Consider the following 71,547-nt stretch of genomic DNA (forward strand, 5'->3'; position numbering starts at 1 on the left):
TTTTTCTGCTTTGTCTTTTCCTTTTTGTTCTCTTTGGAAAACCGCCTTTTCACCAGTGGTAAAGAATTTTTTGACAGCCAATTCAGTTCCAATATGATTTTGAAACCTAGCCCACCATTTGATTCTGAAGACTCTTGTTAAAGAGTAAGGAGAAGGATCCGGGTAGATTTTCTCAAAGTTAAAATCCCAGGAAAAGATCCAGGGTACTTTGAACTCAGCATGGAACATGACAAATTTTTGAAAATTTTTGAGGGTAGAGTATTCCGCAAAGGCGTGAAAACCCTTTTGAACTTCAAGAGGAAGAATTTGGATGGAAGATCCCATCTTCCTCCACCAATCAGAAAACCAGATTGGAAATTGTTTCTCACAGTTATGGTGAAAGGCCATGAACCAGGAGTGGTTATAATATCTTAATAAGAAAGCTCTGAACCAAGCATTCTTATAGTCGATATAATTATACCCCTGAGCTGGGTGATTGAAGGTTTTGAATTCACTAAGGCCACCAAAGGTGGTTATGGTATGGACTTTTTTGATAATGCATTTTGAATACTCAATCTCTTTGGATCTGTTGTAATTATGAGTTATTTCCACTGAATCAGAATCAACAAGAATAAACTCATAATACTTTTGGTCCTTTAGACAATCATCTGATTCCCAGAGTTGGGAAGGATTTGGAAAACGGTTTCTAATGAAATCAGTTTGAGAGAGTTTGGCTGGAAAATCAGTGAAAGGGGTCATCCCACAATCTTCATGCCACTCTTTTGGAAAATATTTGAATTCTTCAGGAGCATTAGGGATTTGAATATTAGCGGCCTTTGGAATATTTGAGGTAAGGACAGTATTATAAGGGATTTCGGGAGTATTTTGAAGTGGGGAAAATCTGTTTGAAATAATTTGATTTGAAAGGTGTCTTTGATTGGGTTTTTGAGGAGTGAGGGGAGCCGAGGATGAAACCAAGGCCTTTGAGGTTTTGTTTGAGGGGAAGATTTCATAATCTTTGACACTTTGTTTCTTGGACATCCTAGAGTCCGTCATTGCGACCTTGTAAAAATTCTCTGGTTAGGAAATCAGGTAGAGAATTATTTTCTCCTTTTATGAACTCAATTTCAAAATCAAAGACAGATAAAATGGCTTGCCATCTGGCAAATATTTGTTTTGAGACAATATTTTGAACATCTTTTGTGAGGACTTCTTTTGCAGATTTGCAATCAATTCTGATTAAAAATCTTTTGTTATAAAGGTCGTCTTGAAATTTTTGAATGCATAAAACTATGGACAAAATTTCTTTTTTGATAACAGAATAATTCATTTGCGCATTATTCCAGATACCAGAATGGTATCTTACCAGTTGCTCTTTTGAATCCAGCTTTTGTTTTAATATCCCCCCATAGCCTATGTTTGAAGCATCTGTTTCAATAATCATGAAGGCTTTTGGATTAGGAATACCTAAACAAGGTAGAGTTTTGACCTGCTGTTTTATGATTTTAACCACATTGGTATGTTCTTCTGTCCAATTTGAAGGATTTTTCCTAAGTCTTTGATAGAGAGGTTTACAAGTCTCCCTAAGGTTGGGAAAGAAATCTGAGATGTAATTTAAACATCCTAAAAATCTTTGTAATTGATTCTTCTCTTTTATCTCATCAGGAAATTTGTCTGTAAATGATATGGATCTACTGATGGGTCTAAAAGCTCCCTTTTCAATCTCATGACCTAGGAATCTTATATTAGTTTGGAAAAGTTTCATTTTTGGAGTAGAAATAACTAATCCATTTCTTTCAATGGTTCTTAAGAAGATTCCTAAATGTTTTATATGTTGATCAAGATCTTGGGAAAAGATCAAAACATCATCTATGTAGACAATGCTAAATTGACTATGAGGATTTAAGATATCATTCATAATTTTTTGAAATTCCGAAGGAGCATTTTTGAGACCGAAAGGCATTACATTCCATTCGTAATGTCCAAAGGGAACTGTGAAGGCTGTTTTATATCTATCCTTCTCAGCGATTTGAATTTGCCAAAACCCGGATTTAAGATCGAATTTGGAAAATATTTTTGCATTATAAAGCCTGTTTATCAGATCTCTTTTATTAGGAATTGGATGCCTAATCCATTGTAAAACATTATTGAGGGGTTTATAATTAATAACAAGACGGGGAGTTCCCCTTTCTAATTCTGCTTGTTTCATGACATAGAAAGCAGAACAGCTCCAGGGAGAATTTGAGGGTCTAATAAGTTTCTTATCAAGAAGGTCTTTAACTTCTTTTTTACAAACTTCAAGAAGTTCTTGATTCATTTGAATGGGTCTTGACTTTGTAGGGATTTTACTTTCGTGGAAATCTTCTTCATAAGGTAAATTAATCACATGATGCTTTCTTTCCCAGAAAGCATTGGGGACTTCATTACAAACCCTTTTGATAAAACTATTTTCTATTTCCTTGATTTTTGAAACAAATCTGGGACCTTTGAGTTGCTCTTCAATTTTTTGGAAAGGAATTTCTTCTTTAAGATAACTTATTTGTTTTTGTTTTTGGGTTATCTTATTGATTTGTTTAAAGATAGAACTTCTTTGAAGGTTAAGGATTTCTTGTTTCAAAATGGGGGAGATGAAATTAAATTTTAATTTTCTTCCTTGGATATTGGTAGTAATGCCACTATCATCAACACTAAAAGGATATATTTGAGTTAGGAAAGGTGTTCCCAGAATCATATTGTAAGTGATATCTTCAACAATTGTAAAAATATTCCTGAAACAATAACCATTATTGCAGACATGGGCTTTGGAAAGTTTGTATCTGATTCTTAAGGGGTTATTATTGGCTGTGTAAAGTTTTTCTTTTGTTTTGTCACAATATTTAGTAGGAACAACTCCTTCTCTAATAATATTCTGGTCAGCACCCGAATCAACTAGCGCCATTATGTTGGTTTTGAAGTCATTGATAACCAGAGTTACATTAACATGCCATTTTTGATAATTCATTTCTTGGATGACTTTTATGGAATTATTTTCTGAATTCAGTTCCGGATTTTCCCAATTGTTAACTTCTGTATTATTTTCAATGATAGAAAGTCTTGTTTCTAATTCAAAATCCTTTTCTTTAAGTTTATAGAATTCTTCATTAATTTGTTTTTTAAGATTATTAATTTCCCTTTGAAGGTCTTTTGTAGTTATTTGTTTTGATATACTTTGATAAGGATATTTATCCCAAAGTTTATTTAGGCTGAAATCTTCTTTTATATTAACCTTCTTAGAAGTAGATGGCTCTTCAAGAATTAAGTCTTTTAACTTGTTAAGATAATCATCCCTAGTTTCAGTGTCAGGGATTTGGTGAAGGAGATCAAGAATAGCTTCCTTCTTTTCTTTAGAAATGGTATTGATGCAAGTTTTGCAAATATCTTTTTCATTTTCATTACTACTATGGTAATTACTACTTCCAGAGGTGTTTTGAATTTCTTCCATTTCTGACTCACTTTCAGAATTGGAGGAACTATTTTCTTCTCTTAGAAGGTTATTAATCTGTTTACTTAGTAGTCTAATGTTCTTATTTCTTTTCTTCCAACATCGTTCTTCGGTGTGACCCATCTTTTTGCAATATTCACATTTTATCTTATCCCTGTCCTTTTCCTTAGTTGGTCTGAATTTTCTTTTTGATTTTGTAAAATTACTTCGTGACGTTCTATAATAATCATGCTTTTGAGTATCTTTCTTGAATTTTCTAATTTTCTTTTTGCTTTTAGACGAAGGGGCCTCAATTTTTTCTATTCCAAACATTTCACAGAAACACCCTAATTCGTTTTTGGCATTTTGTTTGTCCTTCCTATATTTGTTTTGTATTTTTATTTCCATACAAAGGGCTAATCCTTCTTTTTTGATAAAAGCAAATAGTTGACCAAAAGTTATATTTTCAAAAGGGATATTTTCAGAATCAATATCATCTTTAAGTTTTTGTATTATTCTTTCACTAAACAATTTGGGTAATCCTGCTATGAATCTTTCTTTCCAAAAGGCTTGATTACAATCATTTCTTTTGAGGACATGAGTTATGAAGACATCTTTATACCATCTGTAATCGGATAAGGAAGGGCATCTTAGGTTATTTAAAACCATAGAGGAGCTATTATATTCTTCCCTAGGGTTTCCGACAAAATACATGGAGATGGTAATAATAAGGAAATCACAAGCATCGCTTGTTTCATGTATTTCACCATCTTGATCTTCGGCATTAACAATATGATTAAGAATTTCTTCCTTGCTTTCTAGGCTTAACGCATTATCCCACCAATTTTTAAGTTGGCCTGTAAAACCATTAACAAGGAGGACACAAGCTTCTTTTTCAGAAATACCCGCATATCTAAATGCCATTTTTGCCATTCCCATTTCTTGTAAAGTATTGAGAATTTCATATTCAGGTTTTCCATCAATATTCCATTCAGTAATTGAGGTTCCATCATAACTGGACCTATGAAATTGACCTCTTTCTTCATACAGCAGATCTGCTGGCGAAGGCCTACTGTAATAAGGTTTATTACTGTTAAATCTTTTTCCCTTGAAAATTTTATTTATTTTAAGAGGGGAGTTACTAGACTCTTTGAAAACATCTTCTAATTTTTCTGCAAAATTATCTTCCTTTTCAGAGGAAGAGTAGCTTGACTGTTCAGTAGTAGATTCGTGGCAATGTTGAATAACATTCGTAGTTGACTTGCTTGGCCCAGCAAGATTTCCAGAGATCTTATTAAGAATTTCCTCTGTTTTTGAATTGAAGGAAATATTCTTATTTTTCAAATTATCATTGCTTTTGAAAAAAGGTTTGGAAGTATCGTTAAGGATGCTTTGTTTATTAACAGTAAATAACTTTGATGAAATAGTATCTAGTTGTTCTGCAATGGTACCAAGAATTTGGTTTGAAAAATTACTTTGTTGGATAATTTTCCGGAATTCTCTGTTTTCCTCAGGGTCAGTAGCATTAGTTCTTTTGAAAGGGTCAGCAATAATCTCTCCTTTAGCAGTTTGAATTTTCAGAGCTTGAAGAGGGGGATGGACAGCTGAAATAACTATATCTTTTTCAGAAGAATACCATCTTTTCATAAGGCTTGATCCAACTTCTATGGCTGGTTTTTTGAAACAATTATACCATCCTTCCGAGGATAGATGAATTGCTATGAAATCATAAAAAAGGAAATTTGATTTGATCTTTTTCATTTCTCTCATCCATTTCTCTTTTATTTCACTCTTAATTCTATCATTTAATTCATTGAACCATCTTTCTTTTTCTTTGTAGATGGGATTACTTAATTCTTTCTTAAGATACTCCATGTCCGGTTCAAATTCTTTATTGGTAGTTATGACCATAGTACTCCTGGTAGGTGAGTAAGGGTCATCTATGTTTTGTTCTGTAGGGGAATTTGGTCGAGGTATGGGAGTTTTGAAGGTCCAATTTCTTTCAGATGTGCTAGGCATGTCAGAACAGGAGGCTCTACTACTTTCGTAGTTGAAACTCCTATTGTTTCTAAAGGTTGAGAAAGAATTTGTTCTATCAAATTTGATAGTTATAGTGCCATTTGGTTCTTCAATGATCTGAGATGGTTCTGTTTTTTCTAAATTTCTTGGAGCCTGCGGTTCTATTATAGTAAACTGACTTGGGATAGTAATTTCATCCCATTTTAATCTTTTAGGAGTATAGGTTGAAGATTGCTCAGCATCAACCTGAAGAAGGATAGTTTCTCCTTTTGAAAAGGGATTCCTGGTGAATTTGGGATTCAGATTAGACGTCATTAGTCTAAGATAGGCTCTAAACATGACAACAAAGTTTTTGCATACATGAAACTTATCCCCTTGAATTTGAACATCAAGGATGAGAGATTCAAGGATCATGGGGTCTGTGAGATCGACAGAGAAATTTGGACAGCAGTTAAAGTAGATGGGACCATTACATATGTTTGTTTGAACCATGGCTAAAATAGAAGTTTTGTAATCTTTGAGTCTTTTATCTCTTAGAACAAGCAAAATGGGAGCATCAACTCCTATGTGGACTAAGGGTTTGACAGCAATTTGGGCAAGACCAAAATGTGCATATCTATATTTCTGTTCCCTATATCTTTTTATTGATCCTCCATTAAAAAGAGGAAAGCTTTCCGATTTTTGCAATATGCTTCTAGTTTCTTCATGAGTTCTTATAGAAAAGGCAGTTTTGAAATCAATAAGTCCTATATCATAGTAGTTTTCTATTTTTTCATTAGGGATGCTCCAATTAGAATAATCTATAGGGGCATGAGTTTCCCTACTTGGAACAATGCTTTTATCCATTTTATTTTTGGTTTTGGGTACTAAAAGACTTCTAAATTTACTGGCCATAGTCGAAAGGAGGGATAGATTAAGATTAGGAGATGGTTTAGATCTAAGAAACTGGTCGCAGGGGAACACTATGCGTGGAACACCTAAAATGGCTTACCAACCGTCTTACAAGTTTGCCAAACCTGAATTCCAACGTTTACGATGGATTGAATTTCTTTTTTAATAACGGAATAATTTATTTGTGCATTATTCCAGATACCAGAATGGTACCTGACAAGATTTTCTTTTGAATCAAGTCTTTGTTTTATAATTCCTCCATAACCTATGTTGGAAGCGACTGTTTCTATGATCATAAAGGCTTCTGGATTGGGTATGCCAAGACATGGAAGAGTCTTAACTTGTTGTTTGATAGTTTTGACAACGTTAGTATGTTCTTCTGTCCAATTTGAGGGGTTTTTCTTAAGCCTTTGATAAAGAGGTTTACATGTTTCTCTAAGGTTGGGAAAGAAATCTGAGATGTAGTTCAAACATCCTAAGAACCTTTGTAATTGGGTTTTGTCTTTGATTTCATCAGGGAATTTGTCTGTGAAGGTAATAGACCTACTTATGGGTCTAAAGGTTCCTTTGTCAATCTCGTAACCTAGGAATCTAATATTAGTTTGAAAGAGTTTCATTTTTGGGGTGGAAATGACTAAACCATTTTTTTCTATAGTCTTTAGGAAAATTCCTAAATGCCTTATGTGCTGATCAAGATCTTGGGAAAAGACGAGAACATCATCAATGTAGACAATGCAGAATTGACTATAAGGATTAAAATATCATTCATGATTTTTTGGAATTCAGAGGGGGCATTTTTTAAACCAAAGGGCATTACATTCCATTCATAATGTCCAAAGGGAACTGTGAAGGCTGTCTTATATCTATCCTTCTCAGCAATTTGAATTTGCCAGAATCCTGACTTAAGATCGAATTTGGAGAATATTTTGGAACTATATAGTCTATTTATGAGGTCTCTCTTATTTGGGATTGGATGCCTAATCCATTGTAAAACTGCATTGAGAGGTTTGTAATTAATAACCAGTCTGGGAGTTCCTCTTTCTAATTCTGCCTGTTTCATAACATAGAAAGCTGAACAGCTCCACGGAGAATTTGAAGGCCTAATAAGCTTTTTCCCTAATAAGTCTTTGATTTCTTTCTTACAAACTTCAAGGAGTTCTTGGTTCATTTGGATAGGCCTTGATTTCGTTGGAATCTTACTTTCATGAAAACTTTCTTCATAAGGTAGATAAATCATATGATGTTTTCTTTCCCAGAATGCATTGGGGACTTCGTTACAAACCTTTTGGATAAAATTGTCTTCTATTTCTTTGATTTTTGAAATGAATTTAGGAGTTTCAAGTTGCTCTTTAATCCTTTGGAAAGGAATTTCTTCCTTTAAATAGCTTATCTGTTTTTGTTTTTGGGGTTATGTTATTGATTTGTCTAAAAATAGAACTGTTTTGAAGATTAAGGATTTCTTGTTTTAGAATAGGAGAAATGAACTTAAATTTTATTTTTCTTCCTTGGACATTAGTAGTGATGCCATTATCATCAACATAGAAGGGATAGATTTGAGTTAGGAAGGGTGTTCCTAGAATCATATTATAAGTAATATCTTCAACAATTGTGAGCCTTTGCATGGAAATAAAAATACAAAACAAATATAGAAAAGACAAACAAGAGGAGAAAAATGAATTAGGATGCTTCTGTGAAATGTTCGGGATTGAAAAAATTGAAGCTCCTTCTTCTAAGATGAAAAGGAAAACTAAAAAATTCAGAAAATTGCAAAAGCAAGATAATTACAAACCAACCCAAGGTAGTTTTAGAAGAGCAAAACCTATAAGAAAATTTAAACCACCCAATAATAAAGACAGAAATGAAATATGATGTTGGTATTGCAAAAAATCAGGTCACACTGAAGACCAATGTTGGAAGAAAAAGAAGAAAAACATTAGGTCATTAAGTAAACAAATTAATAACATGCTAAGAGAAGAAGTTAATTCCTCAGATTCAGAAAATGATCAATATGATCCTATTTTTATGTCATTTAGTACCTAATAGTTTACTTGTTGGGCAAGTAAACCCAAATATAAAGAGTTATGTTTCAATATAAGCTTATACGTTATGACATTTCGATGATGTTCTATTGACCAAAATGATCCTATTTTTATGTCATACATTACCAAACAAAAATTTTATAATGAAAATTTGTAGGTCATTTGGATTGAAATGGTTTACTTAATGGGCAAGTAAACCTAAATATAAAGAGTTATGAAATAAACTTATATGTTTACGTGTTGGGCAAGTAAACCAAAATGTAAAGAGTTATGTTATAAAATAAACTTATACGATATTACATTTCTATGATATTGTAATGACCAAAATGATCCTATTTTTATGTCATTTAGTACCTAACACATTGTATAATGAAAGTTTGTAGGTCATTTGGATTGAAATGGTTTACTTGTTGGGCAAGTAAACCCAAATATAAAGAGTTATGTTTCAATATAAGCTTATACATTATGACATTTCGATGATGTTCTATTGACCAAAATGATCCTATTTTTATGTCATACATTACCAAACAAAGATTTTATAATGAAAATTTGTAGGTCATTTGGATTGAAATGGTTTACTTAATGGGCAAGTAAACCTAAATATAAAGAGTTGCCAAACCTGAATTCCAACGTTTCTTAGACTAAATTTTATCCTAAGATAACTCTTATCTTTTCCAATTTGATTATAACTGGTAAATTTATTAAACTCACTAACATCCATTACCGCCATCGAAATGGCTCTGATACCATCTTGACCCAGGTTATTAAGATTTTTAAGATTTTTCGAATGATTAAGATTTTTCGTGAATAGTGAATAGTGAACAGTAACTGTGAACAGTACTTTGAACAGTAACTCAATTTTAATTATGATTATTCCGTTATCAGAGTTCATGATATTTGAATCATCAAACTTGTTGGTTAAAACCTTGTTGTTAGAACACTTATTGGCAAAAGCCGTGTTGTGTAATAACGTATTGGTTGAAACCTTATTGTTTGTGATTGAAATATTATGAACTTATTTGTTATATTAAAAACAAATGGAAAATATTTCAGGAAATAATTTGAGTAGATTAAAAGTAATCTATAAAGACAAGTATTAAGAAAAGAGTTTAAAAACTCACTTTGGCTTAAAACTTGAAAGGTTCACAGAGGGAAGGAGGGAGAAGAGCAATGAGTCTGAGATCAGAACTCGGTGTGCTCAACTTCTTCGCAAACCTCTTATTTATAGCCAACATCCCTGGCTAAATAGGAGTACAGTATCTTACAAAACGTAAGCAGTGACGAAACACACACTAATTTACATATTATTTTATCAAACTATTACAAAAGTACTACATCACTATTTACAAAAGTAGCCACTTTTGTTGACTTTTGAGAAGCTTTTGAAATATCTTTTGAAAGATAGCCGTAACTTTTGACATTTGAAGATTTGCTTCACCTTATGCTGCCATGATGAGGTGGAGCCTATTGATTTTATTTTTGCATCTTTTGATATATTGGCAATGTCTCCATTCTTCATCATCGTAATAGTAGTCCATATGTCTACTTCTACGAAATCTGACTTCATACATTACTTGGAGACTTTCTTCTTCATCTCTGATAGCTTGTTCTAATCTTCTAATTTCATCACCAATGTGAGAGAACCAATAAGGAGGCATTCTGATATAATAAGAACAGAATTAGGCTGCAGTGATAATATTTATAATTTTGAGAGTTCTCTTCATTCTTTCAATTCTTTGCTTTTGACGCTCAAGGCTTTCAATAATCTCCCTAAGATATGGAAAATCCACTTCTTTTGGAGGGATATCAAGTGCTGCTTTTACATCTTCTAAGAGAGATTCAATCACCAAAATACCAATTTTGATTTCTTGAATAAGATACTTTGAATAAGCACCAACACCTTTTCTTCTAAAGATTCATGTCATTAAAAATCAAAGGGGTCTTGACCCCCAATAGGGTCAGAAGAGACCGATTGTTCAGACTTAGATTTTGAGGAGACAGATTTTTGAGCCAAGAATTCAAAGAAATCTTTTTTGATATGTTCTGGAAGATTATCCATAAAGCATTCGGGTTTTGCTTCTGAATTGCTGGATTTCTTAGATGTTTCAACTTTGTCCTTTTCTTTCCTTTCTTTTTGGTAAACCACCTTTTCACCAGTGGTAAAGAATTGTTTGACAGCAGGTTCAGCTCCGATATGATTTTGGAATTTAGCCCACCATTTAACTTTGTATACTCTTGTCAAAGAGTAAGGAGTAGGATCCGGGAAAATTTTTTCAAAATTAAAATCCCATGCAAAGATCCAAGAGACTTTGAACTCAGCATGAAACATGATAAATTTTTGAAAATTTTTGAGGGTAGAGAATTCAGCAAAAGTATTGAAACCTTTTTGAACATCAGAAGGAAGAATTTGAATTGAAGAACCCATTTTTCTCCACCAGTCAGGGAACCAAATTGGAAATTCAGAACCATTGCTCTTCTCCCTCCTTCCCTCTGCTACCTTGAAGTTTTAATCCAAAGTTAGTTTTCAAAATCTCTTTACTTTCATTCTGCTTTCTTTCATTATGCAAAATATTTTCAATATGTCTTTCATAATGTTTAATAACAGAATAATTTATCATAACATTCTAATCACAAACCATACGGTTCTGACCAATACGTTATTACACAACAAGGCTTCTGCCAATACGTGTTCTAACAACAAGGTTTTAACCAACAAGTTTGATGATTCAAAGCTTTCAAAAGACATCCTGGTTGAAGATTTTCTACTATAATAATGAAGAATGGAGACGTTGTCAATACATCAAGCATTGTAAAAACAAGATTCGGCGAATTAACATCATATTGGCTGCATGATTGCTTCATGAGCCACCTTCTTCAAAAGCTCTCTCCTCAAAAGTCAAGAATGACGGCTACACCAGAAGAAATCACCACGTAGCCACTCTTTTGTGAATAACTGTTTGTAATAGTTGTTCCACTATGTAAATTATTGTGTTTTACGTCACTGCTTACGTTTCTGTAAGATACTGTTCTCCTATGTAGCCAGGGTTGTTGGCTATAAATAAGAGGTTTTCTAGGAAGAGAAGCACACCGGTTACTGATCTCAGAACCATTGCTCTTCTCCCTCCTTCCCTCTTTTCCTTCCAAGTTTTAATCCAACGTGAGTTTTCATATTACTTTTTCATATCACTTTCTTTCATTATGCAAACTACTTTCATACTGCATATATTATCTCTTCTTCATATGTCTTTTAATAATGGAATAAGTATCAAAACTTTATCATAGATCATATGGTGAAAACCAATATGTTATTACACAACAAAGATGTTGCCAATACGTGTTCTAACAACAAGGTGAACATCATAGGATTTCTTGATCTAATTGGGAAAATCCGGAACAAAATTCAGCAAATAATTCCATAAAAGTCATCCAAGAGGTAATTTATCAAAAATGGCATGTTAACATAACTCTAGTTATAAATGATTTCAAAACTAATATTATGGCTTTGGTTGACTCAGGAGCTAATCATAACATAATCAGAGAAGGAATTGTTCCGACCAAATATTGCGATAAAACCAAAGAAAAACTTTATACAACCAATAATAACCCTTTGAGAATTAGATACAAACTCTCCAAAGCCCATATCTGTAATGAAGGATATTGTTTCAAAAATATTTTCACAATTGTTGAAGATATCACTTATAATATGATTCTAGGAACACCCTTCCTAACTCAAATCTATCCCATCCGTGTCGATGATAATGGCATCACTACCAATGTCCAGGGAACGAGGATAAAATTTAAATTCATTTCTCCTATTCTAAAACAAGAAATCCTTAATCTTCAAATTAGCTCTATTTTTAGACAGATCAATAAGATAACCCCAAAACAAAATAAATAAGCTACCTAAAAGAAGAAATTCCTTTCCAAAGGATTAAAGAGCAGCTCGAAACTCCTGATTTTACCTCAAAAATCAAAGAAATAGAAAACAATTTTATCCAAAAGGTTTGTAATGAAGTCCCCAATGCTTTCTGGGAAAGAAAACATCATGTGATTTATTTACCTTATGAAGAAGATTTTCATGAAAGTAAAATTACTACGAAATCTAGGCCCATTCAAATGAACCAAGAACTTCTTGAAGTTTGTAAGAAAGAAATTAAAGACTTATCAGATAAGAACCTTATTAGGCCTTCAAATTCTCCATGGAGCTGTTCAGCTTTTTATGTTATGAAACAGGCAGAATTAGAAAGAGGAACTCCCAGACTGGTTATTAATTACAAACCTCTCAATGCGGTTTTACAATGGATTAGACATCCAATCCCAAATAAGAGAGACCTCATAAATAGACTTTATAGTCCAAAATATTCTCCAAATTCGATCTTAAGTCAAGGGGAATTTGAATTCAACTAGCTTAATATTTAAAACAGAGATGAAAAGATTGATCTTAAGAATAAGTTTGGTAAGAGAAACGTTGGAATTCAAGCCTGGTAAGCTTATAAGACGGTTGGCAAGCCTTATGTCTAGGTGTTCCACGCATAGTGTTCCCCTGCGACCAGTTTCTCCCATATAAACCAATTCCTAATCCAAGTCTTTATCTCTTTTTATATATGGCCAGTAGATTTAGAAATCTGTTAAGATCCAGTACTAAGAATAAGAATGACAAAAATATTGTGTCAAGTAGTGAGATACATGCCCCTATTGATTATTCAAATTGGACTATTCCTAAGAAAAAGTAGAAAATTTCTATGATATAGGTCTCATTGATTTTAAAACTGCCTTTTCTATAAGAACTCATGAAGAGACTAGAAGCATATTGCAACAATCAGAAAGTTTTCCCCTCCTTAATAGAGAATCTATAAAGAGATACAGGGAACAGAAGTATAGATATGCCCATTTTGGTCTTGCTCAAATTGCTGTCAAACCCTTGGTTCACATAGGAGTTGATTCTCCCATATATATTACTCTAAGAGATGGAAGACTCAAAAAATATAAAACATCTATTTTAGCGATGGTTCAAACCAACATATGTAATGGCCCTATATACTTTAATTGTTCTCCTAATTTCTCTGTAGACCTTACAGATCCCATGATTCTTGAGAGTCTCATCCTTGATGTCCAAATACAAGGAGATGAGTTTCATGAATGTAAAAATTTTGCAATCATGTTTAGGGTCTATCTTAGACTTAGTTCTTCAAACTTAAATCCTAAATTCAGCAGGAATCCTTTCTCAAAAAGGAGAAACCATCCTCTTACAGGTTGATGCTGAACAACCTACCACCTATACTCCTAAAAGACTTAAATGGAATGAGATTACAATTCCAAGTCAGTTTATCATAAAAGGACCACAAGCCCCTAGAAACTTAGAGAAAACTGAACCATCAGATATCATTGAAGAACCTGATGGAACTGTAATAGTCAAATTTGATAGAACAAATTCTTTCTCAAATTCCTGAAACAACAAGAGTTTTATCTATGAAAGTAGTAGAGCCTCCTGTTCTGATATGCCTAGCACTTCAGAAAGAAATTAGACTTTCAAAACCCCCATACCTCAACCAAATTTAACTAGTGAAGAAAATATAGGTGGTCATAACTTGTAATAAAGAATTTAAACCTGATATGGTTTATTTGAACGAAGAATTAAACAACCCAGTCTACAAAGATAAAGAAAAATGGTTCAATAAGTTAAAAGACGAAGTTAAAGATAAAATAAAAAATGAGTGGATGAAAGAAATGATGAGAATTAAAACAAATTTCCTTTTCTATGATTTCATTGCAATATAACTATCCTCGGAAGGATGGTATAATTGTTTTAAAAAACCGGCTATTAAAGTCGGCTCCAACCTTATGAGAAAAATGGTGTTCTTCTGAAAATAATGATATTTTTACAGCAATTCATCCCCCTCTTCAATCCTTAAAAATACAAACTTCCAAAGGGGAAATTATTGATGACCCTTTCAAACGAACTAAAGTAAATGACCCTGAAGAAAATAGAGAATTCCGAAAAATCATTCAACAAAATAATTATGCAAACCAGATTCTTCATACTATTGCTAATCAATTAGATACTATTTCTTCAAATAACTTTCCTGCTAACAGACAAAGTATCCTTAATGATGCTTCCAAACCTTTTTTCAAAAGTAATGAAATTTTAAAAAATAAGAATATTTCTTTTAATTCAAAAACAGAGAACATTCTTAAAAAACTCTGAAAATCTTGGTGAATCAAGTAAGTCAACTACAAATGTTATTCATAAAAACCATGAGTCAAGTACCGAGCAATGAAGTTACTCTTCCTCTGAAAAGGAAGATAATTTTGTTGAAAAATTAGAAGATATTTTCAAAGATTCTAATATCTCCCATCTCAAAATAAATAAAATTTTCAATGGGAAAAAATTTAACAACAGTAAACCTTATTATAATAGACCTTCGCCGGCAGATTTACTCTACGAAGAAAGAGGTCAATTTCATAAATCTAGTTATGACGGAACTTCAATTACCGAGTGGAATATTGATGGAAACCTGAATATGAAATTCTCAATACTTTACAAGAAATGGGAATGGCAAAGATGGCGTATAGATACGCAGGTATTTCTGAAAAAGAAGCTTGTGTCCTCCTTGTTAATGGCTTTACAGGTCAACTTAAAAATTGGTGGGATAACGCTTTAAGTTTGGGAAGCAAAGAAGAAATACTTAATCATGTTGTTAATATTGAAGATCAAGATGGAGATATACAAGAGGCAAGCGATGCTTGTGACTTTCTTGTTGTCACCATTTCTATGTATTTCGTAGGAAATCCTAGGGAAGAGTATAATAGCTCTTCTATGGTTTTAAACAACCTTAGGTGTCCTTCCTTATCTGATTACAGATGGTACAAAGATGTCTTTTTAACTCATGTCCTCAAAAGAAGTGATTGTAACCAAGCCTTCTGGAAAGAAAGATTCATAGCAGGATTACCTAAACTTTTTAAACTTTTTAGCGAAAGAATAATACAAAAACTCAAAGATGATATTAACTCTGAAAACATCCCTTTCGAAAATATAATATTTGGCCAATTATTTGCTTTTGTCAAAAAAGAAGGGCTAGCCCTTTGTATGGAAATAAAAATACAGAACAATTATAGGAAAGACAAACAAAAGGAGAAAAATGAATTAGAACGTTTCTGTGAAATGTTCGGGATCGAAAAAATTGAAGCCCCTTCTTCTAAGATCAAAAAGAAAACTAGAAAAATCAAAAAAGAATCGCAAAGGCAAGATAATTACAAACCACCCCAAGGTAATTTTAGAAGAACAAGGCCTATAAGAAAATTCAAACCATCTAATAATAAAGATAGAAATGAAATAAAATGTTGGTATTGCAAAAAATCTGGCCACACTGAAGACCAATGTTGGAAGAAAAAGAAGAAAAACATCAGGTTATTAAGTAAACAAATTAATAACATGTTAAGAGAAGAAAATTATTCCTCAAACTCAGGAAGTGAGTCTGAGATTGAAGAAATTCAAAACATTTCTGAAAGTAGTAATTACCATAGTAGTGTTGAAAATGAAAAAGATATTTGCAAAGTTTGCATCAATGTCATTTCCAAAGAAAATAAAGAAGCTATTCTTGATCTCGTCCACCAAATTCCTGACACTGAAACGAGGGATGAATATCTTAATAAGTTAAAAGACTTAATTCTTGAGGAACCTTCTACTTCCAAAAAGATTAATATCAAGGAACAATTTAGTTTAAACAAACTATGGGATAAATATCCTTATCAAAGTATATCAAAACAAATAACGACGAAAGTCCTCCAGAGTGAGATTAACAATCTTAAGAAACAAATTAATAAAGAATTTTATGGACTAAAAGAATTTTGAGTTTGAAACAAGACTTTCTGTTATTGAGAATAATGCAGAAGTGAATAATTGGGAAAATCCGGAACAAAATTCAGCAAATAATTCCATGAAAGTCATCCAAGAGGTAATTTATCAAAAATGGCATGTTAACATAACTCTAGTTATAAATGATTTCAAAACTAATATTATGGCTTTGGTTGACCCAGGAGCTGATCATAACATAATCAGAGAAGGAATTGTTCCGACCAAATATTGCGATAAAACCAAAAAAAACTTTATACAACCAATAATAACCCTTTGAGAATTAGATACAAACTCTCCAAAGCCCATATCTGTAATGAAGGATATTGTTTCAAAAAGATTTTCACAATTGTTGAAGATATCACTTATAATATGATTCTAGGAACACCCTTCCTAACTCAAATCTATCCCTTCCGTGTTGATGATAATGGCATCACTACCAATGTCCAGGGAAGGAGGATAAAATTTAAATTCATTTCTCCTATTCTAAAAAAAGAAATCCTTAATCTTCAAAATAGCTCTATTTTTAGACAGATCAATAAGATAACCCAAAAACAAAAACAAATAAGCTACCTAAAAGAAGAAATTCCTTTCCAAAGGATTAAAGAGCAGCTCGAAACTCCTGATTTTACCTCAAAAATCAAAGAAATAGAAAACAATTTTATCCAAAAGGTTTGTAATGAAGTCTCCAATGCTTTCTGGGAAAGAAAACATCATGTGATTTATTTACCTTATGAAGAAGATTTTCATGAAAGTAAAATTCCTATGAAATCTAGGCCCATTCAAATGAACCAAGAACTTCTTGAAGTTTGTAAGAAAGAAATTAAAGACTTATTAGATAAGAACCTTATTAGGGCCTTCAAATTCTCCATGGAGCTGTTCAGCTTTTTATGTTATGAAACAGGCAGAATTAGAAAGAGGAACTCCCAAACTGGTTATTAATTACAAACCTCTCAATGCGGTTTTACAATGGATTAGACATCCAATCCCAAATAAGAGAGACCTCATAAATAGACTTTATAACTAATAAGACCTTCAAATTCCCCTTGGAGCTGTTCAGCTTTTTATGTGATGAAACAAGCTGAACTTGAGAGAGGAACACCTAGGCTTGTCATTAATTATAAACCTCTCAATAAAGTTTTGCAGTGGATCAGGCATCCAATTCCGAATAAAAGAGATCTCATCAATAGACTTTATAATGCCAAAATATTTTCTAAGTTTGATCTCAAACAAGGTTTCTGGCAGATTCAAATAGCCGAAAAAGATAGGTACAAAACTGCCTTTACTGTTCCCTTTGGACATTACGAATGGAATGTAATGCCCTTCGGTCTAAAAAATGCTCCTTCAGAATTTCAAAAAATCATGAATGACATTCTAAATCCTTATTGTCAATTTAGCATTGTTTATATAGATGATGTCTTAATCTTTTCCCATGATCTAGACCAACATATAAAACATTTAGGAATTTTTTTAAGAACCGTTGAGAAAAATGGATTAGTTATCTCTACACCTAAAATGAAACTCTTCCAAACTAATATTAGGTTTCTAGGTCATGAGATTGACAAAGGAAGTTTCAGACCCATTAGTAGGACTATATCTTTCACAGATAAATTTCCTAACGAAATCAAAGATAAAACCCAACTACAAAGATTTCTAGGATGTCTGAATTACATTTCAGATTTCTTTCCTAATCTTAGAGAAACTTGTAAGCCTCTCTATCAAAGACTTAGGAAAGACCCCTCAAATTGGACAGAAGAACATACTAATGTTGTTAAAATCATAAAGCAACAGATCAAAACTCTCCCTTGCTTAGGTATTCTTAATCCTAAAGCCTTCATGATTGTTGAAACCGATGCTTCAAACATGGGTTATGGAGGAATATTAAAACAGAAATTGGATTCAAAAGAACAATTAATAAGGTACCATTCGTGTATCTGGAATAATGCACAAATAAATTATTCCGTTATTAAAAAAGAAATTTTATCCATAGTTTTATGCATTCAAAAATTCCAAGATGACCTTTATAACAAAAAAATTTTAATTAGAATTGATTGCAAATCTGCAAAAGAAGTCCTTACAAAAGATGTTCAAAATATTGTTTCAAAACAAATATTTGCCAGATGGCAAGCCATTTTATCTGTCTTTGATTTTGAAATTGAGTTTATGAAAGGAGAAAATAATTCTCTACCTGATTTTCTAACTAGAGAATTCTTACAAGGGCACAGTGATGGACTCTAAGACAACAAAGAAACAAAGTGTGAAAGACTATGAAGTCTTCTCTTCAAAATCAACTTCAAAAGCCTTGATTTCATCCTTGACTCCAACAACTCCTCAAAGACCCAATCAAAGTCACCTTTCCAATCAAATTGTTCCTAATAGATTCTCTCCAATTCAAAACATTCCAGAAATCACTTATAATACTGTCCTAACCTCAAACCTTCCAAAACCCACAAATGTCCAAATCCCGAATATGCCTGAAATTCATAAATATATTGCCAAAGATGAACATGAAGATTGTGGAATGACCACTTTCACGGAATTTCCAGCAAATTTCTCTCAAAAAGATTATATCAGAAATCGTTTCCCAAATCCATTTCAACTCTGGGAATCGGATGATTTTCAAAAAGATCAAAAGTATTATGAGTTAATTTTAATTGATTCTGATTCTGTTTAAATAACTCATAATTATAACAAATCCAAAGAGGTGGAATTTTCAAAATGTATTATCAAAAGGATTCACACTCCAACCACCTTTGGTGGCCAAAATGAATTCAAAATTTTCCCTATTAATCACCCGACTCAGGGATATCATTACATAGATTACAAAAATGCTTGGTTTAGAGCCTTTTTGCTCAGACCTTTCAACCATTCTTGGTTTTTCTCATTTTCATCATAATTGTGATAAAAATCCTCCAATCTGGTTTATCGATTGGTGGAAAAAGATGGGATCTTCAATCCAAATTCTTCCCTCCCAGGTCAAAAAAGGATTTGAAGTATTTGCTGAATTTTCAACTCTCAAAAATTACCAAAAATTCATCATATTTCATGCAGAATTTAAAGTTCCTTGGATTATGGCATGGGACTTTAATTTTGAAAAAATATATCCAGACCCCATTCCTTTCTCTTTAACAAGAGTTTTTAGAATTAAATGGTGGGGCCGGTTTCAAGAAAATATTGCTTCTGAGTCAACAGTTAGACAGTTCCTAACCACTGGAGAAAAGGTGATTTACCAAAGGGACAAAGGAAAAGGAAAAGTTGAAGCATCCAAAGGAATTAATGCTTCAGAACCAAAAGTTGACAATTACATGGATAGTCTCCCTGATAATATCAAAAAGGTGTTTTTTGAATACCTTGCTCAAAAGTCAGTCTCCTCAAAATCAAAATCTGATGAGTCTGTCTCTTCTGATCCTATTGGGGGTCAAGACCCCTTTGATTTTTGATGACAGGATTCTTTAGAAAGAAGAATACTGAAGCATATTCTAGGTTTCTCATTGATAATATCAAGATTGATACCGAAATGGTTATCTCCCTTTCAGAGATTGCAAAGATTGTTCTTGAAGTCCCTTCGGAAGAAGTGGATTTTCCATTTCTTAGAGAAACCATTGATGACATTTTTCATAGAATCAATAGAATCAAAAGGATGAAAATAACTCTCAAAATTATCTCCATTATTACTGCAGCCTTACTGATGCATCCTTTTCAACGGTTCGATTTTAGATCAGAACTCAAATGGCTCCAGGCAGCAATTCTTAATGAAGAAAGATGTTTGGAAGAAATGTACAAATACCGAATAAGAAGAAATCATCATATGGATTTCTACCATGATAATGAAGAATGGAGACGTTGCAAATACATCAACAATTGTAAAGATAAGATTCGGCGGATTAACATCATAATGGCTGCATAATTGCTTTATGAGCCACCTTCTTCAAAAAAGCTCTCCTCTCAAAAGTCAAGAATAACGGCTACTCCAGAAGAAATCACCACGTAGCCACTCTTTTGTAAATAACTGTTGCCACTCTTTTGTAAATAACTGTTTGTAATAGTTTTTTCAATTATTGTGTTTTACGTCACTGCTTACGTTTCTGTAAGATACTGTACTCCTATGTAGCCAGGGTTGTTGGCTATAAATAAGAGGTTTTCTAGGAAGAGAAGCACACCGGTTACTGATCTCAGAACCATTGCTCTTCTCCCTCCTTCCCTCTATTACCTTGAAGTTTAATCCAAAGTTAGTTTTCAAAATCTCTTTTCTTTCATACTGTTTTCTTTCATTATGAAAACTGTTTTCAATATGTCTTTCATACTCCATATGCTGTTTAATAACGGAATAATTTATCATAACATTTTGATCACAAACAATACGGTTCTGACCAATACGTTATTACACAACAAGGCTTCTGCCAATACGTGTTCTAACAACAAGGTTTTAACCAACAAGTTTGGTGATTCAAAGCTATCAAGAGATAACATGGGTACAAATGGTTTATACTCCTCCGTCCTATAAAAATATGTGCAATTTCCATTTTCGTCCATCCCATAAAAAAAAGTGTATATACTCCCTCTGTCCCGTAAGAATTTATGAACTTTCCATTTTCTTTTGGCCCACAAAAATATGTGCATTCCATTTTTGGAAAGTAATCCCAATTATTACCTTCGTACATCAACTTATTTACAATTTGTACCACTATTAAACACTACTAATAATATGGATCTCGCTATCCACTAACAGTACTTTAATTAACATTTTCCTCATCTCTATTATTTTACCAATTTTGCATTAATTTCTGTGCTACATCAATTTGCTCATATTTTTATGGGATGGGGGAGTAACACTTTATTAGATGCTGATAATATGGAAATAAATGACAGTTTTGGTTAACAAAGCCTAAAATTAAGGTAATCAAAGCGTGAGGTTATTAGTCACTCATATGTGCACTTCCCAATTTAGTCCATCCCTTAAAAATATGGATAGTTTCCTTTTATGGAAACTTGTTCCTAACTCAATACCCATATATATCAATTTATTTACAGCTTATACAACTATGACGCATCATTACAAATCATTAAACACTAATCCTTCCATGCTTACCAATTGTGCATTAATTTCTGTGTTATAATTTCATTAAGTACTTCATTCTTTAAAAAATAAATTAGTTTCATTGATAAACAATGTAGTTTTAATCCAAGATAAATATAATTTCACGGAAATACTATATATGTTGCATCTTCCAATAAAATTTTGATGGAAAACCTTTTTTAGAAACCTATTCGACCACAATACCTAGGTAAAAGCAGTAAAGTTTTGAACTTTAAATAAACAAACTTCCTCGTCAACTCCCACACACAAAGAAATCAAGATAAAAAAACTTAACCATTACCCCCTACGCCACTCAACCTCCCAACCCCTCTCGAAACCTCAAATAATTGAAGAAACTATAATTGTAACAGATTTCCAACAACTCCTTTAATTGTGACACCTGATAAATTTTTACTCCAACGGACCCTTAAATTTTGTCATATTGTCCCACAAAATTTGTCACTTTTTACTATTTTTATAATCTGATTGATTGGAATACAATTTTTTTACCTAATTAAATAGTACTATATGTATTGTCATGACTTTGATTAAATAATTAAATAAATATTATAGGAGTATAATATTTGCTATGTTGGCGATCACGCCAGACCGTTTATTCTTTAGCCACACACCAATTTCTAAAATAAAATACGTCACTTTGTATTACTCCTATATTTGACATGTCATACAATTTCTTATATAAGTGTGAATATAGATTTTTTCAGATTTACAAATTCACGTATATAAATTTGGTTGCCTACTAGTTCAACAATAATCCTTCAATTTTGTTTTTTCTTGACCTAGAAAACTTCCTACTTTGTTATTGAATTCATCAAGTTAAATAAGATGTAAATAAGTAAATGACGAATAAATATTCTTCATTGTAAATAAGATGTAAATAAGATGTAAATAAGTAAATGAAGAATAAGATGTAAATAAGTATAAATATTCTCATTTAGCTTACAAAAAGAAGTATTGTAATGAAAATAAATATTCAGTTGAACAAATTAAGCTCTTTAGCATAATTCTAATTTTGGCTCAAATAAAATGCAAAGTAACAATATATAAATTTAATTACAAAGAAGAATTTAAATTGAAATATATTTATACAAAGTAAAATAAAAAATAGTCCAGATTAAAACCTAATTTTTAAAACATAAATGTAATGAGATAGCCATACCACCCAATTTAGAACTCTAGTATATATTTTATAAATGCGTCCAAATCATAAAATCGAACACAATTACAAAACAAATAAAGCCCAATTTACATTCCATAAACTAAAATTCCAATATAAATAAACCCAAATAAGAGTAGTACTCCATAAATTAAAATTGCCTAGAAACCCTAAATTAAATTAAAAATATCCCTCTCCATCTCCCTTCCCAACGGCATCTCCATCTCCATATCTCAATTGGCAGAAATGACTCGTGTTTTCCCCACACCAAGAGTCATAGCCCTCGCAGATTTCACGCCGCCGGCCTGCTTGCCCGGAGAAGAAAGCCGAGGACTTGGCTGTCTCGGAGTTTGGTCCCCGCCGCGGCTGCTACTCGCCATCATCAGACGCCGTCGTCTCCTGCAGCAGGTCGCTGGTCCGGATTCGTGGGCAGCGTCACGTGGCTGCTGACTCGCGGCCTTGCCGCCGCTGCCAACTGCGCGAACCCATCGCCGTCCGCCCTCCCATCGTGGGTCTTTTCTCCTTCTTCTCCTTTTTCTTCTCATCTTTCTCCCTAATTGAATTGTAAATTGAATTGAAGTATCGTGATTTGTTTCTGTGTTGGTATATATAGGGGTTTTTTCTAGTTTGGAAGAGTGTCTACATATTTAGGTATTGCTTTTATTAATGACTAGATTCTTAGGTTAATTTATCCATCATGATTTTGTTCACTCTAAGGCTCATTTCCCATGGAGGGCATGCTACATCTAAAATTTCTTTTAGCAGTTATGAACAACTTGTATTTGTTGAACTTGCTGTTATATGTGAATACTCTAGAATATACTTAAATGATGGAAAGAATGTCTTTGGACTCAAATCTGTTCCAAGTTGTTGTCTGTCAAGGCAAGGCATTCATTGTAAACTGTTGGGATGATTTATATATTCATAAACTTGAAGGGAAAGATCATTAATGACTTCATTGTTCCTTTTCTTTTGGTTATGGTAATTAGTTTTTAATGCCCACAGGTTTGATCCAGCTGAGCAAAGTGGTGACTTATCAAGATCCATGGGCATCCCAACTTTCAATCGGTATTCAAACTTTTATGTACTGAATTACTAATTGTCTATAATCAACACCACTATCCAAACTGATTTGCTATTTTTCCTGAACCCATTATCTCTTAATAATTTATAGATGTGTTAACTTTCTACTAATTTATGTTGTTTTTCTCTCATGGAGAACTATGGCCTTCCTGAAATCCACACATATAGACTACAATGCCACGGGCTTATACTGGTGTTGGGAAATGAAGCTTTGGAAATCATAGAATATGCTTTTTCAAAAGATAGGTATGTCCTTGAAATATCTGCTCAGATTTGTTCATTGATGCTTCTGAAAAACGTTGTCCAAATAACCGAATAGTGTGATAATTTCTGAATATTATTGTGAATCGGTAGTCTTCAAATCACATCTTAATCTAGGAGTTTGACATAGTGAAAGATGCTGATAGACTAGTTTCATGCCTGGCGAATAAGGCAATTGTTTTGCTATTTTTGACATACCTCTTCGGCATTGTTTCCATGAGATCCTCACAATTGTTATCATTTCTAGCAGGTTGTGAAGACTTTTGACTTCAGCCTCACTGGTGCCTCTTCAAGATCTTGTAAATATGTCATGGATACTATGATGCAGGTAACTAATCTGACCTTTTAACTAATAACGCCTAAAATTGAGGTCTGAAGTTGTTATTGCTTTTGTTGCAGACTTTTAAGAACAAGAGGCTTGCTTATGCAGTTAAAGAGAGTACTCTTGATAGTCTCATCATGGAACTATTGCTCCGGCTTTTGGATGATAGTAATCCCCAATGGATGATGGAAGTCAACTTTTAAGAGCTTTGAATGTTCTGATGTTAAAGATTCTGGTAACTATCACTGTAAACTTATAAGGCAAGCATTGCTAGTTTTTCTCTTTTCTTCTTGCCAATATAATTGCCGTTGGATGGCTGGATTGCACGTGCAGGATAACGTAGAATGTATTTCATCATTTCCTGTGCTTATATATCTGTCAAGACCTGGATCCATCAAGATGGCCATCTCCATCAAATGATCTCTTGAAATCAGGAACCAGAAGTTCTCTGATTTGGTTGTTAAATGTTTGATCATGCTCACAAAGGTATTATATCTTGATCTGTTTTATCTTGTTTTATCTTTTTTTTTAATTATGTAGTGTTTTTATCATATTGTGATGTCGTGGATCTTCCTTTTGTATGAATGTTATGTTGCATAGTTTGATGATCACTATTTGCATAGACTTACATAGTCGATTTGATAGTTATTGTTTTAACTGTTGGAGATCTATGCAGGTGCTTCAGTCTTAGTTCAGTCTGATTCTATACGACACTATGTTCTTTCGGTTTAATGTCTCAATATTTATGCAACTTGTGGATGCTGATCTTCTATGCTATAGTTGTTATTTGACACATGCAGCTCTCAGTCTCTATTTATAATGCAATATGTATAAATTAAATTTTGTTATGACTGAGATCAATATATCTTGCATATTCCATTTGGCGGGTCTGAGCAGGTTAAGGAGCCAAAACCAGAAGCTGTTCCTTAGGCTGTGGGTTCAGTACCCACTTAAGAGTGTAGCTGATGGTATGTGTACTCTGCTTAAGTCTTTGTTTGGCATTTGAACAATGTTTCTGGCCAATGCTGTCAACTCCCCACGTAGCCTAGGATCAGGCCAATTTAATGCTGTCACTTACTTTTGCAGAATCTGAACACCCCCTAGCCTAGCCCAATCCTTGATTAGGTTCTAGGCTTTGCGTTAACTGCAATTTTATGTGCAGCACTGCTCTGGCCCAACCATCTTAAGCTTTAATAAATTGGAGATGGCTTTGTAGATACTGCTATTAAACCTTCGTGTTGTTTTACCTTGAGGCTTAGATTTATGGCTGTCTTTTACGAGTCTAAGATATCTTCCCTATCAGCACCTCAGGACCTTATCGATCCAGTTGATATATTAAAGCCTTTGGAGAAGTCTGGATTTTAGGAAGCGGTTGTAAGTGGCCTATCTTTGTCCTTTACCTATGAAAAATATTCAAAAAATAATTTCACGTAGCCTTTTATTCATAATTTTTGTATTTTATTTTCAGAAAGCTTCAAAATGGTGGGAGAGGAAAGAGGCTGTTGCTGAACTAGCCGAACTTGCTTCAACCAAAAAGATTTCTCTTGGAGATTTTTCAGAAAGTTTGTCATACATTAAAGAAGGTGTGCTATGGGTTTCCTTGACCACAGGTCCACAACTCAATTAAGGTTTATCTTGACTTTTCACAAAATATATTGTTGGTGTTAATATCGTGAAAATGTAATTGGTGTTATCTGCACAACATTTTGATTTTTGCAGGTTATCACGAATGTAAATGTTACTGAAGGAAGGAAAAAAAGGAAAAAAAAAGAAAAAACATTGTTGTTGCAGCTGAAGCTATTCAAGCGCTGGGCAACCTTCCTAAGGGCATGAGAACCCTTCCTAAAAAAAGAAAAAAAAAAGAAAAAAAAGGAAAGAAAATGAAAAAAGCAAAAAAGGGAAAAAAAGGAAAAAATAATTGCTGATGCATTTAAAGCTATTCAAGCACTGGGCAACTTTGCTGGGGATCCGAAAGCCCATTTTTCGGCCAGTTGTCGCTTCTTATTTGCCTGTAAACCGGTCAGTCCAGAACTTTGTAAATGATACTGCTATTATACCTTCGTGTTGTTTTACCTTAGAGGCTTAGATTTCTGGTTTTCTTTTACGAGTCTAAGATGTCTTCCCTATCAGCACCTCAGGACCTTGTCGATCCGGTTGATATATTAAAGCCTCCTTAGGAGAAGTCTGGATTTTGGGAAGCGGTGGTAAGTGGCCTATCTATGTCCTTTACCTATGAAAACTATTCAAAAAATAATTTAATGTAGCCTTTGCATTTTATTTTCAGATAGCTTCTAAATGGCGTGAGAGGAAAGAAGCTGTTGCTGAACTAACCGAACTTGCTTCCACCAAAAAGATTTCTCTTGGAGATTTTTTCAGAAAGTTTGTCATACATTAAAGAAGGTATGCTATGGTTTTTCTTGACCACAAGCCCACAACTCAATTAAGGTTTTTCTTGACTTTTCGCAGAATATATTGTTGGTGTTAATATCGTGAAAATATAAATGGTGTTGTCTGCACAACATTTTGATTTTTGCAGGTTATCAGGAATGTAAATGTTACTGAAGGAAGGAAAAAAAGGAAAAAACATTGTTGTCGCAGCTGAAGCTATTCAAGCGCTGGGCAACCTTCCTAAGGGCCTGAGAACCCTTCTAAAAAAAAGAGAAAAAAGGAAAAAAAGGAAAAAAACAAAAAAAGGGAAAAAAGGGAAAAAGAGAAAAAAAATAATTGCTACTGCGTATAAAGCTATTCAAGCATTGGGCAACGTTGCTAGGTAATTAGTCTGACCTTTTAACTAATAACGCCTAAAATTTAAGCGTCATGTCATGATTTTGATTTTTTGGGTGTCAATTGAACCTGAAGTGGTTATTGCTTTTGTCACAGACTTTTCAGAACAAGAGCCTTGCTTATGCAGTTAAGGAGTGTACTCTGATAGTCTCATCAATGAACTGTTTCTCTGGCTTTTGGATGATAGGCTTCCGGAGATGGATGATGGACGTCAAATTTTAACTGCTTTGAATGTTCTGATGTTAAAGATTCTGGTAACTATCACTGTAAACTTATGAGAGGCAAGCATTGCTTGTTTTTTCTCCTCTCTTCTTGTGAATATAATTGCTATTGTGTGGCCGGATTGCACATGCAGGATAACGCATAATATACGTCATCATTTCCTGTGGCTATAAATCTGTTAAGACCTCTGGATCAATCAAGATGTCCATCTTCAGATCAGAAACATAAAACCTAAAGTTCTCTGATTTGGTTTTTAACTGTTTGATCATGCTCTAAAGGTATTATATCTTGTTTTTTTTATAAATTTTAGTTATGTAGTGTTCTTATTCTATTGATGTTGTGATACTGTCATTTTCCAATATGAGCTTGTTCTTCAATACAAATTTACAACTTTTACTCTTTCCAGGAATCTACAACTCCAAAGAAGGTTGTTAAAGTAACTTAACTGGTGGCATAGATGGACTTCCACGTGAAGATATAAGTGAAAAGGTCACCCCCCTTTTGTTAAAAGGCTTATAGAGTTCTGATTGGAAGGTTTGTAATATGGAGTATATGTTTGTTAATCATCAAATTTGTTTATGATTTAAGAGGGCATGCCGTCAATCTGACTTTATCTTCTGTCTAGGTCCACTTGGAATCTATTGAAAATGTAACCAAAATTCTGGAAGAGGAGAACTGGAACTGGTACGTTCAGTAGAAAATTTGAAATAACTATCAAATTTTGTATATGGAATATATTATTATCTACATGATGTGCCCTTTTATCTTTCTTGTTTTAGGAGATCTATTTGGAGCTCTATAAGGGCGTCAACACGACAGTTCTAAAATTTGATAATTGCTACTTTGTCAACAGTTGGTGCTCTTCGGACTACAATGGGACATCCAGTTGAGAAGTCAAGCTAGGTACTCTTTTATGCTATAGGTTATAGGTTTATTAAGATTCACTTGAGCTTACTAACTGAGATTTACAATCTCAATAATAAAAATGCTTGGGATCGTATATTAAATCCCGAATTCCTCAAAGCCAATAGTTGTATCTTTAAATCCCAATATTGAAACTCTTCTTTCATGTACATAGCTCCTGTGAAGGCTTGATCATTTACACGAATGTAGCTTGTGCAAGGGATTCTTTCTGATTTTTCAGATGTCTTGAAATGCCTTGGTGACAACAAAAAGCATATGCATGAGTGTACATCGAGTACCTTAGATACTTGGCTTGAGTGTACATCTGGCCAATGTTGTCAAGTCGCCACGTAGCCAAAGGTCGAGGTATTACAGTGCTGTCTTTTACTTTTGTAGAATCTGTCTACCCCTTGCCTAACCCATTCCTTGATTAGGTTCTAGGTTTTGTCGGAACCCAATTTATGTGCATCAATGATTCTGACCAACCATCTTAAGCTTTAATGAATTGAAGCTGCCTTTGTAAATGGTACTGATATTATACCTTCGTGTTGTTTTTACCTTAGAGGCTTAGATTTCTGGCTGTCTTTTATGAGTCTAAGATATCTTCCCTATCAGCTCCTCAGGACCTTATCGATCCAGTTGATATATTAAAGCTTTTGGAGAAGTCTGGATATTGGGAAGCTGTGGTAAGTGTCCTATCTTTGTCTTTTACGTATTAAAAATATTCAAAAAATAATTTATAGTAGGCTTTTATTCGTAATTTTTGTATTTTATTTTCAGATAGCTTCAAAATTGCGTGAGAGGAAAGAAGCTGTTGCTGAACTAACCGAACTTGCTTCCACCAAAAAGATTTCTCTTGGAGATTTTTTCAGAAAGTTTGTCATACATTAAAGAAGGTATGCTATGGGTTTCCTTGACCACAGGTCCACAACTCAATTAAGGTTTATCTTGACTTTTCGCAGAATATATTGTTGGTGTTAATATCGTGAAAATGTAATTGGTGTTATTTGCACAACATTTTGATTTTTGCAGGTTATCACGAATGTAAAGGTTACTGAAGGAAGGAAAAAAAGGAAAAAAAAAAGAAAACACATTGTTGTTGCAGCTGAAGCTATTCAAGCTCTGGGCAACCTTGGCATGAGAACCCTTCCTAAAAAAAGAAAAAAAAAAGAAAAAAAAGGAAAAAAAATGAAAAAAATAATTGCTGATGTATTTAAAGCTATTCAAGCACTGGGCAACTGTGCTAGAGATCCGAGAGCCCATTTTTCGGCCAATTGTTGCTTCTTATTTGCCTGTAAACCGGTTAGTCCAGAACTTTGTAAATGATACTACTATTATACCTTCGTGTTGTTTTACCTTAGAGGCTTAGATTTCTGGTTTTCTTTTACAAGTCTAAGATGTCTTCCCTATCAGCACCTCAGGACCTTATCGATCCAGTTGATATATTAAAGCCTCCTTTTTATAAGTTTGGATTTTGGGAAGCGGTGGTAAGTGGCCTATCTCTGTCCTTTACCTATGAAAAATATTCAAAAAATAATTTAATGTAGCCTTTGCATTTTATTTTCAGAAAGCTTCAAAATGGCATGAGAGGAAAGAAGCTGTTGCTGAACTAACCGAACTTGCTTCCACCAAAAAGATTTCTCTTGGAGATTTTTTCAGAAAGTTTGTAATACATTAAAGAAGGTATACTATGGTTTTTCTTGACCACAAGCCCACAACTCAATTAAGGTTTTTCTTGACTTTTCACAGAATATATTGTTGGTGATAATATTGTGAAAATGTAATTTGTGTTATATGCACAACATTTTGATTTTTGCAGGTTATCACGAATGTAAAGGTTACTGAAGGAAGGAAAAAAAGGAAAAAAAAAAGAAAAAAACATTGTTGTTGCAGCTGAAGCTATTCCAGCGCTCGGCAACCTTCCTAAGGGCATGAGAACCCTTCCTAAAAAAAGAAAAAAAAAGAAAAAAAGGAAAGTAAATGAAAAAAAGCAAAAAAAGGAAAAAAAGGAAAAAATAATTGCTGATGCATTTAAAGCTATTCAAGCACTGGGCAACTTTGCTGGGGATCCGAGAGCCCATTTTTCGGCCAGTTGTCGCTTCTTATTTGCCTGTAAACCGGTCAGTCCAGAACTTTGTAAATGATACTGCTATTATACCTTCGTGTTGTTTAACCTTAGAGGCTTAGATTTCTGGTTTTCTTTTACGAGTCTAAGATGTCTTCCCTATCAGCACCTCAGGACCTTGTCGATCCAGTTGATATATTAAAGCCTCCTTAGGAGAAGTCTGGATTTTGGGAAGCGGTGGTAAGTGTCCTATCTCTGTCCTTTACCTATGAAAACTATTCAAAAAATAATTTAATGTAGCCTTTGCATTTTATTTTCAGATAGCTTCAAAATTGCGTGAGAGGAAAGAAGCTGTTGCTGAACTAACCGAACTTGCTTCCACCAAAAAGATTTCTCTTGGAGATTTTTTCAGAAAGTTTGTCATACATTAAAGAAGGTATGCTATGGTTTTTCTTGACCACAAGCCCACAACTCAATTAAGGTTTTTCTTGACTTTTCGCAGAATATATTGTTGGTGATAATATCGTGAAAATGTAAATGGTGTTGTTTGCACAACATTTTTATTTTTGCAGGTTATCAGGAATGTAAATGTTACTGAAGGAAGGAAAAAAAGGAAAAAACATTGTTGTCGCAGCTGAAGCTATTCAAGCGCTGGGCAACCTTCCTAAGGGACTGAGAACCCTTCTAAAAAAAAGAGAAAAAAGGAAAAAAAGGAAAAAAAGAAAAAAAGTAAAAAAAGGGAAAAAGAGAAAAAAAATAATTGCTACTGCGTATAAAGCTATTCAAGCATTGGGCAACGTTGCTAGGTAATTAGTCTGACCTTTTAACTAATAACGCCTAAAATTTTAGAGTCATGTCATGATTTTGATTATTTGGGTGTCAAGTGAACCTGAAGTGGTTATTGCTTTTGTCACAGACTTTTCAGAACAAGAGCCTTGCTTATGCAGTTAAGGAGTGTACTCTGATAGTCTCATCAATGAACTGTTTCTCTGGCTTTTGCATGATAGGCTTCCGGAGATGGATGATAGACGTCAAATTTTAACTGCTTTGAATGTTCTGATGTTAAAGATTCTGGTAACTGTCACTGTAAACTTATGAGAGGCAAGCATTGCTTGTTTTTTCTCCTCTCTTCTTGTGAATATAATTGCTATTGTGTGGCCGGATTGCACATGCAGGATAACGCATAATATACGTCATCATTTCCTGTGCCTATAAATCTGTTAAGTCCTCTGGATCAATCAAGATGTCCATCTTCAGATCAGAAACTTAAAACCTAAAGTTCTCTGATTTGGTTTTTAACTGTTTGATCATGCTCTAAAGGTATTATATCTTGTTTTTTTTTATAAATTTTAGTTATGTAGTGTTCTTATTCTATTGATGTTGTGATACTGTCATTTTCCAATATATTACTCTTTCCAGGAATCTGCAACTCCAAAGAAGGTTGTTAAAGTAACTTAACTGGTGGCATAGATGGACTTCCACGTGAAGATATAAGTGAAAAGGTCACCCCCACTTTGTTAAAAGGCTTATAGAGTTCTGATTGGAAGGTTTGTAATATGGAGTATATGTTTGTTAATCATCAAATTTGTTTATGATTTAAGAGGGCATGCCGTCAATCTGACTTTATCTTCTGTCTAGGTCCACTTGGAATCTATTGAAAATGTAACCAAAATTCTGGAAGAGGAGAACTGGAATTGGTACGTTCAGTAGAAAATTTAAAATAACTATCAAATTTTGTATATGGAGTATATTATTATCTACATGATGTGCCCTTTTATCTTTATTGTTTTAGGAAATCTATTTGGAGCTCTATAAGGGCGTCTACACGACAGTTCTAAAATTTGATAATTGCTACTTTGTCCACAGTTGGTGCTCTTCGGACTACAATGGGACATCCGGTTGAGAAGTCAAGCTAGGTACTCTTTTATGCTATAGGTTATAGGTTTACTAAGATTCACTTGAGCTTACTAACTGAGATTTACGATCTCAATAATAAAAATGCTTGGGATCGTTTATTAAATCCCGAATTCCTCAAAGCCAATAGTTGTATCTTTAAATCCCAATATTGAAACTCTTCTTTCATGTACATAGCTCCTGTGAAGGCTTGATCATTTACACGAATGTAGCTCGTGCAAGGGATTCTTTCAGATTTTTCTGATGTCTTGAAATGCCTTGGTGACAACAAAAAGCATATGCATGAGTGTACATCTAGTACCTTAGATACTTGGCTTGAGTGTATATCTGGCCAATGTTGTCAAGTCACCACGTAGCCAAAGGTCGAGGTAATACAGTGTTGTCTTTTACTTTTGTAGAATCTGTCTACCCCTTGCCTAACCCATTCCTTGATTAGGTTCTAGGTTTTGTGGGAACCCAATTTATGTGCATCACTGATTCTGACCAACCATCTTAAGCTTTAATGAATTGAAGCTGCCTTTGTAAATGGTACTGATATTATACCTTCGTGTTGTTTTACCTTAGAGGCTTAGATTTCTGGCTGTCTTTTATGAGTCTAAGATATCTTCCCTATCAGCTCCTCAGGACCTTATCGATCCAGTTTATATATTAAAGCCTTTGGAGAAGGCTGGATATTGGGAAGCGGTGGTAAGTGTCCTATCTTTGTCTTTTACCTATTAAAAATATTCAAAAAATAATTATTGTAGGCTTTTATTCATAATTTTTGTATTTTATTTTCAGAAAGCTTCAAAATGGTGGGAGAGGAAAGAGGCTGAACTAGCCGAACTTGCTTCAACCAAAAAGATTTCTCTTGGAGATTTTTTCAGAAAGTTTGTCATACATTAAAGAAGGTATGCTATTGGTTTCCTTGACCACAAGTCCACAACTCAATTAAGGTTTTTCTTGACTTTTCGCAGAATATATTTTTGGTGATAATATTGTGAAAATGTAATTGGTGTTGCCTGCACAACATTTTGATTTTTGCAGGTAATCACGAATGTAAATGTTACAGATGGAAAAAAAAGAAAAAAAACATTGTTGTTGCAGCTGAAGCTATTCAAGCGCTGGGCAACCTTGGCATGAGAACCCTTCCTTAAAAAAGAAAAAAAAAAGAAAAAAATGAAAAAAATAATTGCTGACGTATTTAAACCTATTCAAGCACTGGGCAACTGTGCTAGGGATCCGAGAGCCCATTTTTCGGCCAGTTGCTGCTTCTTATTTGCCTGTAAACCGGTTAGTCCAGAACTTTGTAAATGATACTACTATTATACCTTCGTGTTGTTTTACCTTAGAGGCTTAGATTTCTGGTTTTCTTTTATGAGTCTAAGATGTCTTCCCTATCAGCACCTCAAGACCTTATCGATCCAGTTGATATATTAAAGCCTCCTTAGGATAAGTCTGTATTTTGGGAAGCGGTGGTAAGTGGCCTATCTCTATCCTTTACCTATGAAAACTATTCAAAAAATAATTTAATGTAGCCTTTGCATTTTATTTTCAGAAAGCTTCAAAATGGCATGAGAGGAAAGAAGCTGTTGCTGAACTAACCGAACTTGCTTCCACCAAAAAGATTTCTCTTGGAGATTTTTTCAGAAAGTTTGTCATACATTAAAGAAGGTATGCTATGGTTTTTCTTGACCACAAGCCCACAACTCAATTAAGGTTTTTCTTGACTTTTCACAGAATATATTATTGGTGATAATATTGTGAAAATGTAATTGGTGTTGTCTGCACAACATTTTGATGTTTGCAGGTTATCACGAATGTAAAGGTTGCTGAAGGAAGGAAAAAAAGGAAAAAAAAAGAAAAATACATTGTTGTTGCAGCTGTAGCTATTCAAGCGCAGGGCAACCTTCCTAAGGGTTGAGAACCCTTCCTAAAAAAAGAAAAAAAAAAGAAAAAAGGAAAGAAAATGAAAAAAACAAAAAAGGAAAAAAAGGAAAAAATAATTGCTGATGCATTTAAAGCTATTCAAGCACTGGGCAACTTTGCTGGGGATCCGAGAGCCCATTTTTCGGCCAGTTGTCGCTTCTTATTTGCCTGTAAACCGGTCAGTCCAGAACTTTGTAAATGATACTGCTATTATACCTTCGTTTTGTTTTACCTTAGAGGCTTAGTTTTCTGGTTTTCTTTTACGAGTCTTAGATGTCTTCCCTATCAGCACCTCAGGACCTTGTCGATCCAGTTGATATATTAAAGCCTCCTTAGGAGAAGTCTGGATTTTGGTAAGCGGTGGTAAGTGGCCTATCTCTGTCCTTTACCTATGAAAACTATTCAAAAAATAATTTAATGTAGCCTTTGCATTTTATTTTCAGATAGCTTCAAAATGGCGTGAGAGAAAAGAAGCTGTTGCTGAACTAACCGAACTTGCTTCCACCAAAAAGATTTCTCTTGGAGATTTTTTCAGAAAGTTTGTCATACATTAAAGAAGGTATGCTATGGTTTTTCTTGACCACAAGCCCACAACTCAATTAAGGTTTTTCTTGACTTTTCACAGAATATATTATTGGTGATAATATTGTGAAAATGTAATTGGTGTTGTCTGCACAACATTTTGATGTTTGCAGGTTATCACCAATGTAAAGGTTACTGAAGGAAGGAAAAAAAGGAAAAAAAAAAGAAAAATACATTGTTGTTGCAGCTGAAGCTATTCAAGCGCAGGGCAACCTTCCTAAGGGTTGAGAACCCTTCCTAAAAAAAGAAAAAAAAAAAAAAAAAGGAAAGAAAATGAAAAAAACAAAAAAGGAAAAAAAGGAAAAAATAATTGCTGATGCATTTAAAGCTATTCAAGCACTGGGCAACTTTGCTGGGGATCCGAGAGCCCATTTTTCGGCCAGTTGTCGCTTCTTATTTGCCTGTAAACCGGTCAGTCCAGAACTTTGTAAATGATACTGCTATTATACCTTCGTTTTGTTTTACCTTAGAGGCTTAGTTTTCTGGTTTTCTTTTACGAGTCTTAGATGTCTTCCCTATCAGCACCTCAGGACCTTGTCGATCCAGTTGATATATTAAAGCCTCCTTGGGAGAAGTCTGGATTTTGGGAAGCGGTGGTAAGTGGCCTATCTCTGTCCTTTACCTATGAAAACTATTCAAAAAGTAATTTAATGTAGCCTTTGCATTTTATTTTCAGATAGCTTCAAAATGGCGTGAGAGAAAAGAAGCTGTTGCTGAACTAACCGAACTTGCTTCCACCAAAAAGATTTCTCTTGGAGATTTTTTCAGAAAGTTTGTCATACATTAAAGAAGGTATGCTATGGTTTTTCTTGACCACAAGCCCACAACTCAATTAAGGTTTTTCTTGACTTTTCGCTGAATATATTGTTGGTGATAATATCGTGAAAATGTAAATGGTGTTGTCTGCACAACATTTTGATTTTTGCAGGTTATCAGGAATGTAAATGTTACTGAAAGAAGGAAAAAAAAGGAAAAAAAACATTGTTGTCGCAGCTGAAGCTATTCAAGCGCTGGGAAACCTTCCTAAGGGCCTGAGAAACCTTCTAAAAAAAGAGAAAAAAGGAATAAAAGGATAAAAAGAAAAAAAGTAAAAAAAGGGAAAAAGAGAAAAAAAATAATTGCTACAGCGTATAAAGCTATTCAAGCATTGGGCAACGTTGCTAGGTAATTAGTCTGACCTTTTAACTAATAACGCCTAAAATTTAAGAGTCATGTCATGATTTTGATTATTTGGGTGTCAATTGAACCTGAAGTGGTTATTGCTTTTGTCACAGACTTTTCAGAACAAGAGCCTTGCTTATGCAGTTAAGGAGTGTACTCTGATAGTCTCATCAATGAACTATTTCTCTGGCTTTTGGATGATAGGCTTCCGGAGATGGATGATGGACGTCAAATTTTAACTGCTTTGAATGTTCTGATGTTAAAGATTCTGGTAACTATCACTGTAAACTTATGAGAGGCAAGCATTGCTTGTTTTTTCTCCTCACTTCTTGTGAATATAATTGCTATTGTGTGGCCGGATTGCACATGCAGGATAACGCATAATATACGTCATCATTTCCTGTGTCTATAAATATGTTAAGACCTCTGGATCCATCAAGATGTCCATCTTCAGATCAGAAACCTAAAACCTAAAGTTCTCTGATTTGGTTTTTAACTGTTTGATCATGCTCTAAAGGTATTATATCTTGTTTTTTTTTATAAATTTTAGTTATGTAGTGTTCTTATTCTATTGATGTTGTGATACTGTCATTTTCCAATATGAGCTTGTTCTTCAATACAAATTTACTAGTATTACTCTTTCCAGGAATCTGCAACTCCAAAGAAGGTTGTTAAAGTAACTTAACTGGTGGCATAGATGGACTTCCACGTGAAGATATAAGTGAAAAGGTCACCCCCACTTTGTTAAAAGGCTTATAGAGTTCTGATTGGAAGGTTTGTAATATGGAGTATATGTTTGTTAATCATCAAATTTGTTTATGATTTAAGAGGGCATGCCGTCAATCTGACTTTATCTTCTGTCTAGGTCCACTTGGAATCTATTGAAAATGTAACCAAAATTCTGGAAGAGGAGAACTGGAATTGGTACGTTCAGTAGAAAATTTAAAATAACTATCAAATTTTGTATATGGAGTATATTATTATCTACATGATGTGCCCTTTTATCTTATTGTTTTAGGAAATCTATTTGGAGCTCTATAAGGGCGTCTACACGACAGTTCTAAAATTTGATAATTGCTACTTTGTCCACAGTTGGTGCTCTTCGGACTACAATGGGACATCCGGTTGAGAAGTCAAGCTAGGTACTCTTTATGCTATAGGTTATAGGTTTACTAAGATTCACTTGAACTTACTAACTGAGATTTACGATCTCAATAATATAAATGCTTGGGATCGTTTATTAAATCCCGAATTCCTCAAAGCCAATAGTTGTATCTTTAAATCCCAATATTGAAACTCTTCTTTCATGTACATAGCTCCTGTGAAGGCTTGATCATTTATACGAATTTGGCTCGTGCAGGGGATTTTTTCAGATTTTTCAAATGTCTTGAAAAGCCTTGGTGACAACAAAAAGCATATGCATGAGTGTACATTGAGTACCTTAGATAATTGGCTTGAGTGTACATCTGGCCAATGTGTCAAGTCTCCACGTAGCCAAAGGTCGAGGTAATACAGTGCTGTCTTTTACTTTTGTAGAATCTGTCTACCCCTTGCCTAACCCATTCCTTGATTAGGTTCTAGGTTTGTGTGAACCGCAATTTATGTGCATCACTGATTCTGACCAACCATCTTAAGCTTTAATGAATTGAAGCTTGCCTTTGTAAATGGTACTGATATTATACCTTCGTGTTGTTTTACCTTAGAGGCTTAGATTTCTGGCTGTCTTTTATGAGTCTTAAGATATCTTCTCTATCAGCACCTCAGGACCTTATCGATCCAGTTGATATATTAAAGCCTTTGGAGAAGTCTGGATTTTGGGAAGCGGTGGTAAGTGGCCTATCTGTGTCTTTTACCTATTAAAAATATTCAAAAAATAATTTATTGTTGGCTTTTATTCTTAATTTTTGTATTTTATTTTTAGAAAGCTTCAAAATGGTGTGAGAGGAAAGTGGCTGTTGCTGAACTAACCAAACATGCATCCACCAAAAAGCATGCTCCTGTGGATTTTCAGAAAGTTATCTAACCTTGAAAGAAAAGTATGCTATAGTTTCCTGGACCAAAAGTCCCACAACTCAATCCATGTTATTTCATGATTTTATGCAGAACTTAGTGTTGGTGTTAATATCGTGACCAAATAATGGGTGTTGCCTGTGTGCAACTTTTGAATTTTGCAGGGTTGTCACAATTGTAAACATTTTGAAGGAAGAAAAAAAACAAGAAAAAACATTGCTGTTGCAGCTGAAGCTATTCAAGCACTAGGCAATCTTGCTAAGGGCCTGATAACCCTTCCTAAAAAGGAAAGAAAAGGATAAAAAAGGAAAAAGAAAAAAAAAAAAAACAAAAATTGAAGAAAAAAAAAAGGAAGAAAAAAAGGGGAGGAAAAAAAAATCGAAGAAAAGGAAAGTGAAAAAAAAAGGAAAAAAAAAAATTGTTGTGCATTATAAAGAAATATTCAAGAAATGGGCAACTTTGCTAGGGAATCCGGAGAGCCTTTGTCGGCAGTTGCTGCATCTATTGAGTGTAAAAGGGTTTAGGGTTTAGTAAAAACGTGTTCTTTATTTTTAAATACAATGCCCAAAAAATGATCATAGAGGTGTTTTTTGTAGTAGGTAGTAGTTATTTGTCTGTTTCATTCCAGGGCTGAAAAAAGGAAAAAATAATTGCTGATGCATTTAAAGCTATTCAAGCACTGGGCAACTTTGCTGGGGATCCGAGAGCCCATTTTTCGGCCAGTTGTCGCTTCTTATTTGCCTGTAAACCGGTCAGTCCAGAACTTTGTAAATGATACTGCTATTATACCTTCGTTTTGTTTTACCTTAGAGGCTTAGTTTTCTGGTTTTCTTTTACGAGTCTTAGATGTCTTCCCTATCAGCACCTCAGGACCTTGTCGATCCAGTTGATATATTAAAGCCTCCTTGGGAGAAGTCTGGATTTTGGGAAGCGGTGGTAAGTGGCCTATCTCTGTCCTTTACCTATGAAAACTATTCAAAAAAGTAATTTAATGTAGCCTTTGCATTTTATTTTCAGATAGCCTTCAAAATGGCGTGAGAGGAAAGAAGCTGTTGCTGACTAACCGAACTTGCTTCTACCAAAAGATTTCTCTTGGAGATTTTTTCAGAAAGTTTGTCAGTACATTAAAGAAGGTATGCTATGGTTTTTTCTTGACCACAAGCCCACAACTCATTAAGGTTTTTCTTGACTTTTCGCTGAATATATTGTTGGTGATAATATCGTGAAAATGTAAATGGTGTTGTCTGCACAACATTTTGATTTTGCAGGTTATCAGGAATTGTAAATTGTTACTGAAGAAGGAAAAAAAAGGAAAAAAACATTGTTGTCGCCGGAAGCTATTCAAGCGCTGGGAAACCTTCCTAAGGGCCTGAGAACCTTCTAAAAAAAGAGAAAAAAGGAATAAAAGGATAAAAAAGAAAAAAGTAAAAAAGGGAAAAAAGAGAAAAAAAATAATTGCTACAGCGTATAAAGCTATTCAAGCATTGGGCAACGTTGCTAGGGTAATTAGTCTGACCTTTTAACTAATAACGCTCTAAAATTTAAGAGTCATGTCATGATTTGATTATTTGGGTGTCAATTGAACCTGAAGTGGTTATTGCTTTTGTCACAGACTTTTCAGAACAAGAGCCTTGCTTATGCAGTTAAGGAGTGTACTCTGATAGTCTCATCAATGAACTATTTCTCTGGCTTTTGGATGATAGGCTTCCGGAGATGGATGATGGACGTCAAATTTTAACTGCTTTGAATGTTCTGATGTTAAAGATTCTGGTAACTATCACTGTAAACTTATGAGAGGCAAGCATTGCTTGTTTTTTCTCCTCACTTCTTGTGAATATAATTGCTATTGTGTGGCCGGATTGCACATGCAGGATAACGCATAATATACGTCATCATTTCCTGTGTCTATAAATATGTTAAGACCTCTGGATCCATCAAGATGTCCATCTTCAGATCAGAAACCTAAAACCTAAAGTTCTCTGATTTGGTTTTTAACTGTTTGATCATGCTCTAAAGGTATTATATCTTGTTTTTTTTTATAAATTTTAGTTATGTAGTGTTCTTATTCTATTGATGTTGTGATACTGTCATTTTCCAATATGAGCTTGTTCTTCAATACAAATTTACTAGTATTACTCTTTCCAGGAATCTGCAACTCCAAAGAAGGTTGTTAAAGTAACTTAACTGGTGGCATAGATGGACTTCCACGTGAAGATATAAGTGAAAAGGTCACCCCCACTTTGTTAAAAGGCTTATAGAGTTCTGATTGGAAGGTTTGTAATATGGAGTATATGTTTGTTAATCATCAAATTTGTTTATGATTTAAGAGGGCATGCCGTCAATCTGACTTTATCTTCTGTCTAGGTCCACTTGGAATCTATTGAAAATGTAACCAAAATTCTGGAAGAGGAGAACTGGAATTGGTACGTTCAGTAGAAAATTTAAAATAACTATCAAATTTTGTATATGGAGTATATTATTATCTACATGATGTGCCCTTTTATCTTTATTGTTTTAGGAAATCTATTTGGAGCTCTATAAGGGCGTCTACACGACAGTTCTAAAATTTGATAATTGCTACTTTGTCCACAGTTGGTGCTCTTCGGACTACAATGGGACATCCGGTTGAGAAGTCAAGCTAGGTACTCTTTTATGCTATAGGTTATAGGTTTACTAAGATTCACTTGAACTTACTAACTGAGATTTACGATCTCAATAATATAAATGCTTGGGATCGTTTATTAAATCCCGAATTCCTCAAAGCCAATAGTTGTATCTTTAAATCCCAATATTGAAACTCTTCTTTCATGTACATAGCTCCTGTGAAGGCTTGATCATTTATACGAATTTGGCTCGTGCAGGGGATTTTTTCAGATTTTTCAAATGTCTTGAAAAGCCTTGGTGACAACAAAAAGCATATGCATGAGTGTACATTGAGTACCTTAGATAATTGGCTTGAGTGTACATCTGGCCAATGTTGTCAAGTCTCCACGTAGCCAAAGGTCGAGGTAATACAGTGCTGTCTTTTACTTTTGTAGAATCTGTCTACCCCTTGCCTAACCCATTCCTTGATTAGGTTCTAGGTTTTGTGTGAACCGCAATTTATGTGCATCACTGATTCTGACCAACCATCTTAAGCTTTAATGAATTGAAGCTGCCTTTGTAAATGGTACTGATATTATACCTTCGTGTTGTTTTACCTTAGAGGCTTAGATTTCTGGCTGTCTTTTATGAGTCTTAAGATATCTTCTCTATCAGCACCTCAGGACCTTATCGATCCAGTTGATATATTAAAGCCTTTGGAGAAGTCTGGATTTTGGGAAGCGGTGGTAAGTGGCCTATCTGTGTCTTTTACCTATTAAAAATATTCAAAAAATAATTTATTGTTGGCTTTTATTCTTAATTTTTGTATTTTATTTTTAGAAAGCTTCAAAATGGTGTGAGAGGAAAGTGGCTGTTGCTGAACTAACCAAACATGCATCCACCAAAAAGAATGCTCCTGTGGATATTTTCAGAAAGTTATCTAACATTGAAGAAAGTATGCTATAGTTTCCTGGACCAAAAGTCCACAACTCAATCCATGTTATTCATGATTTTATGCAGAACTTAGTGTTGGTGTTAATATCGTGACCAAATAATGGGTGTTGCCTGTGTGCAACATTTTTGAATTTTGCAGGTTGTCACAATTGTAAACATTTTTGAAGGAAGAAAAAAAAAAGAAAAAACATTGCTGTTGCAGCTGAAGCTATTCAAGCACTAGGCAATCTTGCTAAGGGCCTGATAACCCTTCCTAAAAAAAGGAAAGAAAAGGATAAAAAAGGAAAAAGGAAAAACAAAAATTGAAGAAAAAAAGGAAAAAAGGGAAAAAAAGGAAAAAATTGTTGTTGCATATAAAGCTATTCAAGAACTGGGCAACTTTGCTAGGGATCCGAGAGCCATTTTTTCGGCCAGTTGTTGCATCTTATTGCCTGTAAACCGGGTTAGTCAAAAACTGTGTTCTATTATTTTTTAAATTACAATGCCCATAAAAATGATAATAGATGTGTTTTTGAGTAGTTATTTGTCTTTTTCATTCCATGGGCGGATCGTTGATGTATAAATTGAACAAATGTCATCTTTATGTTTTGTTTCCTTTTCTAATTCGGATTGGAATAGATCCGACACCCAACAGCCGTTAGAGTTAACTGTGTAAATAAGAGTTTTGATTTTAGTTTGACATAGTGAAAGATGCTGATAGGGTAGTTTCACGCGTGGCGAATAAGACATTGTTATGCTATTTTTGGCATACCTCTTCGGCATTTTTTCCGTGAGGTCCTCACAATTGGTATCTTTTCATGCAGGTTGTGAAGACTTTTGACTTCCGCCTCACTGGTGCCTTTCAAGATCTTGTAAATATGTCCCGAATACTATGATATAGGTAATTAGTCTGACGTTTTAAGTAATAAGGCCTAAAATTAAAGTGTCATGTCATGGTTTTGATTATTTGGGTGTCAATTGAGGTCTGAAGTGGTTATTGCTTTTGTTGCAGACTTTTCAGAACAAGAGGCTTGCTTATGCATTTAAGGAGAGTCCTCTGATAGTCTCATCATGGAACTGTTACTCTGGCTTTTGGATGACAGGGTTCCGGAGATGGATGATGGAAGTCAAATTTTAACAGCTTTGAATGTTTTGATGTTAAAGCTTCTGGTAACTGTCACCGTAAACTAATGAGGCAAGCTCGGCTTGTTTTTTCTCCTCTCTTCTTGTGCATATAATTGCTGTTGTGTGGCTGGATTGCACGTGCAGGATAACACAGAACGTACGTCATCAATTCTTGTGCTTATAAATCTATTAGGACCTCTGGATCCATCAAGACGTCCATCTTCAGCATCAAATGATTCTCTTGCGATTAGAAACCCATAAACCTGAAGTTCTCTTATTTGGTTGTTAAAATGTTTGATCAAGCTCCAAAGGTATTATATCTAGTTTTTTTTCTTAAATTTTAATTATGTAGTGCAACTGTCATTTTTCCCAATATAAGCTTGTTCTTCGATTCAAATTTACAAATATTACTCTTTGCAGGCATCTGCAGCTCCAAAGAAGGTTGTTAAAGTAACTTGTTCTACATCATCTGTGGTGACTGGTGGCATGGATGGACTTCCACGTGAAGATACTGTTTAAAAGATCACCCCCACTTTGTTAAAAGGCTTAGTGAGTTCTGATTGGAAGATTTGTAATATGGAGTTTATGTTTGTTAATCATCAAATATGTTTATGATTTAAGAGGGCATGCCGTCAATCTGACTTTATCTTCTGTCTAGGTCCACTTGGAATCTATTAAAAATGTAACCCAATTCTGGAAGAGGTGAACTGGAACTGGTATGTTCAGTGGAAAATTTGAAATAACTATCAAATTTTGTATATGGAGTATATAATTATCTACATGATGTGCCATCTTATCTTTCTTGTTTTAGGAGATCTATTTGGAGCTCTGAAAGGGCGTCTACACGATAGTAACAAAAATTTGATAATTGCTACTTTGTCCACAATTGGTGCTCTTGGGACCACAATGGGACAGCAGAAATTAAGCTAGGTACTCTCTTATACTATTACTTATAGGTTTATTAAGAGTCACATGTGCTAACTAACTGAGATTTACAATCCCAATATTATAAATGCTTGGGATCATTTATTAAATCCAGAATTCCTCAAAGCCAATAGTTATACCTTTAAATCACATTATTGAAACTCTTCTGTCATGTACATAGCTCTTGTGAAGGCTTGATCATTTACATGAATGTGGCTCATGCAGGACATTCTTTCAGATGTTTTGAAATGCCTTGGCGACAACAGAAAGCATATGCGTGAGTTTACATTGAGTACCTTAGACACATGGCCTTGTGCTGCCCATCCCGATAAAATGGTCTGTAGTCGATTTGTAAAATAGTGTTTTTCGAACTTCTGCTTTGAGTATCCCTGACCTTATTGTTTGTTGTTGTCTTCTGCTACCATATATTTCAGCTATTCTCACAGGCTAAAGTAGGCGCAGAGGGGCGCAATTTGATTGGCTATCAAGACAACTTGCTGGATTAGCTGAGTTTCATGATGCAATCAAGCTAATCGAACCCACTACATCTGCTATTACGGTATTTTGTTATTCAAAGTTGTTATTCTTCAGGTAGCTGTTTGTGCCAACTTTATGTCTCAGGATATTTATTGGTTACTTTTCTAGGATAAATCAACGAATGTTCGTAAAGAGGCTGAAGCATGATTTAATGAAATATTGAGGGTTTGTGAACATGAAACGGTATGAACATCCAAAATTGTTATTACTTTATTGAGGTTTGCTAACTCTTTTAGCTGCTATATAGCACTAGACCTATCTTATATCTCTCGCCTTACAGGTATCCGAAAATTTAAGAGATATACAAGATTATGCTTTAACTGATATTAGCAAACGACTGAAGCCATATGGAGCTTTTCATGCTACTTTTCATTAAATCACTCATCTCCTAATAAAAAATTTATATTGTTTTTCTACTTTTTCATATCATTATGTTGATTTTTCTCGTGCCACATATCCATTGCAGAATAATTATGAATCTGGAGAATTTGTTTCGTCAAGCATCACGTTGGAAAGCAGCCTAAAGACAGCAAAACCAAATGGAATTGGCGACCGCGAATCTCAACATGGAAGCAGAAATGCACCTTCAGTATGTTTTTTGTGGTTAATATATTTCTTCTAAACCGTAATGTATTTGTTAATTGATGTCCTGTTTATTTAGAGAGTTGTGCCTAACATGGGATTCAGGCAAGAATCTATCTTGTCTTTTCAAGACATCAACATTCAGTCACAACAAGGTTGGTTCACATTTATTTTTTCGGGCAACAAAGTGCAATTATTTTGATAACTCTGGACACAATGCTGTAGCTTTTAAGGCCGCATAGTAGATTATTGACTTAGTGTTACTCTCGCATGATGACAGAGAAAGAATTATTGTTCGCAGATTCAAATTAGATGAATCGCGTGTAGAGGAAATTCAAGATCTTGAGGTTTCTGCTCTCTTTTAAGATTTTATTTATTAATTTTATGAGATTAGATTTTCCATACCACAGAGGAGGTCTTCATACAAGTTTTTCAAATTTTTATCAGCTTTTGGGTTTGGGTAAATAGTAGCAGACCATCGGTGTTGACTTGTTTTAGCATTTGTATGGCTTATGTAATATTTATGTATGTGATGATATGCTACATTCTTTATAGATTTTTAGTAAGGGACTATGCTTACTTCAAAAAGAATGATGACATGAAATACTTTCGAGAGGATCTGCATTGGAGGCTCTTAAGTGCTGACTTCAAAAATCAAGTTGATGGCATTGAGATGTTGCAAAAGGATATTTCAACATAAATTCTAGTTTTGATTATGTAACTTGCAATTTTCTTTTACCTTCGATTTGTTTATGATATACAGGCTCTTCCTCCATGGGAAGGGAGGTGATTGAAGTCTTATATATACTCTTAAAGTGGTTTGTGTTGAGGTTTTGTGAATTCAACACATAATGCTTATTAAAGGTGAATAGGATTTTATTAATTTGTTTGTTTTTTTAGTTAGCATGCCCATGTGCTTGGCTGTGTGAAATTATCAAATGATATTTTTGAAAAAGAAATGAGTGGTTGCATATTTTATGAGTGTTCTCAGGACACTTGTTATTAGGACATTTGTTTATTCAGTTTGTTTCTGGAATTGCTAAAATTACAAATTGTTATTGAGTCTCCAATATCTATCTCTATAATGATGTTACAGCCAGTGAATACATATGTCCTTATAATTCTTATCTAACATATTTAAACTATCTCGTATCCTTTCTTGACTCTTGATCTTCTGTTACTTTGATAAGTACTTGAATTTCTTCCCGAGCTTTTGGATCTTTGGGAAATGAGGGGCTACACTGTTACAGAAGCAGAGACAACCATCGTTCTTCCTTGCTTGGATGAGAAGGTAAGTCTATGTGATATGCTTTTCTCTGTTGTTAAGAGTTTTCTGTCTGTAAGTCTATGGCAAAAGATTCTGGTTGTTTTGAATTGGATTGATTTTTTTTTCTCAAAATGTAATATCTCAAGCAGTAACCAATGTCTTATTATCTCGGACTGCAGTCTGGACATAACATTGAAAAAGTTCGAGAAAATTGCGGGAACTGATGAAACAAGTCATACAAACATATTCTGCTCCCAAATTATGGTAAAGATATATTTTCTAATGGAATGCTTTTTCAAAAGATTAGGTATGTCCTTGAAATATTAGGTCAGATTTGTTCATTGATGCTTTTCAAAAAAAGTTGTCCAAAGAACCAAATAGTGTGATAGTTTATGAATATTGGTTATGGGGAATCAGTAGTGTTCGAATCACATTTAATCTGTTCAGGACATCTTAACTAGCTAACTGTGTAAATATTTTTTTGGATTTTAGTTAGAAAGTTTGTACAAACTAAGGAAGCAAATAGATTGACCTTTTATTTTAAAGATCTAACAAGACTGCATTGCTAAGTGGTTGATGTTGGTTAGTATTGGATTTTAGTTAGAAAGTTTGTACAAACTAAGGAAGCAAATAGATTGACCTTTTATTTTAAAGATCTAACAAGTCTGCATTGCTAAGTGGTTGATGTTGGTTAGTGATGTCTAAAAATGTTTAAAAAATTGCGTATCTGTTATGACCTTTGCATAACCTTTACATTTTGTATGTTCACATGATCTCATATAATTATTTGTTCTTCAAAATTGTATTAGTACTGTTCTTATTGCTTGAATTGGAACTTTGTTTATCTATTTTTCTAATTTTTCTTCATAATTTTTCTACTGACAATATCTCTGATTCTGTTTTGTTTGTCCAACGTCATTTCTACATTATTTGGGCAATTATAGCTATCTTTTGAGAAACTTATTTTTGTTTTTTTGCCAATATGTTGTTGAAGGGATGAAAGTTGTGTGCCATGAATTGGCTTAAGCAACTGCTGACCCCAAGGGCAGCACAATGGAAGAAATACAGAATGATGCTGATTAACTAGTTTCATGCCCGGTGAATAAGGCAATTATTATTTTGACCTAAAAAACTTATAGCGCCTAAAATTGAAGAGTCATGTCATGATTTTTATTATTTTTGTGTTAATTGAGGTCTCAAGTTGGTATTGCTTTTGTTGCAGACTTTTTAGAACAAGAGGCTTGCTTATGGAGATAAGGAGAGTACTAGTCTCATCTTACACGAAACTGTTGCTATGGCTTTTGGATGATAGGGTTCCACGGATGGATGATGGAACTCAACTTTTGAGAGCTTTTAATGCTCTGATGTTAAATTTTCTGGTAACTATCACTATAAAACTTATGAGGCAAGCATTGCTAGTTTTTCTCCTCTCTTCTTGTGAATATAACTGTTGTGTGGGGCGGATTGCAGGTGCAGGATAATGCATAGCATAATTCATCATTTGTTGTGCTTATAAATCTTTTAAGACCTTTGGATCCATTAAGATGGCCTTCTCCAGCATCAAATGAGTCTCTAGCAATCAGAAACCAGAAATTCTGCGATTTGGTTGTTTAATGTTTGATCAAGCTCACAAATGTATTATATCTTGATCTGTTTTATCTTGTTTATTTTTTCTTTTAATTATGTATTGTTCTTATATTATTGATGTAGTGAATCTTCCTTCTGTAAGAATGTTATGTTGCATAGTTTGACGACATTGTTTGAAAGCATTTGCATAGTCTTACTTAATTGATTGATAGTTGTTTTAACTTTTGGAGATCTATGTAGGTGCTTCACTCTTAGTTTTTGTATGCCCCCCCCCCCAAATTTATGGTTTTGCATCGTGGGTTCATTGTAGCCCACTTTTTTTGTAAGTCAATTGGTGTCTTTTGATCATTTTTCAATATAATTTTATCCTTCCTTTGTATTTCTTGAGGAGTTATTTTTTGGTTAGTTAATATGCTCCTGTTTATGAAATTGTTTGTTTTTCTATTTTCTGGTTAGTTAATATACTTAAATATTTTATAGATTTAGCAACTTAAGTACATGGTAATGTTGTCTTAGTTAATATTTGTCCATTATTTACAAGTTTATGGAGTCAAGAAATCTGCTTGTTTTGAATTTTTCTTTTGCTTTCAAGATAAATCTTTATCCATTCCTTTGCCATTGTTTGAAGCGAAATAGTTTCTAAGTAGTAGATTAATCCTCATATCATGCCTTTTTATTTTTATTTTTATTTTTCTTGATATTCTCTTTGCTTCATCTGGTGAATATTTATATACTCCTTTATTTATTGGTCTTTTCTAAAAATGCTAGATATTACTATTATATACATGTTGTCTTTGGTTCTTTGATGTTAGAGTATTGCGCTTACTGTGATTCTTTTGTATGAATTGCATTGGCAGATGGGGCTGCTTTTTCAAAATTGTTATCTTGCTACTATGTTTTTTGTTTCAGCTATTGTGTCTTTAAAGACCAGATTGAATAACAAACGAATTTGGATCCATCTGTTGAGATGTTGATCCTTTTACTGTGTTATTCCTGGCTGGAATGAGAAAAATGTTCAGGTGTTGCATCCAGGAATTAACTGCATTTGGTGAACAGGAATTTACCATTTTTTGCTTTTCTTGAAGATATAAAGGTATTTCTGCATTAAACCTGCTTTACTACGGGGTAAATTCTTTTTGGTGTAAAACTGTCAGTTTTCCCAATATAAGTTTGTTCTTCAATTCAAATTTACAAATATTACTCTTTGCAGGCATCTGCACTCCAAAGAAGGTTGTTAAAGTAACTTATTCTACATCATCTGCGGTGACTGGTGGCATGGATTGTCTTCCATGTGAAGATATCAGTGAAAAGATCACCCCCACTTTCTTTTAGAGAGTTCTGATTGGAAGGTTTGTTATATGGAGTATATGTTTGTTAATCAACAAATCTTTGAATGATTTAAGAGGGCATGCCATCAATCTGACTTTATCTTCTTCTAGGTCCGCTTGGAATCTATTGAAAGTGTGACCAAAATTCTGGAAGAGGTGAGCAAACGTGTTCTGCTGGCTGGAACTGGTACGTCAGTCGAAAATTTGAAAAAACTAGTCTCAAATTTTGTATATGGAGTACATAATTATCTACATGACGTGCCCTCTTTTCTTTCTTGTTTTAGGAGATCTATTTGAAGCTATAAAAGGGCGTCTACACGACACAAACGAAAATTTGATTATTGCTACTTTATCCACAATTGGTGCTCTCTTATACTATTAGTTATTGGTTTATTAAGAGTCTCTTGCGCTAACTAACTGAGATTCACAATCCCAATATTATAAATACTTGGGATCATTTAACAAATCCCGAATTCCTCAAAGCCAATAGCTGTACATATGCGTGAGTGGTCATTGAGTACCTTAGATACTTGGCTCTGCTCATCCCAATAAAATGGTCTGTAGTCAATTTGGAAAATAGTGTTTTTCGAACTTCTGTTTTGAGTATTGTTGACCCCATCTTTTGTTGTGTCTACCACTACCATGTATTTCAGCTGTTCTCACATACGCTAGGATAAATCAGCAAATGTTCGTAAAGCGGCTGAAGCATACTTTAATGTATTGAGGGTTTGTGGACAAGAAACGGTATGGACATCCATAATTTTTATTACTTGATCGAGGCTTGCTAACTCTTTTAGCTGCTAGATTTCACCACATCTATTTTATATCTCTCCCTTTATAGGTATCCAAGAATTTGAGAGATATACAAGGTTCTGCTTTAGCTATTATTAGCAAACAACTGAAGCCATATCGAGCTTTTCAAGGTATTATGCTACTTTCCATTAACTCACTTATCTCTTAATAAAAAACATATAAATTTTTTTTCACTTTTCCATATCATTTTATTGATTTTTCTTGTGTCACATATCATCCATTGCAGATAATTATGAATCTGGTGGATATGTTTTGTTAAGCATCACGGCAGAAAGCATCCTAAAGACAGCAAAACCAAATGGTCATGGTGACCGCGAATCTTGGCATGGAAGTAGAAATGCACCTTCGTATGTTTTATGTGGTTAATATCTTTCTTCTGAACCATAATGTATTTTTTAATTGATGTCCTGTGTATTTAGAGAGTTGGCACCTAACAAGGGATTCATGCAAGAATCCATCTTGTCTGTTCAAGACATCGATATTCAGTCATGAGTTTTGATCAGCAAGGTTGGTACAGATTTATTTTTTAGGGCAATAAGGTGTAAATATTTTGGTAGCTGCAGGCTGCAAACAGTGCCCGTATCTTTTATGCCAAAAAAGTAGATTATTAACTTAGTGTTACTCTCGCAGGATGACAGGGAAATGATTATTGTTTGCAGATTCAAATTCGAAGAATTGCATATAGAGCACATTCAAGATCTTTCGTTTTGAGGTTTCGTTTCTCTTTTAAGATTTCTTTATTAATTTTGTGGGATTAGCTTTTCTATACCACAGAGGAGGCCTTCATACAACTTTTTAGAACTTTTTTCAGCTTTTGGGTTTGGTTAAATTGTTAGACCATTAGTGTTATACTTGTTTTGGCATCTGTGTGGCTTATATAATTTTTTTGCATGTGATCATATAACATTCTTTATAGATGTTAGTAAGTGACTTTGCTTACTTCTCAAACATTATGATATCAAATTGATGGCATTGAGATGTTGCAGAAGGTTCTTTCAACATAAATTCTAGTTTTGATTGTGTAACTTGAAATTTTCTTTTAACCTTCGATTTGTTTATGATATACAGGCTCTTCCTCCATGGGAAGGGAGGTGATTGAAGTCTTAGATATACTCTTAATTTGTGTTAAGGTTTTATGAATCCAACACATCATGCTTATTAATGGTAAATAGGATTTTATTAATCTGTCTGTTTTTTGTGTCAGCATGCCTGTGTGCTTTACTCACTGAATTATAGCTCACTGAATTCACTGAATTAAGTATGCCTGTGTGCTTTGCTCACTGAATTAAAGCTCACTGAATTCACTGAAAAGGAAATGAGTGGTAGCATATTTGATGAGTATTCTCAATATTAGAACATTTGTTTATTCTGCTTGTTTGTGGAATTGCTAAAATTATAAATTTTTATTGATTCTCCAATATCTATCTCTCTAATGATGTTATAGCCGGTGTATATACATGTTCTGATAATTCTTATCTATCATATTTAAACTATCTCGTATCCTTTCTTAACTTTTGAGCTTCTGTAACTTTGATAAGGTACTTAAATTTCATCCCGGGCTTCTGGATCTGTTGAAAAATGAGGGCTACACTATGACAGAAGCAGAGGCAACCCATCTTTCTTCCTTGCTTGGTTGAGAAGGTAACTGTTGTGTTAACTGTCTATGTGATACGCTTTTATTTCTTGTTAAGAATTTTCGGGCTATATGTCTATGGCAAGTGATTCTGGTTGTTTTGAATTGGATTGAATTTCTTTTTTTTTTTACAAAATTTAATATCTCAACCTGTATTCAAAATCTTATTAAGCTTAGGAAGTTGTGGTAAGTTAATGCATAGTTATTACTTTTGTTTTGAACATCGTCTTTCCTGATAATTTTGCAATGTAACTTGGAATGTACCTGATACCCTAGCTCTTAGAGATTAGTATATAAGATATAATTTATGTCCAGTCACTCCCTGATCTTGTAAATGCATCTAAGCTTATTTTTGCTGACGATGTGTAGGAGAAATTGAAGGAGAAGAAACCTACTTCAATGGAGGCCCTTACCCAAACCCTTCAAGCAATGCACAAGTCTGGATGCTTGAGTCTAACTGACATAGTTGAAGGTATTATCTACCTTTATTTTAGTTAAGAACTGTTGTTTAACCTCTAAATCGTATCATATCATTTCCTTGTGCTTAGAAGTATATTGTTTACTTTCTAGCCTTTTAGTCTGCGCTTTCCCATTTTAAAATTTTTTATTGTCTTCTATCATGTTTCAGGTCTAAAAGCTGGATAAATAACATTCGTTGTACGAACCATAGTAAAGAACACATCTTTTTTGTACCTTGAGTAACTATGCATCCATTGGCTCAAACAATAGGTAAGCCGAATTAGTTGATTTTGTAGTAATTACGGAATATATTTCCATGTAGGTAACCGAAACTAATAGTCGAATTATCTGATAATTTATCAGTCATTTTATCATTCCCTTAATGATGGAACACCTGATGTGAGGGATGCAGCCAAAGCTTTCTCAGCTTTAGCAGCTAGGCTATTGACAAAGTAACTATTTCAAGATTTTCCATCTACATCTCGCTGGTTTTAATTGCCAATTTAGCTATTTTGACATCTTAATTGCCAATTTAGCTATTTTGACATCTTAATTGCCAATTTAGCTATTTTGACATCTTTGTTATTTAAATGGTTTGCATGAGACCATTCGAGAGGTGTCAATAAAAGCTGGATGATGTAAGACAAAAGAAGTTTGGTATCTGATTTTTGTTATAGTTATATACTGTGAATTATAGTAATATTCTATGTTTTTTATAGGAATATGTTTTGACCTTTGCCATTACAATAATCTCAGGTGTGGTTCAATCTTCTAGAGGAGTAATGACCACGGGTAAATTCTCTACTTAACTATTTTTTTGTATTATTGTAGGTGACCACGGGGTAAATTCTCTACTTAGCTATTTTTTTGTATTATTGTAGAATGAGCTTATTGTGAAGTACTCTATCTAGATTATGGTATATTTTGTGTGTACATATGTTTGCCGTGCATGTATTTTGTGTATTTGTGTAGTGCAATGTTTTATATTGTGTATGCGCTCGCGCGCGTGTGTTTATAGTTTATTGTCTGTATAGTGTGTGTTTTGTGTAGTGCAACATCTATTTTTTGTGTATATGTGTGTAATGGGTGTAGTTTTTGTATATTGTGTAAAATGTGTGTTTTTTTTCCTACATGTGTATTGTGTGAAGTATGTGTATTTTGTGTGTTGGGTGCGTTTTGTGTATTTTATGTTTTGTGTGGGTATGTTTTGTGTGGTGTGTGTATTTTGTGTTTACCGCTTATATTTTGTTTATAGTGTGTGTACAATTGGTGTATAGTGTGTGCAGTTTGAATATTTTGTGAATAATGTGTGAAGTGTCCGTATTTTGTGTGTAGCGTGAGTATTTTGTATACGGTGCGTGCAAAATATGCATATTTAGTGTATAGTGTACGTCATGTTTATTTTGTGTATAATAAGTGTAGTATGTGCATTGTGTATTTTGTGCGTATTGTTGTACTGTGTACAATGTATGTATTTTGTGTTGTGTGTATAGTGTGTGTTTTTGGTATTATGTATAGTGCGTGTATTTTGTATGTGGTTAGTAGTATACGTGTAAGGTGTATTTTGTGTATAGTGTAAGTAAAGTGTGTTTTGTGTATAATGTGCTTAGTCTGTTTTCTATGTATTGTGGGAAGTGTATGTATTTTTTGTGTAAAGTGCGTGTATTTTGCCTACTGAGTATTTTGTGCATAGTGTATATAGGTATAGGGCTTAGGATGTATGGTAGTAAGTGCAGTGTGTGTATAGTGTGTGTTTATATTTTGTGTATAGCTTGTGTAGTGAGTGTATTAGTGCATAGTGTAATGTGTGTATAGTCTGTGTTTATATTTTGTGTATAGCTTGTGTAGTGAGTGTATTATTTGTATAGTGTATTTATATTGTGTGCTTTGTGTGTATATTCTATACATGTGTATTGTGTATTTTGTGTAGCTTTCTATATTTTTGTAAAATGTCTAGTGGTGTGTTTGGTTTATAGAGTGTGTATAATGTGCGTATTTTGTATATAATATGTGCGGTGTATGTATTTTGTGTATATAATGTATGTGCTTTGCGTATAGTTTGATTAGTCCGTTTGGTTTGTGCATCGTTCCAATGTATTGTCTGCAGGACTGCATTTCCCGTGCATGTATTTTGTATATAGAGTGTGTCCTGTTTAATTTGTGTGTAGTGATTGTTTGTATTTTGTGGCTTGTTCATTGTTTTACGTAGTGTGTATTTTCTGTACGTTTGCCTATGTGTATATTTTTTGTATTTGTATACTTTGTACATAGTGTGAGTCTTTCGTTATATATGTAGTGCGTAGCTATTTGTATTTTTTTATAATGTAAACAGTGTGTTACACATTCAGTATTGTGTGCAGTGCGTATTTTTTTTGTTCATGGCTGATGCGTGTATTTTGTATATAGTGTATGTATATAGTGTGTATAATTTTTAGTATGTAGTATGTAGTGCGTATAGTTTGATGCGTGTATAATTTTTTTGTGTATTTTTTTTGTTCATGGCTGAAGCATGTATTTTGAGTATACTTTGTGTAGTGAGTCTGTTTTGTGTATAGTGCATTTAGTCCATTTGTTTTGTTTTGTTTTGTTTAGTTTTGTTTAGTTTTGTTTTGTTTTGTTTTGTTTTGTTTTGTTTTGTTTTGTTTATAATGTGTATTTTGTGTATTTTGTGTTTATACTTTTTGTATAGTGTGTATTTTGTGCAATTTTGCGGTGTCAAATGTGTGTCAAATGTGTGTATTTTTTGTATAATGTGTTTTAAGTGTAATACATGTATACTTTGCATATTTTGTGTGTGTTTTTTTGTGGCATATGTACTTTGCGTATTTTGTGTGTGTAGATGTTTGTATTTTGAGTATAATATGGTGTGCATTTTTTGTATGCATGCCTAGTGTGTGCATTTTCTGTATGTAGTGTGTCTTTTGCATTTAGTGTGTATATTATATGTATTTGGTGTATAGTTTGTTTTGTTTGTTTGTTTTTTTATAGTATTTGAAGTATTATGTGTTTTGTGTATAAGGTGTGTCAAATGTTTTTTGGTTGACATTTGATTTTGCTGTTATTTTGTCATCTGTTGACATTTTCTAACAATCCAGATTATACACATGGTAAGATGTATGTAATTATATTCTTAAATTATTTCGATGATGACATTATGATTGTACCTTTAATTTATATATGTTGCTCATTCTCTAATTATTGATATCTTGTTATCCATTTTTCTCTAACTACTGCGGGCGTCGTTAACAGTAAACTTATGCAACAATTATTAATTATTATTTGAACCCTCCAACATAATGTTTCTGCGTCAGCCACTAAGTATGTGCATTATATATTGTACTGTATATACTGTGTATAATGTATGTGTTTTGTGTTCATTGTATTGAGTCCGTTTGTTTAGTTTATAGTGTGTGCAATGTGTATTTTGTGTTCATACTTTGTGTATAGCGTGTGTATTACGTGCAATGTATGTGCTGTGTGAGTATTTAGTGTGTAGAGCGTGTATTTTGTATGTAGTGAGTGTCCAATGTGTATATTGTGTATACTGTGTTTATTGTGTGTGCCATATGCTTATTTTCGGTATGTGTTGTGTGCTTATTTTGTTTATAGAGCGTGTATTTTATATATAGTGAGTGGCCAATACTTATATTTTGTGTATAGTGTGTTTATTGTGTGTTATATCTTTATTTTTTGTATATGTATATTTGGTGTATAGTGTGATTATTGGAGACATGTAGTGTGTGTATTTGGTGTGCATAGTTTGTATTTTTTGTATGATGTGTTCATTATTTTACGTAGTGTATTTTCTGTATGTTTGTACATAGTGTGAGTCTTTTGTTATATATGTTTGTGTAGCTATTTGTATTTTTTTATAATGTAAGAAGTGTGTTACACATTCAGTATTGTGTGCAGTGCGTATTTTTTTTTGTGCATGGCTGATGTGTGTATTTTGTGTATAGTGTATGTATATAGTGTGTATAATTTGTACTATGTAGTGTGTAGTGAGTCTGTTTTGTAAGTAGTGTATTTAGTCCGTTTGTTTTGTTTATAATTTATGCAATGTGTATTGTGTGTATTTTGTGTTTATACTTTCTATATAGTGTAAATTTTGTGCAATTTATTCGGTGTGTATTATGTGTTGTGTGTATAGTGTGTGTCTAATGCGTGTATTTTTTGTATAATGTGTTTTAAGTGTGTTATGCACATGTATTTTATAATACATGTATATTTGTGTATAGTGTGTATTTTTTGTAGCATATGTACTGTGCGTATTTTGTGTGTGTAGATGTTTTTATTTTGAGTATAATGTGTAGCGTGCATTTTCTGTATGCATGCCTAGTGCGTGCATTTTCTGTAAGTAGTGTGTATTTTGTGTTCAGTGTGTATAGTGTGCGTATTTTCTGTATAGTTTGTTTTTTTGTAGTTTTTTTATAGTATGTGAATTATAGTGTGGGTATTGTGAGTAAAGTCTATGTATCTTGTATACAATGTGTAATGCATATTTTGTATATAATGTATATTTGTAAATATGTGTATATTAGGTTTAGGATTTAGAGTAGTAAGTGCAGTGAGTGTATTGTGTGTATTTTGTGTATATCGTGTGTGTTTATATTTTGTGTATAGAGTGTGTATTATGTGCAATGTACGCAGTGTGTGCATATGCATTTTGTTTTCCGTGTTAAGTTATGTGTGTGTATTGTGCTTTTATTTTATGTATAGCGTGTGTCTAGTGTGTGTATTTTTTTTATAGTTTGGTTAGTGTGTACTATGGTTATATTTTCTGTACGTATGTATTTTGTGTAGTGTGTCAGTGTGTGTTTTGGGTAGTGTGTGTTGTCTGCTTTTTCTTGTAAAATATCTAGGGGGTGTATAATGTGCCTATTTTGTGTATAGTATGTGTAGTGTATGTATTTTGTGTGTGTATGTGTGTGTATATTTTGTGTATAAGTTTATTTGGTCTATGTATAGTTGCAATGTTTTATGTGTTGTGTGTTTGTAGTGCATGTAGTTTTTTATAGTGTGTGTTTCATTTGTAATTTGTGCGAAGTGCTTGTTTATATTATGTATAGTGAGTATATTATGTGCAATGTAGTTTATATTTTGTGTTGTGTGTATGTGTGTTTTGTGTATATTGTGTGTGCAGTGCATGTGTCTCGTGTGCTATGTGTCTCGTGTGCTATGTGTCTCATATGTAAATGTTCTATATTTGTATACTTTGTGTATAATGCGTGTGTTTTGTGTTCAGTATATTGAGTCCATTTGTTTAGTTTATAGTGTGTTCAAATTTATTTTGTGTTCATATTTTGTGTATAGCGTGTGTATTACGTGCAATATATGTGTTGTGTGCGTATTATGTGTGTAGAGCGTGTATTTTGTATATAGTGAGTGTCCAATGCGTATATTTTGTGTATACTGTGTTTATTGCGTGTGCCATATGCAGTGCAGTTTATAGAGTGTGCATATTTTGTTTATAGAGTGTGTGCATACGTATATACTTTGTACATTTAGTCTTTTATTATATATGTTTGTGTTGCTATTTGTATTAAGCAGTGTGTTACACATTCAGTATTGTGTGCAGTGCGTATTTTTTTTGCATGGCTAATGCGTGTATTTTGTGTATAGTGTATGTATATAGTGTGTATAATTTCTACTATGTAGTGTGTAGTATGTGCAGTGTATACTGTAAGAAGTGTGTGTATTTTGTGTATACTTTATGTAGTGAGTCTGTTTTGTGTATAGTGTATTTAGTCCGTTTGTTTTGTTCATAATTTATGCAATGTGTATATTTGTGTATAGTGTGTGTGTTTGTAGCATATGTACTGTGCATATTTTTTGTGGGTAGATTTTTGTATTTTGAGTATAATGTGGCGTGTATTTTCTGTATGCATGCCTAGTGCATGCATTTTCTGTAAGTAGTGTGTATATTTTGTGTTTAGTGTGTATAGTGTGCGTATTTTGTCTATAGTTTGTTTTGTTTGTTTGTTTTTTATAGTATATGAAGTATATGTGTTTTTAGTATAGCGTGGGTATTGTGTGTAAACTATGTGTATAAAGTCTGTGTATCTTGTATATAGTGTGTAATGCATATGTTGTTTAGGATTTAGAGTAGTAAGTGCAGTGTGTGTATAGTGTGTGCAATGTAATTGTGTATAGTGTGTATAGTGTGTGTGTGTGCAATGTGATTGTGTGTATATAGTGTGTTTATATTTTGTGTATAACGCATGCATTATGTGTATATGCAATTTGTTTTCCATGTTATGTGTGTGTATTACGTGCATTATATTTGTTCTATGCGTATTATGTGTGTAGAGCGTGTATTTTGTATTAAGTGAGTGTCCAATGTGTATATTTTGTGTATACTATGTTTATTGTGTGCATATTTTGTTTATAGAGTGTGTGTATTACGTGTATTTTGTCTGTAGAGCGTGTATTTTGTATATAGTGAGTGTCCAATGTGTATACTTTGTGTATAATGTGTGTGTTTTGTGTTCAGTATATTGAGTCCGTTTGTTTAATTTATAGTGTGTTCAATGTGTATTTTGTGTTCATACATTGTGTATAGCGTTGTATTACGTGCGTAAGTGTTGTGTGCGTATTATGTGTGTAGAGCATGTATTTTGTATATAGTGAGTGTCCAATGCGTATATTTTGTGTATACTATGTTTATTGTGTGTGCAATATGTTTATTTTTGGCATGTGTTGTGTGCATATTTTGTTTATAGAGTCTGTGCATATTTTGTACTTTTTTTTATAATGTAAGCAGTGTGTTACAGATTCAGTATTGTGGCTAATGCGTGTATTTTGTTGCATGGCTAATGCGTATATTTTGTGTATAGTGTATGTATATAGTGTGTATAATTTGTACTGTGTAGTGTATAGTTTGTGTAGTGAGTGTTTTGTGTATAGTGTATTTAGTCTGTTTGTTTTGTTTATAATTTATGCAATGTGTATAGTGTGTATTTTGTGTTTATACTTTCTGTATAGTGTGTATTTTGTGCAATTTATGCGGTGTGTATTATGTGTTGTGTGTATAGTGTGTGTCTAATGCGTGTATTTTTTGTATAATGTGTTTTAAGTGTGTTATGCACATGTATTTATAATACATGTATATTTGTGTATAGTGTGTTTTTTGTAGCGTATGTACTGTGCTTTTTTTTGTGTGTAGATGTTTGTATTTTGAGTATAATGTGGCGTGTATTTTTTGTATGCATGCCTAGTGCATGCATTTTCTGTAAGTAGTGTGTGTATTTTGTGTTTAGTGTGTATAGTGTGCGTATTTTGTCTATAATTTGTTTTGTTTGTTTGTTTTTTTATAGTATGTGAAGTATATGTGTTTTGAGTATAGCGTGGGTATTGTGTGTAAACTATGTGTATAAAGTCTGTGTATATTGTATATAGTGTGTAATGCATATTTTGTTTAGGATTTAGAGTAGTAAGTGCAGTGTGTGTAGTGTGTGCAATGTAATTGTGTATTGTCTATATAGTGTGTGTGCAATGTGATTGTGTGTATATAGTGTATTTATATTTTGTGTATAGCGTGTGTATTATGTGTATATGCAGTTTGTTTACCGTGTTATGTTATGTGTGTGTATTGTGCTTTTATTGTGTATAGCGTGTGTCTAGTGCGTGTATTTTTTTATAGTTTGGTTATAGTGTGTGCTATGTGTATATTTTCTGTACGTGTGTATTTGGTGTAGTGCGTCAATGTGTGTTTTGTGTAGTGCGTGTATTTTGTGTGTTGTCTGCTTTTTCTTGTAAAATGTCAAGGGTGTGTATAACGTGCTTATTTTGTGTATAGTATGTGTAGTGTATGTATTTTGTGTGTGTGTGTGTGTGTGTTGTGTATAAGTTTATTTGGTTTGTGTATAGTTGCAATGTTTTATAGTGTGTGTGTTTCATTTGTAATTTGTGTGAAGTGCTTGTTTATATTGTGTATAGTGTGTATATTATGTGCAATGTAGTATATATTTTGTGTTGTGTGTATGTGTTTTGTGTATATTGCGTGTGCAGTGTATGTATTTTGTGTATAATGTGTCTCGTGTGCTATGTGTCCCATATGTAAATGTTCTATATTTGTATACTTTTGTGTATAATGTGTTTTGTGTTCGGTGTATTGAGCCCGTTTGTTTAGTTTATAGTGTGTGCAATGTGTATTTTGTGTTCATACTTTGTGTATAGCGTGTGTATTACGTGTATTTTGTGTGTAGAGCGTGTATTTTGTATATAGTGAGTGTCCAATGTGTATATTTTGTGTATACTGTGTTTATTGTGGGTGCCATATGTTTATTTTCGGTATGTGTTGTGTGCATATTTTGTTTATAGAGCGTGTATTTTGTATATAGTGTGTGTCCAATGCCTATATTTTGTGTATAGTGTGTTTATTGTGTTATATTTTTATTTTCTTTATATCTATATTTTGTGTAGTGTGTGATTATTGGGGACATGTAGTGTGTGTATTTGGTGTATGTAGTTGTTTGTATTTTTTTTATGATGTGCTCATTGTTTAACGTAATGTGTGTGTGCATGTGTATTTTGTGTATAGTGTGTCTAAAGTGTGCGTATGTTGTCTATAGTGTAATGTGTATTTTGTATATAGTAAGTATATATAATGTGCATAGGGTTTCAGATGTAGTGTGTATAAATTTATATAGTGTATGGTGGGTATAAAGTGTGTATTATATGCATGTGTATGTAATGTGTGTATAGCGTATGTATTATATGCAATGTATGCAGTGCAGTATGTAGTGTATCTGCTGTATTTTGTGTCTTGTGTATAGTCCTTGTATTTCGTGTATAGTGTATATAGTTTTTGTATAATGTGTTTATAGTTTGTGCTGTGTGATTTTATGTATGTGTATATTGTGTATACATGTATAATTTATGTATAGTGTGTGTTTTGTGTAGCGTGTGGGTTTACTTGCCCAACAAGCAATAATCAAACTATAGTAATGATCAAATGCAAAGCCAATAGCAAAACAAACAATATCCTCGCGACTACGTAGGAAGCACTTTCAAATGAATATGAAAGATTGACATCTGCGAGCAAGCACACAAATTGGACAATATAAGCAATTATCACTCACTAGTCAAGCACTTCATTTCAGTTTTTGAAATTTGATTCTAGGCAAGCAATATGTATTATGTGGACAATCAATTAATAAAACGTAGTGAAGCAATTCACTACTATTTTTTGCCTAAGTGTAGATAAAGAAATCCATATTGTTTAATCAAGCGATTCACCACACCCTCGTCAAGCAATTAATGCCTAAGCTTAATCAAACTTAGTGAAGTAATTAAACACTATTTTTTGCCTAGTAAAGATAAAGCAATCCATAATGTTTAATCAAGCAATTCACCACAAGCTCGTTAAGCAATTAAAGTATAAGCTATATCAAAAAATTGCATACATAGATCAAATAATTGCATACAGTGAATACCACATTGAAAAAATGCATACACATCAATTAATTTCATAAATTAAATAAAATTAAGAAAAAGTTTAACTTCTGAACAAGCATAATTAAATTATAAACAAGCAAGTAATAGGTAAACCAAGCAAAGAATAAAACAGAACCAAGTTGCCGGTTGTCTGATTACCTCTGATAGCTGGTGTTGTGTCCTTGACACTGTTTTGGCGTTGCTGGTCGTGGTAGAAGGGTGTGGTGGTGACTTATTGCGGTAGGGGTAGTTGGGCGGCGGCTATGGTTTCTTGTGCGGCAAGTTGCCGGCCGTTAGGGTTCCGCCGCCTTCGATGGCGAAACGACACGGTGGGGAGGTGGGAGATGGTGATGGTGTGATGGATGAGGCTGCTCCGATCCTTTCTCCGGCAAAGCAGTTTTGGCCGTGGATGGGGATGTCTGCCGGCCCGACGGGTCGAGGATGGTTGGCGATCAGGTGACAGGTATGGAAGATCGGTTGATGCTTCTTGGGAATGAGGGACTCAAACCGTCTAATGATCAGTCGAAGATGGCCGGAAAGGTATCAAATTTAGTTGGCCTCTTCAATCGGAATGAGGCAGGAAAATCTATGAGTTCATCTACTCTTTTAGAAGAAGATGTCGACCTTGATAAAATTGAAGCTCAAGCACTTCAACTCAGCCCCATACCATTGTTGAATGAGGAGGAATGTCAAGTGGGAGATTGAAATTACGAGGTCGTTCAGTCCAAGACACAGACGACGGTGAACTAGGCACGGGGCATGGTCCCAAATACCTTCACAAGCATCCTACATTCCATGTTTGGGTCAGATTCTAATACCTCTACTTTACAAAGCCCGATCTCTTCCTCTATCCAGCAAAGCTAGGATATCGATTATAACCTCCCCATCAAATCCTCAATCTTCTACACATCCTACCTTAGCCGCTGCTTTCCCTCAATCCAAACTCATAACCGATTCTCCCATGCAAGAACCTGAACCGTCTGTCCTTTCAAAATCAAACCTTGAGTCTGCAAAACCTAAAATATCCATGGCTGACATCCTGCGTGGTGGTCCTGTAGCCCCCGGTCCAAAAATCCTTGATGCTTCACGGATCCGACAGAGGGGGTCAATGAGTTCGGAAGATGGTATCCCTAGTTTACACATTCCTGATTCCGATAATGATGAACAGACTCGCTCTGATTGGAAAATTCTCACACTTAATCTCAGCCCCCAACTTGATTCGCAAGGCCTTATCGAATTTCAAATTGAAAGGTACGCTAAGCTGGAATTTCATTAATGGTAAGCATATCCTCATTACCTTATCTGAAATTGATGATTATGTGAAAATATTATGTGGGGCTAATAATAACAATATTTGGTTTATTGAACATCATCCGATGAGAATGTTTAAGTGGACTCCTGATTTTAAACAAGATCATTACCAAAATACCCGGTTCTACCAAAGCTGGGTGAAACAAAAGAGGGTTCGTCTCCGCATCCATTCAATACGTGTCAATGGGCAGGAGCTCACCGAGGAAGCCGAGATTAAAAAGTCCGCAGTGGAGTTCTTCCAACAACTCCTTGCCCCCAACAATCCGACACTTGAAGATCCAGACCTCGACCTAATCCAGCAGGTCCACTCAGCCGAGCAGTTCGTTGACATCGCAGATGCTCCAAGTGCGGACGAGGTCAGGAGTGCCACCTTTTGCATTTCCGGAGATAGTGCACCCGGACCCGACGGCTTCTCGGCCACCTTCTATCAAGCCTGCTGGCCCATTGTGGGGCCGGAGGTAGTGGAAGCAATCAGACAGTTCTTCAGAGGGGCCTTCCTGCCGAGGAGCATCACGGCCACAAGCATAGTCCTTATCCCAAAGAAGGCATCGCCGGAGTCATGGACCGACTACCGACCCATCAGTCTCTGCAATGTTTTAAACAAGATCATTACCAAGGTACTCACCTCTCGACTCTCTCCTTTCCTCCCACAGGTCATCTCCCCAAACCAAAGTGGATTTGTCAAAGGTCGGCTCCTTAACGACAACGCACTTCTGGCCCAAGAGATGTTCCATGAGCTTGCTAGATGCTCCCCAGCACCTAATGTGGCAGTAAAGATTGACATGGCTAAAGCCTATGATAGGGTCCAATGGCCATTCCTCTTCAAAGTTTTACGCCGTATGGGTTTCCCGGATTCATGGATTTCACTTATGGAGAGGTGTATTGGGTATTGCTGGTTCTCGGTCCTTGTTAACGGGGCACCCTCGGGCTTCTTTAGATCAACTCGAGGACTTCGGCAAGGAGACCCGATCTCCCCCGCTCTGTTCGTAATCGCTGCGGACTACCTGTCCCGAGCATTAGATAAGCTCATCCTCGGTCAAAAGGACATGACGTTCAAAGCCTCCCGGAGATGCATGGAGATCAGCCATCTAGCCTATGCGGACGACATTATCATCTTCACTCAAGCGGCGGCAAATCCTATGCGCCGGCTAAGAGCCTGTCTCGAAAAATATGAAAGAGTCTCCGGCCAACAAGTCAGCCTCGCCAAGAGTAATTTCTATATTGCCGAGGCCCATGAACATTGGGCAAACTCGATCCAGGCGGAAGGAGGCTTCTCTAGAGGGGCCTTTCCTTTTCTCTATCTCGGAGTCCCTATCTATCGTGGTGCCAAACGCACGGACATGTTCCTCTTTCTACGGGAAAAGATTGCAAGAAGGATCTCAGGATGGGCACACCGTCACCTATCCTTTGGAGGAAGGCTTACGTTGATTAAGAGCACTCTTGAAGCGATCCCCTTGCACATCTTTCAAGCCGTCGAGCCCACGGCCGGTACCCTCAAGCAACTTGATCAACAAATGGCCCGATTCTTTTGGGGGTCTACGAATGAAAAGAAGCGGACCCATTGGATTGGATGGGAACAAATGTGCCGGCCCACTGATGAAGGAGGCCTTGGGATCCGAAAAACTATGGAGGTCCTCCGCGCCTTCAATATCAAACTTTGGTGGCGATTTCGGGAGCAAAACTCCCTTTGGGCAAGATACATGATGGCAAAATATTGCTCCAACTCCACACCGCTCACCTTGAGATTGCCGAGCAGGAGTAGCCCTACGTGGAGAAGGCTCTCAAGAGCATGGCCCCTCGCGCAACCGCACATGAGATGGCTAGTGGGACAAGGGGACATCTACTTCTGGGATGACATTTGGCTTGGCAATAGCCCTCTGAGGGAACTTAGTCTTGATGATAGGGGAAGACCAACCACCCGGGTCTCGGAGTTCATTACAAATGGTGGTTGGGATGTGCCCAAGCTTCAACTCCTTCACAATCAGGCCGGCCTCCCTCAGCATGTTATCGATGGCATCATTAATACACCGATCCTCCATGACGAACAGGATATCCCGAGGTGGAACCTCTCTAAGCATGGGGAATTCACGGTGGCTTCGACATGGGACACACTTCGAGGACGAAACCCGATCATCCATGGTTTGGGGGACGTTTGGAAGGTAGGCCTCACCAACTCAATAGCCATCTTTATCTGGAGGCTTCTCTCCAATCGGGTGCCGGTTGACACGAAACTTCAGTGGCGGGAGATTGAGCTAGCCTCTAAGTGCCAATGCTGCCCCCACAGACCGAACACTGAGTCACTCCAACACCTCTTCATCCAGGGATATGGAGCTCGCAGAGTATGGAGTGAGTTCGACGGCTGGTTCACAGGCCCGTTCCCATGCATCCATATCAATGACACAATCCCTACGAGAATCGAAGTGTGGGCGCGAAGGTGCCAACAGCCGAACAAGAAACATCTTAGCCGAGCCACTCCATACCTCATCCTTTGGTTTATTTGGTCGGAGAGAAACAGGAGCCGCCACCAAGGCACACAGTTTAAACCACAAAACGTGGTATGGCAGGTCCACATGTTCATTCGAAATGCTATGTCTAATGGAAGCTTGAAGCCGAAACATTGGAAGGGAGTTAAACTTGGAATCAATATTCCTCAACAAGCGGCGGCAATCAGGGCGCTACCCCTAGCCATGGCAATCAAATGGAACCCCCCGGATCAGCCGTGGATAAAGCTCAACACGGATGGCTCCTATAATGAAGCGAACGGCAGTACAGGGGCTGGCGGGATTATTCGAGACCACTCGGGTAAGATGCTCGTCGCCGTCAGCACACCCCTTGAAGCCCACTCGGCGTTAGAAGCGGAGCTGTTGGCCATGATTCACGGGCTAAATATAGCCAAGGAATTCGGCCTACCAATCTGGATTGAGTCAGATGCAGAGCAAGCAATCAAATTGGTCAATGGGACGGGATGGGGGCCGGCACTCGCTCGGCAAGCGGTGGCGCAACTAACCATTCTCAAACGCCAACTCAAATTCCGAGCCACCTTCATACACAGGGAGGGGAACAAAGCGGCGGACTTCCTTGCGAAAATGGGGCTAGTCCAAAACAGTGGCCTACGAATGCACTACAACTCAGCACCGAGAGAACTATTGGACTTGGTTAGATTGGACGAGATGGGAGTGTCGCACATCCGAAACCTAGACGGGGACGGGCATCAAAGTTGATCATGAGACGATGGGAGATAATAGTGACTAGCTTTGTGGTTAATTGTATTTTGGAAAGGAGTATGATGAGGTCCGAACCTTGTGGGATCGGACCGCATACTACTCTTGATTTTGTTACGGCACACCACTTTTGGGTGTGGCCTCGCCTTGTAATTATCTCTTTTGGAAATATAGGGATGAGGGACCCACGAACCCTCCACCGTAGAGGTGTTTGATTAAAAAAAAAAAAAAAAAAAAAAAAAAAAAAAGTGGACTCCTGATTTTGATCTCTATTGTGAGATTTCCATTGCTGCTGTTTGGTGTAATTTGCATGCATTACCCATCCATTTATTTAAAGAATCCATGTTATTTTCCATTGGTAAATTGTTTGGTGAGCCTATTCATATTGATCATAACACTGCCACATGAGCACGTTTGTCATATGCACGCATTTGCATTGAGATAGATATTTCGAAGCCTGCTCCAGAGAAGTACATGCTTCGGATTGGGGCAAAGGATGTGTTTTGCAGGTGTGGTGGGATAAGATCCCACGATACTTTTTAGTCTGCAAGCATGTGGTCATTCAGAGGAGCACTATTATGCTTCTGGGAAGAAGCCGACACCACCAAAGAAAGACTTCTCCAGACTGGCCCCACAGAGGCAGAATGAGAGGAGAGGAGAGCAGGGGGGTTAGCCCCGGGGAAAGCAGCCAGAAGGCCAGGCAGAGGCGGACTCGGGTGGAACTGTGTGGGTAAGAAAGGAACATACACGAGGGAGTCTGAGCTGCAGGAACAGGATAAGGGAAAGCAGGTAAGGAGGTTTGAGAACATGGGTAAGGAACATGGGTAAGAAAGGAACATACACGAGGGAGACTGATGATGGGGGGAGACACAGAGCAGGCCGAGATCTCTCTCACCCACCTTTAGAGGGAAGCAGACGACTGATTTGGAGGACTATACGGGTCTCAGAGTACACAGCAATAGATTTGACATTTTGGAGGATGATGACCCCGATGAGGAAGAGTCCTCTATGGCTATGGTTCTGCATGATGGGACCGCAGATGCTCAGATTATTCACGAGGCTAAGATGGCAAAGGGTTTACGGAATGGGGCTGCCAGCAGTGGGGGCTCGCCTATGGAGATTGCCAGCGATGGGGATCGCAGCCCTGCGATTAAAGCCCCAATGAAGAAGGCGTCTGACGAGCCAGTTCCTAGTGTGGAACGCTCAGGGTGTAGCGAATGCCCGCACCAGGAGGCATCTGAGATATTTGATTCGGGAACACAAGATCTTGTTTGCTGCAGTGATTGAACCACAGAGGTTGGCGCCAGCAGTGGGAAGGAACTTCCAGGGTCTTCGATTTGCAGAAGCCAATGAGAGTGGACATATTTGGATCCTAGCCCATGAGGATTGGACATTGGAAGTGGTTGATGACTCGAGGCAGGCCCTACACGTTAAGGTCTCTACCGCAGTTTTCCCTTTCCCGGTCTACATCACCATAGCCTATGGGCGGCATTCTAGAGAGGCGAGACAGGCGCTTTGGGAGAAGTTAGGAGACATCTCCCTGGCCGTGGAGGGCAGGCCAAGGCTAGTGGGAGGAGACTTCAACATCTTCCTGACCAATGAGGAGAGACAGGGGAGTGATACAGACATACCTACATAATAGAGTTTGCTGATGCTATTGCAGACTGCCAGTTGATAGATCTTAGTTTTGATTGGCCGATCTTTACGTGGCACAGACCGGGTCTTTGGGAGAGGTTGGATCGCATCTTGATTGGGGAGCATTGGACATCGGTGTTTGCGACGACCAGGGTGACACATTTGGTGAGATTTAGCTCTGATCATGCTCCGCTGCTGGTGAGATGCCAGTTCTCTGTCCAGACCACGAGGCCGGCTTTCAAATTTCAGAATATGTGGGTGAGGCATGAGACTTTTAGGAGAGAGATCGCCAGAGTGTGGGAGGCAGAGACAGGATACAATGGCATGAGTCCAGAGCCTTTGTCCTAGCGGCAAGGAGCTTAGACATTATTGCATGAGGTGCCGAGTTCGAGCCCTCTTGACATCAGTTGTAATTTCCTCCTATCTATAGTATAGGAGTTTATTTGTAATTTCCTCCCTTATATAGGAGTTAATTTTTTTAAAAAAGGATACAATGGCATGATGAACTCCAGCTCAAGCTTATTAGGATCAAGAAGTTCATAAAGGTCTGGAACAGAGAGGTGTTTGGCAGCATCCTCCATAAGCTAAAGGATGCAGAGAAGGCAGTTCTAGAGGCCCAGACCTTATTTGATAGTGACCCGACACCAGTACATAGAGCCGACTTTAGTAGAGTCTCCGCAGAGCTCATTGTCACGACCAAGATGGAGGAAGACTATTGGAGGCAGAAGGCGGCGGTTAGATAGGCTGCACATGGAGAGAGGAACTCCAAATTCTTCCATGGTTGGGCCAGACAGAAGAGAGTAAAGTCGAGGATACACACGATTGAGGCAGGAGGGAGGTGCTGACCGAGGAAACAGAGATCAGGGAGTCAGTGGCTCCTGACATCGGATGTTGGGGATCTTGCACAGCCAGATTTGTCTCTTATCCATAGCGTGCCAGACTCGGTGGACCAGGAGGCCCTGTGTTCGCTGCCGCAGGAGAATGAGGTTAGGGACGCGGTGTTTGGTATCAGTGGTGGTAGTATGTCCGGACCGGATGGGCTCACTTCGTTGTTTTTTCAGCACTGCTGGGACACTATGGGGAGTAATATGATCGCAACCGTTGGGGACTTCTTCAGTGGGGCGTTCAAGCCTCGGAGCTTCACGGCGACCATGATCATTGGCTCATATCCACGCCAATCTTCGCAAGTAAGTTAGCCGCCTTATTGCCTTCCCGGTGGATGAAGGTTGTTCGAAGGGTGAGTAGATGCTTGGGTAAGGCCATGTGCGCCATGACTTGGCGAGTGTGAGCAGGCCCCCAGCTTGGCCCTTTGATGAGATTAAGTGCTTGCTCGACGTCCGATTCAAGCCAAATTGGCTTCCCGAGCTCCGACGCCAGCTTCAAACCGTGGTGCATGGCGAGCAGCTCGGCTTCGAGTGGTGATTGTGCTTCGAGGGGGAGCGCATAGGCGACGAGCAACTTACCCAATTGATCTCGAATGAGACCCCCTCCCCCGGCTTTTCCTGTTGCTTCAATAAAGGACCCGTCTGTGTTGAGTTTAATCCAGGGCTGATCCGGTGGTTCCCACTTAACCATCATAGCAAGACGCGGTGGCCGTTGAGGTTCCCCCTCCCCCGGCTTTTCCTGTTGCTTCAATAAAGGACCCGTCTGTGTTGAGTTTAATCCAGGGCTGATCCGGTGGTTCCCACTTAACCATCATAGCAAGACGCGGTGGCCGTTGAGGTTCGGCATGGCTTGGAATACAAACTCCGAGCTTGACCCCTCTCCAATGCTTCGGCTTGAGCCTGCCATTGGCCATGCTGTTTCGGACGAATGTGAGGACCTGCCAAATCACATTGCTAGGTTTGAATTGAACATCGTGGTGGCGGCTTCTATTTCTCTCTACCCCGAGGAACCAAAAGAGAAGGTAAGGCATGGCTCGGCTGAGGTGCTTCCTTCCCTGCTGCTGCGATCTTCTCACCCATACTCCAATTCTTGTTGGAATCGTGTCATTCGCCCCGAGAGTGGGGGTCGAGCCTTCGAACCACCCGTCGAATTCCCTCCATACTCTAATCGCACCTGGGCCTTGTATGAAGAGGTGTTGGAGGGACTCGGTACTTGGCCTATGTGGGCAGCATTGACATTTGGATGCAAGTTCAATCTTGCGGCATTGTAACTTTGCGTCAACAGGGATGCGGTTAGATATGAGCCTCCAATTGAAGATAGCAATGGAGGTTGTGAGGCCAGCCGTCCAAATCTCCTCAAGACCTTGGATGATGGGCCGAGGCGACCGGATCATCTCCCACGTCGAGGCTAGCGAGAAATCTCCTCACCGTGATAGCGTCCATCGCGGGATGTCCGGCTCCCCGGGTAGGATCGGGGTTTTGCATATTTGATCAATAATCTGTTGGGGGAGTCCAGCCTGGTCATGAAGTACTTGGAGTTTGGGGACGTCCCATGTACCATCCGTGATGAATTCTGAGACGGTCGTTGTAGGGCTACCTCTCTCGTCAAAACAGAGCCCCTAAGAGGGACATTGCCGAGCCATATATCATCCCAAAAGTATATCTTACCATGTCCAACAATCCATCGGATGTGCGGGTGAGCATGGGCCCAAGCTTTGGCCAGCCTCTTCCACGTTGGACTATTCCTTCCCATGATCCTTGACGAAAGTGGCGAGGATATGGCGCAATATTTTCTCATCATGTAACGGGCTCATAATGAGTTCTGTTCTCTGAACTGCCACCAGAGTTTGATGTTAAAGGCTCGTAGGACTTCAGTGAACTTTCGGATCCCGAGCCCTCCCTGCTTGGTGGGAAGTCACATTTGGTCCCAACTGATCCAATGGGTCCGTTTTCGTTCTGTTGTCGAGCCCCAAAAGAAGCGAGCCAGTTGCTGGTCAAGAAGCTTAAGGGTACCGGCTGTGGGCTCAATGGCTTGAAAGATGTGGATAGGAACCGCCTCAAGAGTGCTCTTAATGAGAGTTAGCCTCCCTCCAAAAGATAGATGACGATGTGCCCATCCGGAGATCCTTCTAGCAATCTTCTCTCGAATGAACATGAACATTTCCGTCCGCTTGACTCCACGGTATATGGGGACCCCCAAATATAGGAAGGGATACGACCCACGAGCAAAACCTCCATCGCTTTGGATTGCATGCACCCATTGCTCGTGTGCTTCGGCAATATAGAAATTACTTTTAGCGAGGTTGATTTGCTACCCCGAGACTCCCTCATACCTGTCAAGGCACGCTCTAAGCCGACGCAATGGGTTTGCAGCTGCTTGAGTGAAAATAATGATATCATCGGCGTATGCTAAATGGCTGATTTCCATGCACCTCCTGGACGCTTTGAAGGTCATCTCTTTCTTGCTAAGAATAAGCTTGTCGAGGGCCCTGGAAAGGTAATCTGCGGCGATCACAAACAGTGCGGGGGAGATGGGATCTCCCTGTCTGAGCCCCCGAGTAGATTTGAAAAAGCCAGCTGGGGCGCCATTAATAAGGACCGAGAACCAACAAAAACCAATGCATCGTTCAATGAGGTCAATCCAAGCAGCCGGAAAGCCCATGCGCCGAAGTACCTTGATTAGAAAACTCCATTGCACCCTATCATAGGCCTTGGCCATGTTGATCTTGATGGCCACATTCGGTGCTGGGAACGCCTTGCTAATTCAGGAAACATCTCTTGGGCGAGGAGGACGTTGTCGTGTAGGAGCCGACCCTTCACGAATCCACTCTGGTTAGGGGAGATAACCTGAGGCAAAAAAGGCGCAAGGCGTGCGGTTAGTACTTTTGTGATAACCTTGTTAAGGACATTGCATAAGCTTATGGGCCGAAAGTCGGCCCATGTCTCGGGCGAGGCCTTCTTCGGGATAAGGACAATGTTTGTGGCCGTGACACTTCGAGGAAGGTATGCCCCAAGAAAAACTTGTTTGATGGCTTCCACCACATCCGTTCCAATGATCCCCCAACATGTTTGATAGAAGACGGTCGAGAAGTCGTCCGGACCTAGTGCACTATCCCCGGAGATGTCAAAAACCGCTTTCTTCACCTCCTCAAGGTCCGGATCCTCAAGCGCCGGGGTGTCCGGAGCAAGAAGGCTCTGAAAGAACTCAACCGCTGAGTGTCGTATCTCTGTTTCTTCCGCAATCTCCCTGCCATCCACATTGATAGAGTGAATTCGGAGTCTAACTCTTTTCTGTTTCACCCAGCTTTGGTAGAATCTGGTATTCTTATCTCCATCTGCAAGCCACCTTAGTGCCGCCTTTTGCCTCCAGAAGTCACCCACGGATGAACTCGAAGGCAAACGAACATAATGGAACGGAATGGTCGGGGCCGGACTTCATGGGAGAAATGCAAAGTGAAGGTGGCATGGATATGGTCATCTACTCTAACAAGGAAGATCGAAGCGATCGACATTGCCCTAAACAAACTAGAGAACCGATCGCTAGATCCTCTTCTTTTGGAGGTGGACGTGGGGGTGCG

At 36.0% G+C, this 71,547-nt stretch overlaps 1 protein-coding gene and 3 long non-coding RNA genes across 78 annotated transcripts; all 4 read left to right on the top strand.

Moving 5' to 3' along the window:
- The first annotated feature begins 22,642 nt into the window (after positions 1-22,642).
- On the top strand, positions 22,643-37,175 carry LOC121807657. 48 transcript variants are annotated; one of them, XR_006051873.1, is made up of 54 exons: positions 22,643-23,002; positions 23,500-23,562; positions 23,714-23,823; positions 24,089-24,166; positions 24,238-24,395; positions 24,494-24,646; positions 25,058-25,128; positions 25,464-25,534; positions 25,629-25,788; positions 25,880-26,179; positions 26,291-26,364; positions 26,425-26,560; positions 26,697-26,930; positions 27,041-27,198; positions 27,300-27,444; positions 27,573-27,700; positions 27,792-27,850; positions 27,946-28,069; positions 28,245-28,435; positions 28,504-28,595; positions 28,685-28,755; positions 28,850-28,965; positions 29,102-29,371; positions 29,483-29,556; positions 29,637-29,752; positions 29,889-30,189; positions 30,301-30,374; positions 30,455-30,570; positions 30,707-30,940; positions 31,051-31,208; positions 31,310-31,454; positions 31,554-31,681; positions 31,773-31,831; positions 31,927-32,050; positions 32,226-32,416; positions 32,485-32,576; positions 32,665-32,735; positions 32,829-32,938; positions 33,075-33,320; positions 33,432-33,505; positions 33,586-33,701; positions 33,838-34,134; positions 34,230-34,319; positions 34,400-34,515; positions 34,652-34,949; positions 35,045-35,134; positions 35,215-35,330; positions 35,467-35,702; positions 35,813-35,970; positions 36,072-36,216; positions 36,346-36,473; positions 36,565-36,623; positions 36,718-36,841; positions 37,060-37,175. It is a non-coding gene; the product is annotated as an uncharacterized LOC121807657 (long non-coding RNA). The 48 variants fall into 48 exon arrangements; XR_006051884.1 differs by having other exon boundaries at positions 26,445-26,560; positions 29,461-29,556; XR_006051874.1 differs by having other exon boundaries at positions 26,445-26,560; positions 29,617-29,752.
- A 177-nt stretch (positions 37,176-37,352) lies between these two features.
- LOC121807677 lies at positions 37,353-37,681 on the top strand. Its single transcript, XR_006051997.1, has 3 exons — positions 37,353-37,366; positions 37,456-37,526; positions 37,621-37,681. It is a non-coding gene; the product is annotated as an uncharacterized LOC121807677 (long non-coding RNA).
- Positions 37,682-39,325: 1,644 nt separating this feature from the next.
- Positions 39,326-52,271, top strand: LOC121807661. Of its 28 annotated transcripts, XR_006051916.1 has the most exons (35): positions 39,326-39,479; positions 39,581-39,725; positions 39,855-39,982; positions 40,074-40,132; positions 40,228-40,351; positions 40,571-40,717; positions 40,786-40,878; positions 40,968-41,038; positions 41,133-41,247; positions 41,386-41,688; positions 42,050-42,126; positions 42,238-42,395; positions 42,495-42,661; positions 42,771-42,899; positions 43,009-43,066; positions 43,162-43,280; positions 43,500-43,610; positions 43,709-43,833; positions 43,920-43,994; positions 44,278-45,257; positions 45,584-45,684; positions 45,840-45,924; positions 46,883-47,039; positions 47,131-48,596; positions 48,687-49,131; positions 49,229-49,319; positions 49,417-49,498; positions 49,615-49,735; positions 49,808-49,895; positions 50,019-50,100; positions 50,457-50,552; positions 50,927-51,029; positions 51,391-51,493; positions 51,650-51,750; positions 52,237-52,271. It is a non-coding gene; the product is annotated as an uncharacterized LOC121807661 (long non-coding RNA). The 28 variants fall into 28 exon arrangements; XR_006051928.1 differs by lacking the exons at positions 50,457-50,552; positions 50,927-51,029; positions 51,391-51,493; positions 51,650-51,750; positions 52,237-52,271 and having other exon boundaries at positions 44,278-44,400; positions 44,473-44,548; positions 44,674-45,257; positions 50,019-50,416; XR_006051934.1 differs by lacking the exons at positions 50,457-50,552; positions 50,927-51,029; positions 51,391-51,493; positions 51,650-51,750; positions 52,237-52,271 and having other exon boundaries at positions 44,278-44,400; positions 44,473-44,548; positions 45,157-45,257; positions 50,019-50,415.
- Positions 52,272-66,458: 14,187 nt separating this feature from the next.
- On the top strand, positions 66,459-67,828 carry LOC121808972. The gene is made up of 4 exons (XM_042209527.1): positions 66,459-66,642; positions 66,731-67,066; positions 67,114-67,283; positions 67,598-67,828. The coding sequence occupies exons 1-4, from the start codon at positions 66,459-66,461 to the stop codon at positions 67,826-67,828; spliced, it is 921 nt and encodes a 306-aa protein (XP_042065461.1).
- The last annotated feature ends 3,719 nt before the right edge of the window (positions 67,829-71,547 follow it).

Source organism: Salvia splendens, chromosome 6, assembly GCF_004379255.2.
Source record: "Salvia splendens isolate huo1 chromosome 6, SspV2, whole genome shotgun sequence".
Classification (NCBI taxonomy): Eukaryota; Viridiplantae; Streptophyta; class Magnoliopsida; order Lamiales; family Lamiaceae; genus Salvia; species Salvia splendens.

What these genes read in the sequence shown, in the direction of transcription:
- LOC121808972 (XM_042209527.1), top strand. Translation starts at nt 66,459, where the DNA reads ATGGCTATGGTTCTGCATGATGGGACCGCAGATGCTCAGATTATTCAC. An exon ending in GTCTGACGAGCCAGTTCCTA is followed by an intron (nt 66,643 to 66,730) that starts GTGTGGAACGCT and finishes TGTTTGCTGCAG; the next exon opens with TGATTGAACCACAGAGGTTG. An exon ending in CTGATCATGCTCCGCTGCTG is followed by an intron (nt 67,284 to 67,597) that starts GTGAGATGCCAG and finishes GATGAACTCCAG; the next exon opens with CTCAAGCTTATTAGGATCAA.